At 49.9% G+C, this 51,059-nt stretch overlaps 4 protein-coding genes across 8 annotated transcripts; 2 read left to right on the top strand and 2 right to left on the bottom strand.

Annotated features, from left to right (window-relative positions):
- The first annotated feature begins 8,548 nt into the window (after positions 1-8,548).
- On the top strand, positions 8,549-12,600 carry LOC132486908 (olfactory receptor 10T2-like). Its single transcript, XM_060094451.1, has 3 exons — positions 8,549-8,608; positions 11,622-12,012; positions 12,146-12,600. The coding sequence occupies exons 1-3, from the start codon at positions 8,549-8,551 to the stop codon at positions 12,598-12,600; spliced, it is 906 nt and encodes a 301-aa protein (XP_059950434.1).
- A 4,676-nt stretch (positions 12,601-17,276) lies between these two features.
- Positions 17,277-27,443, top strand: ILVBL (ilvB acetolactate synthase like). 3 transcript variants are annotated; one of them, XM_060093788.1, is made up of 16 exons: positions 17,277-17,434; positions 17,969-18,113; positions 19,376-19,577; positions 19,700-19,827; positions 19,913-20,051; positions 20,140-20,251; positions 23,152-23,251; positions 23,386-23,483; positions 23,595-23,731; positions 24,707-24,841; positions 25,887-26,001; positions 26,091-26,260; positions 26,337-26,407; positions 26,490-26,561; positions 26,741-26,846; positions 26,976-27,443. In XM_060093788.1, the coding sequence occupies exons 2-16, from the start codon at positions 17,979-17,981 to the stop codon at positions 27,152-27,154; spliced, it is 1,899 nt and encodes a 632-aa protein (XP_059949771.1). In that variant the 5' UTR covers positions 17,277-17,434; positions 17,969-17,978; the 3' UTR covers positions 27,155-27,443. The 3 variants fall into 3 exon arrangements, with proteins under 3 accessions (XP_059949771.1, XP_059949770.1, XP_059949769.1); XM_060093786.1 differs by lacking the exon at positions 17,277-17,434 and adding an exon at positions 17,470-17,681; XM_060093787.1 differs by lacking the exons at positions 17,277-17,434; positions 25,887-26,001; positions 26,091-26,260; ... (2 more) ...; positions 26,741-26,846; positions 26,976-27,443 and adding exons at positions 17,462-17,681; positions 25,115-25,852.
- SYDE1 (synapse defective Rho GTPase homolog 1) lies at positions 27,443-34,325 on the bottom strand. 3 transcript variants are annotated; one of them, XM_060093784.1, is made up of 8 exons: positions 34,175-34,325; positions 32,279-32,620; positions 31,533-32,177; positions 31,141-31,355; positions 30,339-30,465; positions 29,965-30,125; positions 29,140-29,365; positions 27,443-28,844 (listed from the first exon to the last, which is right to left on the bottom strand). In XM_060093784.1, the coding sequence occupies exons 1-8, from the start codon at positions 34,260-34,262 to the stop codon at positions 28,441-28,443; spliced, it is 2,208 nt and encodes a 735-aa protein (XP_059949767.1). In that variant the 5' UTR covers positions 34,263-34,325; the 3' UTR covers positions 27,443-28,440. The 3 variants fall into 3 exon arrangements, with proteins under 3 accessions (XP_059949767.1, XP_059949766.1, XP_059949768.1); XM_060093783.1 differs by lacking the exon at positions 34,175-34,325 and having other exon boundaries at positions 32,279-32,747; XM_060093785.1 differs by lacking the exons at positions 27,443-28,844; positions 29,140-29,365 and adding an exon at positions 29,372-29,728.
- An 11,093-nt stretch (positions 34,326-45,418) lies between these two features.
- On the bottom strand, positions 45,419-46,354 carry LOC132485572 (olfactory receptor 1I1; the record flags this gene model as incomplete). Its single annotated transcript, XM_060092110.1, is given in 4 exon segments — positions 45,419-45,558; positions 45,561-45,596; positions 45,599-46,091; positions 46,094-46,354. Coding segments are annotated over 4 exon segments (930 nt in total), but the record flags the coding sequence as incomplete, so codon positions are not given.
- Positions 46,355-51,059: the final 4,705 nt, after the last annotated feature.

Raw genomic sequence — 51,059 nt, 5'->3', positions numbered from 1 at the left:
CCCCCCCACCCTTCCCCCTTGGTAATCGTAAATTCGTTTTCTAAGTCTGTGAGTCTGTTTCTGTTTTGGAAATAAGTTCATTTGTATTATTTCTTTTTAGGTTCTACATATAAGCAATATCATATGATATTTGCCTTTCTCTGTCTGACTTACTTCACTCAGTATAACAATCTCTTGGTCCATCCATGTTGCTGCAAATGGCATTATTTCATTCTTTTTAATGGCTGAGTAATATTCCATTGTATATATGTACCACATCTTCTTTATCCATTCCTCTGTCAATGGACATTTAGTCTGCTTCCCCAACATGGATTGATTTTTGGTTGTTGGATTTATGGGTTTGGAGTTCAGAGGGAATGACTGATCTGGGATATATCTTCAGGGAGCTTTGGCACAGGAATGGTATTTAACACCATATGATTATACTAATCACCTAGGGAGAGAGAGGAGAGTCAAGGGTGGGATCCTGGACTCCAGTTCCACTGTTAGAGTTGGAGAGAAGAAAGAGATTGAGGAGTAGTCAGAGACGAAGGGGAGAAACCAGGTGTAGCAGATGTTGTCAGCCTTCTGTCCATATCTCCTTGCTCTGACCACTTCAGTCTCAATTCCAACAGTCTGGAACAGCCAGTCTCATTCCAACAGCCAGGCAACATCTATTTGCCTGAAGGCTTTCTCTGGCCACAAAAGCTTACTCTATTCACTTGTTCAGCAGGCTGGGAGCACTGTGGAATTAATGCCCCTAGGGTCCTCCCTGAGCACTGACTGACTGGAGTGGGTGTATACATACATCAGCTCCCTCTCCTCTCTGTGGTGAATGCTCTCTGCTGCTCCCCAGTGGTTTCCAGTGGGAATGAACCCCAGTTGACACAGGGATAACTTGCTTGATAACCCGTGCTTAATGAGCTTCCTTTCCTTTCCTTCCTCATTTCTCCGCTCTCCTACTTGTGTGTTCTGAGATCACCTCCCAGAGAAGCTTACGTCCTATCAAATCCTTGTCTGCTTCTGGGAGAACTTCAACTATGACAGGGGTTGTTGGTGTAGAGTAGGTGGGCATGCAAAATCATGAGACTGTACTCATGTATAGTCATGAAATTTAACTCATGATGTTAAAGTGCTCAGCTCAGACTCTGTGTTCATTGCAGCACTGTTCACAATAGCCAGGGTCTGGAAACAACTTAAGTGTCTGTCAATGGATGAATGGACAAATAAGAAATATATATAATATTATATACATGTGTATATTATATATATATAATATGGTATATATACATATTGGAATATTATTCAGTCATGAGAAAGAAGGAAATCTTGCTATGTGTAACAACACATATGGACCTTGAGGTCATTTATGCTAAGTGAAATAAATCAGACATAGAAAGACAAATACTGCATCATCTCACTTATATGTGGAATCTAAGAAAGCTGAACTCAGAGAACAGAGAGTAGAGTAGTGGTTACCAGGGGTTGAGGGAGGGGAAAATGGGGGAGATATTGGTCAAAGGGTACAAACTTCCCATTTTAAGGTTAATAAGGTCTGGGGATTTAATGTACATCATGGTATTATAGTTAATAATACTGTATATATGTACACTTGAAAGTTTGCTAAGAGTATAGATTGTAAATGTTCTCACCACAAAAAAAGAAGTAGTAATTCTGTGATGGGGTGGAGGTGGTAGCTACTGCTATGGTGGTCATCATTTTGGAATATATAAACATATTAAGTCAACACATCGTACTATTCAAACTTGCACAATGTTCTATGTTAGTTAATCTCAATAAAGCTGGGGGAATTTTTTTTTTAATACAAATGTCTCAGCTAGGGAGAGGGAAGAGGGCTTAGGACTGAACTCTGGAGAATTGTAAATTTAAGAGGTGTGAGAGGAGGAGATTGTGAATGTGTGGCTAGAGAGGTGGGAGAGAAAGCAGGCAGCATGGAAAGCAAGAGAGGAAGTCAATGCAAGGAGGGAGTCTGTCATCTGGGTGTAATGCTCCTGGGAGGTGGGATAGATGAGGACGGTTCCGAAGAGCTCATGGGCCAGGGGGAGAAACACAGGGACACAGATAATATGAAGAAGAAACCCAGGACCTCTGGGAGCACAGATGCTACATGTGACTATCCTGGAGTGATCAGGGAATGCTTCCTGGAGGAGGTGATACCAGAGATGTGTCTTTCAGGAGGAGTAGGAGTTTGCCAGAAGGCTAGGAGGTTGGGGAAAATAAATTCTGAGAGAATAGTATGGGAAGGAGCAAAATAGTGTGAAACAGCATGGAAAGCTCAGAGGAAGGGTCAACAATTTGGAATGGCTGGGCCTATACCTCACCTTCCCACTTACTGGTAATTTATTTATTTATTTTTGGCTGCGTTGGGTCTTTGTTGCTGCGCGGGCTTTCTCTAGTTGCGGCGAGTGGGGACTACTCTTCGTTGCGGTGCGTGGGCTTCTCATTACGGTGGCTTCTCTTGTTACAGAGCACAGGCTCTAGGTGCGCAGGCTTCAGTAGCTGTGGCTCACGGGCTCTAGAGCGCAGGCTCAGTAGTTGTGGTTTAGTTGCTCCACGGCATGTGGGATCTTTCCGGACCAGGGCTTGAACCCGTGTCCCCTGCGTTGGCAGGCGGATTCTTAACCACGGCACCACCAGGGAAGCCCACTTATTGGTAATTTAATCAATGAATGTATGTCGGTTTGCCTGGAGCAATGTTTGGATGCAGAACTAGAGGAGGTAACTGTGGCCAGATCATGTGAGTCTTGAAAGTGAAGATGGGGAATTTTAAACTTTACTCTGAGGGCAATGGGGAGCCATGAAAGGTCCCTGGGTAGAGAGGAAACACAGCCAAAGTCTTCTGTTCTGCTGGCCAGTGCAGAGGATGGACTGAAGGGAGAAGTAGCTGCATGCTTTTGCAATGGGTGAGAAGGATGCAGGTTGAGTTAGGATGGGGCAAAGGGAACGGGGGCGAGGAGAGGAGAAAGAATAGAGAAGACTTGGCAACTAATTAATTCTGGGAGAGCAAGAGAGGGATAACCGTGAGAAGTTAAGCCTGGGCAACATTTATATACCAACATCAAAGTGATCCACTTCCTCCTTCCTCCTTTTAGGGAAGGGCAGGGAGGGTGTCTCTTCCTTGGGGCAGCAGCCTTGCCCAGCTCGTGGTGGGCACTGACGGGCACTGGGGAGAATGGATGGAGTGAGGAGTGCATTTGTGACCACCATCCACAGAAAGAAATCATAATTAGTCCTTTCCCCATCTTTTTTGCCATCAGAGCCTGTGGGCTGGGGAAGCAGACCCTGGGATCTCCAGTTTCCAGGAGGGAAAAACCCCACAAGGTGTTGACAGCCTGAGCCCTGGGGGGCTTGTTAGTGTCTGGGGAGCCCCTGGGACAGCAGCTCCAGGGAACCCCTGTATAACAGGACCCCGGTCCTTAGCCCCTCCTCTCTCAGGCAGTGAGCGGAGAATGATGTCGGCAGGCACCGTGGAGCCTCCCTCGGCCATGATGAATATGGATTCAGGGCCCCTGCCTGGCTGCAGAAGCCACCCTGGTCCATCCCCAGCCCTAGGGGTGAAATCTGAGAATGAGTTGGTGGAGAGAGAAATGCCAGAGTGACTGAGCATTCATCTGAAAACAGCCAACAGGGCCGGATTTTGATGACATTTGCCCAAAAGATGTTCAGTTCTGTTTTCTGTGTGGAATGTGGGACGGAGAAGATGATATTTGCTTAGGAAGGGAAGGGGAAATCTCAAGGAGAGCTGTCCATTGCCATGCACGCCGACCTGCATCCAGAGTCCACACCAGAACCTTGACCTGCACAGGCATGTGAGCAGACGGGGGAGAAGGGTGGGGCTAATGCGTGCAGTTGGGGTGCAAAATGCACACATGTGTGCCCTGCAAGCATCAGGCACACACATGCACATACATGTATCTGGGAGCTTCCTGGGCACAAATGCACACATACACATATAGAGTCATTTAGCAGTGAGGGCTCAAAGGCGATGGGGAAGGGGCACCAGTTTTGGGGGAGGCTTCCTGATGGAAAAGGAAAGACTCCAGATCCTAGTCCCATGTGTTCCTCAGCTTTCACCCTCACTGTAGGGGGAACCATGGGTGTGCCCCTGAGCTTGGGACTCACTGGGTCCCAACTCTCCCACTAAACAAGCAGCTTGCCTGGAGACCTGTCCATGGGTGCAATTGTCACAGGTTCCAGGTATGCAAATAAGGAATTTTCTAGTCCTGTAACCTGACTCCCTTTTGGCCAGGCACTCTCACTGGTCACAATTGGAAAGCAGACTTTGGACACATTGAGGCAAATTCAAACTCAAACGCATAGCTTCTCAGCTGCTGCAGGGTTAAATTTTAGCCACAGGCTTCCCCTGTGGCTCAGTGGTTAAGAATCCGCTTGCCAATGCAGGGAACACGGGTTTGAGCCCTGGTCCGGGAAGATCCCACATGCTACGGAGCAACTAAATCCATGCGCCACAACTACTGAAGCCTGTGTGTCTAGAGCTCCACAACAAGAGAAGCCACCACAGTAAGAAGCTGGCACACCGCAACGAAGAGTAGCCCCCGCTCGACGCAACTAGAGAAAGCCCATGCGCAGCAATGAAGACCCAATGCAGCCAAAAAACAAACAAACAAAAGAAAACAAACAAACAAATAAATAAATTTTTTTAGCCACGTTCAGGGCTTCCCTCTTTACTCTTCCTTCTCTCTGGACTGGGCAGATGCCACCTCTGTGTTGAGGATGGAGAGAGGTGTCTGCCAGCTGTCTGCATGAGTCCAATGTGCTCGGTGTGTGTCCGCTCTAGCATTCCCTGAGATGAACAGAATCTCCTCTCATCCTGGCTGGACTGATCCCACCCTCCCCCCCGCCCCCTCATACAGCTTTGCCAGCTCCCACACCCTGCTCTTTCTCCCACACCCGTATCTAACCCCTCAGGAAATTCAGTGGGCTCCACCTGCAAAACCTGTCCAGAATCGGCCACCTCTCACCACCTCCGTGGTCCCCACCCACCATCACTCACCTGGAACAGCTCAGCCACCTCCTCCTTGGTCTCCTGGCTGTCACCCATGTCCCCCCACGTTCTGTTATCCCACAGCAGCCAGAGAGCACCTGGGAGCCTCTGAGTCAGGTCATGTCCCTCCTCTGCTCAGAATCCTCCATGGCTCCCATATCACTTGGTATAAAAGCCAAAGTCCTCACTCTGACCCACAAGACATGCTCAGCTCAGTCACCTCTCTGCCCTCACCTCCTTCCTCCATCTCAATCACTCCCTCTATCTCCCTGTTTGTCCTTGTGGTTCTTGTTCCAGGCACAGTCTGGCCCCAGGGCCTTTGCATGGGCTGTTGCCTCTACCTGAAAAGCTCTTCCCCATGCACTTTCTTGACTGATTTCCTAATTTCTTTCAAGCGTGAATTTGGGGCCTTTGCCAAGCTGGGACAAGCCACCCTGACCCATTCCCAGCCCTCAAGGTGAGATCTGAAAATAAGGAGGGGAAACAAGAAATTTCAGAGCAACTGAGCATTAAACCTCAGCAAGTCCTTTTCTGATGGTCTTATGTAAAATTGCAGCCCTCCTCAGATCCCTCAACTACCCCCTAAGTTCTATGCTTTTTCTTTTTCTGTAGCACTGTCTTCCAACATACGATCTCACTTATTTAGTTATCATGTTCGTTGCTTATTTCCTGATTCATTTCCCTAGAGCCTTTTTCTCCTCCAAAGCTGGGATCTCTGCCCATTTAATTCCCTGCTGTGTCCTTAGTGTCCAGAGCAGTGCCTGGCACAGAACTGATGCTCAATGAATGTGTATAGCATGAAAGGTGAGCCTGCAAAACTTGCAGCCCTTGAAGCACAGCCTCCAGAGACGGACTGCTGGCTTCAAATCTTGGTACCATCACTGTGAGAATTTGAGCAGATGATCCCCTCTATGCTCTGCTTCCCCAGCAGTTCAAAGCCTAGAATAGTAATCCCAGCTATCCTTGCAAGGAGTCTGAGACCAAAGGATTCATACCATTGTTTAAGGAATCTCACTATTATCTGTAAGCTCAGAGGATCAATATCTACTTGCACAGATGTGGCTCAGAGGGGCAAAGCCAGCTACCCAGGGTCACGTTGCTCCTAGTTAGTGAAGGTGCCAGTATTTAAACACAGGTCTTTCTGATTCCAGAGCTCAATTTTGTTGTCTCTGCCTGTCACTGTCTTGAGAACAGGATTTCTGCTTTATGTAATGGGGATTTTTATCAGTTAGTGACCTCCCTATCACTGCAGGCAGGTAAGTAGAGGCTGGATAATTGAGGTCGAGGAGACTCCTACACTGAGTGTATGTTGAGGGGTGTTTCCTTCCCAATTCACCTATTCATGAGGCCCAAGAAAGGCTGACATTCCTGGAGGAAGCTCGTGTTAATATTATGAAGGGCCCCTTCCCCATATGGCAACTGCAGTTGGGAGTCCATCAACTTGGTCTCGACTTCTCCCTCTAAAAAACATCAACTCACTCAAAAATTCCTCTAATTCCCTTAGGTCCCCACGCATGCTTCCTGTGATCTTTCTAAAAAGTCTTCCTCATGGCTTGCCAGGGAGCCAAGTCACCCACCTATCTGCAGTTTTTGCTAGACATTTGCTCTTCAGATCGTATATTGAAAATGTTCATCACAAATGGCGTTAGCATATTTTGTATTTCAAAGGGAACTTCTTTATCTCTACCCTTAGCTTCCTTTTTCCAAACCAGATTCATTAAACTTCTTTAAGAACAATAAAAAATATTTACCCAGAGGAAAAAAAAATCCCTCTAAGAAATGTAATTTCCCTGTTTACAAAAATCCCCATTCAATGTAGGAAAATTGGGACACACAAAAAAGAATAAAAAACACATGCATTTGTAGTGAGTCAACTAGGATTTGATTTGTTACCCATTTCTCAGAAAACACATAAATGAGAATTCTTCTCATGTCATCAATTATTCTCAAAGACGTGACTTTAATGATAGTCCATCTTCTCTCCTATTAAAGTTTTAGGGTTTTTCCCCTCTTAATGGTTTGTAAGGGCATTTTATTGAACACTTATGTTATTTCTTTTTTTTAACTTTAAATAATGCTACTGTGAATATCCTTGTACCTGGTGTCAGATAATTTCTTTATGAGAAAAATCTAGAAGCAGAATTATAGAACCAAAGTAAGACTTCAGATAAATGACAAATTGCGTGTTCCTGCAACCAACAATGTAAAGATGACGGTAGACGGCCTCGTTCTGCACACACTCATTAACACCCAGCACTCATTTTCCTCTTTAATCTTTGCCAATTTGATAATTTAAAAAAATTTAGGTCTATTTAGGTCTTTTGCACATTTTTTGATTGGTTTTTTTGTTTTTTTGATATTGAGCTGCATGAGCTGTTTGTATATTTTGGAAATTAAGCCCTTGTCAGTTGTGTCATTTGCAAATATTTCCTCCCAGTCTGTAGGTTGTCTTTTCATTTGTTTATGATTTTCTTTGCTGTGCAAAAGAAGAGCCAAAGATTTTTTAGGGCCACAACCTTTTCTAGTTTATGATTTGCCTATACATTTACTTCAATTTAACAATGTTTTGTGATATTCAGAAATTACACTTTTTTAGCGGTCATAATCCAACTACTCTTTTTCCTCTGAAGTCTTCCAGCTAATTGAATTTCTATAATTCTCACTATATAAAGGTTCTGATGTTCTTTCTGATACAGTTTAATTTGAAATAAAAGAGTCTCTTTCAGACACATGCTCTGGGCATCTCTGCCAAGTGTGACTTTTCTTAGATCTAGATTTCTTAAGTGGAGTCTGAGATTCTTAGTTTTGGAGTTTCATTTTGCTTTATTTAGTTTTTGAAGATTTCAAGTCAGGCTTTGCTTTTTTTTTTCTCACAGTGTGAATCTCTCAGAGGACCTCACTGGAATTTCCCTAAGTTGAATATTCTTTTAGTTTTATTTGTGCTGGATCAGGTGTTGGCAAACTATAGCCTGAGGGCCAAATCTGGCCCCCTGCCTGTTTTTGTAAATAAAGTTTTATTGAAATAGTCATGGGCACGTATACATTATCTGTGGTTGCTTTCACACTAGATGGGCAGAGCTGAGCAGTCGTGACAGAGATCGTACAGCCCAAATGGCCTAAAATCGTCACTATCTGGCCTTTTACAGAATAAGTTTGCACCCCTGTGCTTGATCAACAGGGCTGCCTGCTTCCTGCTTCCTGGTTTTCCTTTTTTCATGAAAAATGGACATCCCTTCCTCACTTTTTGCACCTGTTAAGTTCTTTGATGGTCCTGACTAGTCTTTTCTTTATAAGCAGAATGTATTTGGACTCGACCAAGCACATTTCTGTTGTTTTTCTCTACTTTATATATTCTCAGAACTATAATAATAATAATCTAAAATTTATTTTTCACAAATTAAAATTTCAGCAAACTTCCAAAACATTTAAAGGGTCATTCTCAATTTCTCTCCTCCCATTGCTGCAGGTGAGTAATTTCGGGGGCACAGCTATTTATTCTCTTCTGAGGGTCACCGGCTTGCAGATTACCCAAAATGCCACTAGATGGCGCATAAATCAGGACTCACCTCTCCACCGCCTCCACCCATCCTCGTCTCAGAGTCGGTATTTCAGGATTTCAAGACTGAAATGTGCTTCTCTCCAAATCAATTAACTCTTGATAAGCAGGGAAAGATTACATTAGGACCATTTTCCAAATGCAAAATACTCAGAAACATTCTAAAATAAGTTATACATATTTTTCTGAGCTAGCAGGTTAATTGATTATAAAATAATAAAACTATCACCAATTCAGGATTTTTACTAATGCTTCATTGTTTGAATTAGAATGGTCAATAATTTTATGGGAATTTCCTGGCGGCCCAGTGGGTAGGACTCCGTGCTTCCACTGTAGGGGGCACGGGTTCCATCCCTGGTGGGGGAACTAAGATCCTGAATGCTGGCAGCGTGGCCAAAAAAAAAAAAAAAAGGCCAATAATTCAGAGTTATTTTCCATTTAATTAACACAGATGTATTTATTAGCACAAGGCCTAGGGCCTGCAATACTATTAGGGGGCTCATGAAATTGTGTTACTGTCTAAGATCAGAAGAAATAAATAAATTTTTAGGGTGAAAATTATATTCATTTTACACCAACACAGTCCTAAAATGTAAAATATTAAATTTTTATAAAACTGAAATAAATTTTAAAATTAAATTGTATTTAATTTACTTAATAAATTAAATTGTATTTAAATAAAAATTTTAAAAATAAAATTTAAATAAAAATTTAAAACGAGTTTTTTTCTTTGGCTGCTCTGTGAGGCTTGTAGAATATTAGTTCCTGGGCCAGGGGTGGAACCCCTGCTCCCAGCAATGGAAGTGCGGAGTCCTAACCACTGGACTGCCAGGGAATTCCCTTTTTAAAACCAAAACCAAAACAAAAACAATTTTTATGGAGGAAGGCAAAAGTGCCTAAGGCTCATGGAAGACTTGATGTAGCCCTGGGTATTAGGTTTCCTAAAAGTATTCCTTTGTTCATTTCAGATATCGATGCTACAGGCTTTGCCTTTCTTGGGTATTCTTTTCACACGGATTGTAGAGGACCCTGTAAATTCCTGAACCATATCCCCTTGGCACTTATTCCCTTCCTTACCTGCCAGACTTTGAATTCCCTGTACATGTGGCAGATTTGGAAGTACTGGGAAATTAACGCCTCCTGGTCAAAACTCTTGAGCAAGATGATTGGGGGCTGGTGGACAAACATCCCACTTCCCTTGTTGCCCCTCAGAGACCTCCAGGTGGGATAAAATTGTAGTGGTCCCACTAAAGAATGTCACTGGCCACCTGGCTCTTCAAGGATTGAGTCATTGGCCACTGCAGTCACTGACCTTCAACACACCCTGAAAGGGTTTAGGGCGGAGATCAGGAATGAGGGTCTCTGTGCTCTGGGAAAAATGACAGAACAGCCCTTCAGATAGTTAGATATTTTCAGGAGAGTTTTTTTTTTTTTTTTTAATGCTTGGCTTTTTATTTATTTATTTATTTATTTATTTTTGGCTGTGTTGGGTCTTCATTTCTGCGCGAGGGCTTTCTCTAGTTGTGGCAAGTGGGGGCCACTCTTCATCGCAATGCACAGGCCTCTCACTATCGCGGCCTCTCTTGTTGCGGAGCACAGACTCCAGACGTGCAGGCTCAGTAGTTGTGGCTCACAGGCCTAGTTGCTCTGCGGCACGTGGGATCCTCCCAGACCAGGGCTCGAACCCGTGTCCCTTGCATTAGCAGGCAGATTCTCAACCACTGCGCCACCAGGGAAGCCCAGGAGAGATTTTTTTTAAATAAATTTATTTATTTTATTTATTTATTTTTGGCTGCATTGGGTCTTTGTTGCTGTGCACAGGTTTTCTCTAGTTGCAGCGAGTGGGGACTACTCTTCGTTGCGGTGCGCGGGCTTCTCATTACTGTGGCTTCTCTTGTTGCAGGGCGTGGGCTCCAGGCGTGTGGGCTTCAGTAGTTGCAGCACACGGGCTCAGTAGTCCACGGGCTCAGTAGCTGTGGCTCATGGGCTCTAGAGCACAGGCTCATTAGTTGTGGCGCACGGGCTTAGTTGCTCGGCGGCATGTGGGATCTTCCCAGACCAGGGCTCGAACCCGTGTCCCCTGCATTGGCAGGCGGATTCTTAACAACTGCGCCACCAGGGAAGCCCCAGGAGAGACTTTTATGAACTCAATTTCTTGCATCTTCCCATACTTAGAAAAGCACTAAAATCATTAACTAAGATAACTGTGCCTTGTGACCAGCAGTAATTTTCTACCAAGATGTGTGCTTGATTGCACATCCCCTTCTCCAGAATTACATATATGCTGACCTGCCCCCCACCTCTTCGGAGCAGTTGCTCAAAGCTCTCTGAGAGGTTGTCTCCTGGGCTATAGTCCTCAGTAAGTCCCCAGATAAAACTGAAACTCACAGCTCTCATTTTGTGTGTTTTTATTTCAGTCAAAACCTTGATAATACACTTTTATTGTCTGTCTCCCTTCCCCACTCCACCACCCATGGCTTTGGAGATGAGGCAAGGATTACTTAGAGACTCTAAGAACTATAACAATTATGTGACATGATAGAGATGCTGAATATGGCTACAGTGGTAATCATATTACAATATATCAATGTATCCCAGGCCCTGGTGACCACCATTTTACTCTTTTTTTTTCTTTTTTTTTATAAGTTTGGCTTTTAGGTTCCACATATAAGTGAGATCATACAGTATTTTTCTTTCTCTGTCTGACATCATACTTGGCATGATGTCCTCAAAGTCCATCTATATTGTCAAAAATGGCACTATTGCCTTCTTTCTCACCACTGAAAAATATTCCAATGTGTCTATGTACCAGTCTTCTTTATCCATTCATCTGTTAATTGGCACTCAGGTCATTTCCATATCTGTAATTTTCTCGTCTGTTGAAGAGCTGTTAGCTGGGTGATATGAGGAAAACAGTGACTCATTTCTGAGTCTCTCTTTCCTTTTTTTTTTTTTTTTTTTTTGTAAAACAGGGATGATTATCCTATCTCACTGGTATCTGTTGCTTAGCAGAGCCTTATTAAGTTGGCCTATTCCATTTCCTTTGCTCTCTCCTCTCAGGTTCCTGAGAAGCAGTGGGAAAATGCCACCTGGCTGGTGACGGAGTTCATGCTGGTGGGTTTCTCCACCTTCCCAGGCCTGAGGACCACCCTCTTTGCACTGTTCTTCCTCACATACTTGGTTACCCTGAGTGGCAAAGTCACCATCATCACCATGATACATGCGGATCGGACCCTGCACACTCCCATGTACCGCTTCCTGGCCGTGCTGTCCCTCTCTGAGACCTGCTACACGCTGGTCACCATCCCCAATATGCTGGCTCATCTGCTCATGGAGAGTGGAGCTATCTCCATCCCTCGCTATTGGGCTCAGATGTTCTTCTTCCTGGGCCTGGGACTCAGCCACTGCTTCCTCCTTACCCTGATGGGTTACTACCGCTGCGTTGCCGCCTGTCATCCCCTGTGTTATTGGGTGATCATGAGACCCACAGTTTGCCTCTACCTGGGAGCCCTTGTTTTCTGCTTCGGGTCTTCGGTGGCCTTGATCGAGACCAGCCTGATCTTCTCCTCGCCCTTCTGCTGCAGCGAACGCGTGGAGCATTCTTCTGCGACAGCACCCGGTCCTGAAGCTCAGCTGCCCGGGGAGTGCCAGCAAAGCGCTGGCCATCTTCTTCCTGACTATCCTCGTGGTGCTGGTCTCCTTCCTCCTCATCCTCCTCTCCTACACCTTCATTGTGGCCGCCCTCCTGAGGATGCCCTCAGCAGCCAGCTGGCACAAGGCCTTCTCCACCTGTGCGGCCCACCTCGCTGTGGTCATTGTGCATTTTGGCTGCGCCTCCATCATCTACCTGAGGCCTGAGTCCAGAGGAAACCAGGACCAGGACCACCTGGTGGCTGTGCTCTACACGGTGGTGACACTGCTGCTGAACCCGGTGGTATACACTCTGCGCAATAAAGATGTGAGGGTGGCATCGAGGAGGACCCTGGCGCGAAGCCGCGGAGTTTTAAAAATAAACACTCGTCCTAAGTTCTGGCCCTAGCTTTTTCATGAACACTTGCCCTGCCTGACACTCAGTTCCCCCACCTGGAAAACAGAGGCCACTCCCATAACCTTAAATGAAATAGCCTGGGTGAGACAATTTACAAACAGTGCCTGAGACCCAGCATGAACTCCATAAAGGCTGCCCTTTCCCTTCGTCTTCATTTCCTTGACTTTGCTGGGTTGCGATGCGGTCTGCAGCGCATGATGGTCTCTAGTGGAGGGCGGCCCTGACCCTACCTGGTGCTGGCGGGCAGTGGAGGGCAGTGCTTTACCTAGCAGTGAACAGGGGTTGGCACCCGGTCCAGCATCCTTTTATTTTGTCTCGCTCAGAAGTAGTTCACTTTTTTTGGGATGTGGCGGGGTGGGGAATGAATGTTACCAACCAAAGGCTGCCTTTATTTTTCCTGTCACACTTAAATGATGTTTTCTTGATTGTTGGCCACCTCCCTCCCCCTTGGGTCTTTTATTTCTTTGGTATATGATGGGGAAAGAAAGAAAAAAGGAAGAATTAAATTTTTTTTATTGTAGTAAAATATATATAACAAAACTCATCTTTTTATCCTTTTAAAATTTTCTTAGTGTTGAATTTTATGAATTCTTTGTATATTTTGGATAACAGTCCTTTATGAGATATGTCTTTTGCAAATATTTTCTCCTAGTCCGTGGCTTGTCTTCTCAGTCTCTTGATACTAATTTTTCCAAGTATTTATCACTAACTAAAATGATCTTATTATCTATTGTTTGTCTCCTTTAGACAGTGTAAGGTCTTCGTACAACCTCTCACTACAGTGTAAGGTCCAAAAATAACGTGTATTTCCAGTGCATAGCATGGAGCCTGGTATTTTGGATGCAGCTGACAAATATTTGTTTATTGAATGAATGGATAAGAACTGTTAACATTTTTTAGTTTGCTTTATTCTTTTTGAAAATGGCATTAAGCTGTTTTAAGTTCTTCCATCTCCTTTTTAAAATTTTGAAGCTCAATTTCAAATTACCGCCATTTTCATCTTCAAAATTAAGGATAATGGTTAGCCACTTACAAGAGCATGAGATGAATTTCTACTATTTAATCATTTTTAAGTGTACAACTCAGTGGCATTAATTACATCCACAAGTTAGTGCAACCATCACCACCATCTTTTTCCAAAACGTTTTTCATCCTCCTAAGTTGAAATTTTGTGCCCTTTAAGTAATGAATCTTCATTCCCCCATCCTCCCCATCCCTGGTAACATCTAACTTACTTTCTGTCACTATGAATATGCCTATTCTACATGTTCCATATAAGTGGAATCATATAATACTTGTCCTGTTGTGTCTGGCTTATTTCACTTAGCATAACTTTTTTTTTTTTTTTTTGTGGTACGCGGGCCTCTCACCGTTGTGGCCTCTCCCGTTGCAGAGCACAGGCTCCGGACGCGCAGGCTCAGCGGCCATGGCTCATGGGCCCAGCCGCTCCGCGGCATGTGGGATCTTCCCGGACAGGGGCACGAACCCGTGTCCCCTGCATCGGCAGGCGGACTCTCAACCGCTGCGCCACCAGGAAAGCCCTGGGCTCCTTCTTAAAGGCTGTAAGAGTGCTTAGAAACACAGGCCACCTCCTGCCCACTGAACCAGGGGGTCTGGAGATCTGGGTTCCAGTTTAGCTTTGAACCACTTGCTGAGACGTGGGAAGGTCCCTTTCCTTCTCTCTGTCTCAGAGGTCATTAAACCATGACACATGTTTTTTTCCCTCTGACATTTTTAGACCCTATGCTTTCTCTGAAACTCATAAATATGAGGATTGATGAGGAAAGGTCTAGTAAGTTCACTGTTTCCCAAAATGTGAAGCTCTTAACAGTAACATTTCCTGCATGTGGCATGAAAGAAAACTTTGAATTACACAGGCAGAAATTTATTCCCTTTCTCAGTTCTCTTTGAAGGCTGATGATTACTTCAAGGAAAAATTTCAGTTCGGTGCTAGTGTATCTTTTAAAAAAATTATTTATTGGGAATTCCCTAGCTGTCCAGTGGTTAGGGCTCCACATTTTCACTGCCAAGGGCCCGGGTTCAATCCCTGGTCGGGGAACTAAGATCCCACATCCCGCATGCTGCATGGCGCTGCCAAAAAAAATTTTTTTTATTTACATAGTGTGAGTGTGTATAATATCTGTCTATATACACACATATATATGAAGTTACATGTATAATTTTATTTTTAAAGCATCATATAGTAAAATAGATTTTTTAGTGTACAGTTCAATGAATTTTAACACATGCAACCACCTCTACAATCTGGATACAGAGCAGCTCCATCACCCCCCAAAATTCCTCATGCTACCCTCCATGTGTCACACTTTCTGTACCCCCTGGCAGCCATTGATCTGTCCTCCTACACTATGGTTTTGTCACTTGGAGATTATCATATCAATGGAGTCACACAATATGTAACCTTTTGAGACTGGTTTTTTTCACTAAGCATAATTTTCTTTTTTAGCAATTTAGCATAATTTTTTTTGAGCTTGTGGGTAGAGAATGCTTTTCCCCTTAAGTTTTTTTTTTTGGTCATGTCACGCAGCTTGTGGGATATTAGTTCCCTAACCAGGTATTGCACCTGGGCCCTCGGCAGTGAAAGCACAGAGTCCTAACCACTGGACAGCCAGGGAACTCCCTCCCCCCACAAGTTTTATTGAGATATAATTGACATATGATATTGTATAAGTTTAAGTTATACAACATAATGATTTATTATTTGTATTTACTGTGAAATGATCACAATATGTTTAGTTAACATTCGTCACTTTACATGGTTATAAACTGTTTTTCTTGTGATAAAAACCTTTAAGATCTACTCTCTTAGCAACTTTCAAATATACAATACAGTATTGTTAACTGTAGTTACTACGCTGTACCTTACATACCCAGGATTTACTCATCTCATAACTAGAAGTTTGTACCTTTTGACTACCTTCATCCATTTCCTCCACCCCTCACCCCCTGCCTCTGACAACCACCAGTTGGTTCTCTGAGCATAACTGTTTGAGATTCATCCAAGTTATTGTGTTACCATATTTTGTTCTTTTATTGCTGAGTGGTGTTCTATGGTATGGATGGACTACGGTTTGTGTAACCACCTACTGAGGGGCATTTTGGTTTCTCCAGTTTTTGGCTATTACATATAAAGCCGCTATGAACAATCATGTGCAGGTTTTGTGTGACTTAGATTATTCAAAACCCCTTCTGATTTCCCAACTCACTTAGAATAAAATTCAACATAAGCACAGTGGTACCTGGGTGGGCCCCCAAAACTACACCCTGTGATAGGCATGAGGGAGCCATGTGGTTGAAGCACAGGGCCCATTCTTGAAGTGCTTCCAGTCTGGAGGCCCAGGCAGCACTGCTTGAGTTCATATTCTGCCTCTATCACTTACAAGCTGTGCAACCTTGGGTAAGTTCCTTAACCTCCCTGTGTTTCAGTTTCAGCATCTATAAAATGGGGATATTGCTAATACACCTCCCTTCCAGGGCTGTTGTGAGGATTAAATTAGTTCATATGTCAAAAGGGCATGGAACAGCGCCTGCACATAGTAAGTGCTTGACATAAGATAATCACTATTTCATTATTGGCTCGGGAAGTTTAACTGGGCCCAGAAGGCCCTTCTAGGACATTTGCATTTTATCCTGTTAATATTGGCAAGGAGAGTGGGGTTGAGCTGGTAGGTGAGAGACAGTGGGGAGAGGGACTGGTTTGGAGACTGTTGGAATAATCCAGAGCAGCTCTTATAGAGAGGCGGGTAAGAGCCTGTTTGGAGTGGGTTCAAGAAGAATAGGAGAAGAGCTTACGGAGACAGCTTACGGAGACAGTAAGTACAGATGGATTTTGCCAAAAAAAGGAGCAAATGGACAGTCACAAGTGGAGAATGTAGGGCCATCGGAAGGTTTTTTTTTTTTTTAATGGGTGAAATGAAAACCTAGGAATGATTCAATATAAAATAAAATTAACGACGGGGTGGAATCCTTGGAGGGAAATCCCAGAAGTTGACAAGGGATGGAAGTCAGTCTTGGAGGGAAGAAGGGCGCTCAGGACCAGAATTACTCCCCCTGTACTGATGGGGAGATCATTTTCCAGATGCCGGACGGCTGCAATGTGAAGCCCTGGTTGGAACCGGGGACCACTCAGAGGGCCCATTCCCCTGCACCGGAAGCAGAAAAACTCCAAGAGTCCGGGAAGTGGGCAGGGCTTACAAGGGTAGGGGCAACAGCGTAGGCGGGGATAGGGGAGAGGGGGCGGGCCTCTGCCTTCGCAGAATTGCGGTGGGATGGGAGGCAGGGCCTGGAGCTAGAGCGAGGGGCAGGGTTTGTTTGGGGTGAGAGTCCCGGATGGTGGACACTGGGCAGTGGGTCCGAAATGGTCCATGCTCGGCCAACGCGAAGGGGCGTACAGCACGCCTGGTGTGGAAAGCGGGCTGGGCTCGAAGGCCCGGAACCTGCGGGCCTGCAACACTGGGCCAACGCAAGGCCGAGGAAGGTGGATCGCGCCAAACTCCCGGCTACTGGAAGCCGCAGAGGGGCCTGGCCTCTTGTAAAAAAAAAAAAAGCGTGAGGCCTGCAGTGCGAGCCAATGGGAAGCGAGGGAGGGCGGAGCCTGTGCAAGGGGCGGCCAGTAGAGACAGGGCTCTTATAGGAGGTGCCCTGGAGCTGAGCGCACGCGCGTCGGGCCGGAATACAGGGCGCCCCGGATCCAAGTGGGCAAAAGGGGCAAGGCCACAGCTGTCCGGCCCAGCCTGTTCAAGACGCGCGCCTGTTCACGTGACACGAAAGGAGAGGAATTCCTCTGGAGTCAGCACCGTTTCCTGTAGGTGAAGGTTAAAATGCCCCGGGGGTTGGAGAAGCATCCCGATGCAACCTGACCTCAACTCGAGGCCTGGGGTCGGGGGACAGGCTCGGGCCCGGGCGCTCGCTAGGGGAGGGGTCTGGCTTGTGGAGAGGGTCGTGCACGCTAACTTGGGGGCGTAGACGTGGGGTGGGCTCACCACTAGGGCTGAGATTCGGGTCATTGATGTCAGAGAGGCGGGGCTTCCCGCCGATCCTTTGAGAAGTAGGTAAGTGGGAAAACAGCTATCTTGAGGCTTTGTCGCCGCATTGACCTGTGGTGACCTCTTTAGGTGGTTGTGGTGACGTAAGGGGGGTGGGCTGGCGTTGTAAGAGGCGTGGCCAGGTCCCTGAGAGGTTTGGCCTGGCCCGGAACCTGGGGATGTAAGGGGCGTGGCCGCGCAGAAACTCGTGCCAAGGGGCGTGGCCCGGGATCTGGGCTGGGAGAGGGGACGTGCCTTCTTCTGGATAATTTAATTGTCGCGCAAACGTCCTAGCCCTGCCCTTTCTCCCTTAGGTGCCATCTCATGGAGACGCCCGCGGCTGCCGCCCCTGCTGGGAGCTTCTTCCCCTCTTTCCTGCTCCTGGGTTTCGCGACGCTAGTGGCCGCCTTGCTGGGTGCCGCTCACCGCCTGGGGCTCTTCTATCAGTTGATGCACAAGGTTCAGGGGAAATACAAGGGCGACGGGCCGGGGGCAGCCAAAGGAATGGACTTCCAGCGTTCCTTCCAGCTAACCCATTTTATAGGCGGGGAGAGTGAGGTCCAGTTAATCCAGAGGGACTGGTCGGGAGATTCTTTCCAGGATCCTGTCGCTGTTGCCGAGCTGCTTACGGGGCTCTGGACTTTGCCTCTAGGAAGAGGTCACAGGGAGTGCCTGGGCACTCAACCCCCCGCCCACCTCCTTCCTCAGGGACCTCGAGCCCTTTTCACGGAGCAGTGTTCCCTAACACGATGGGGTCAGAGTGCTGAGAGCAGGCACCAGAGGACGTGGACGGCTGTGATACTTGTGACAGTTGCTGTCTGCTGAGCTCAACGCTTTAGAGGGATTTTCCCACGTACCCAGTACATTCTGGAATAGATACTCTTGTTTCTGTCTTCATTTTCCACAAGAGGAAACCGAGGCTCAGAGAGGTTGTGTGATAGCTTGTGTTAGGAGACCAGTTTGGGGAAAAGCTGACCCCACAGACCTTGCTCTGAACTACTTGCCTCCTCTCTCAGAAATTTACCCCTTCCCCAGACCCTCTCCTTAGTCTTTCCTCTCCTAACCTGGAGCACCCTTGACCCCTCCCCAGTCCCTCCTCTCCTAACCAGCAGCAACTTGAGGATTTGTGGATATTTAAGGCAAAGGCCTCTGGTGTGCGTTGCTGTGCAGAAGCACTGTCTGTGCCAGCGGGCTGCTCCCATGTCAGGCACGTGGCAGCTGGCAGCCTGTTAACTGGGCCCAGTGAGTAGGAGGGAGTCTGGAAGGCTGGAGTCAGCAGTCACGTTACGAGGCCCTGATACTGGAGAGCAGGCCGTTCTGGAGTCCCAGCAGATGGCCCCTGGCCTAACTCCCTTGGGTTCTGTGGATCCACCTTCCCTAACCTCTCTTCCTGCTTGCTCCACCATCCCTGAGGCGGGCAGTGTTACAGAGTGGGGTGCTTTAAGATCATTGGTTCTATGGGACTTTGAATCTTGCTCAGGAGTCTTGACCTCTGTAGTTGTAAAAGGATATAACGTCAGGAGGATCTGATAAGATGATATGTCCTACTCTGAGCCTGGTGTACAGTATAATATGTGCCTAAGCAACACCAAGCTTCCCCTGCCCTCCGACCCTGCTCCTGCCCTCCTTCCTGGGGGAGGGGGATTGTCCCTCTTCCCACCTGCCCTGGTGCCCGTGCCCTGGTCCTTGACAATCTTGCTTCTCCCCCTTTTTGGGCCCAGGTGGACAAGGCAAGCATCCGGCATGGTGGGGAGAATGTGGCAGCCGTGCTGAGGGCCCATGGCGTGCGGTTCCTTTTCACGCTGGTCGGCGGGCATATTTCCCCACTGCTGGTGGCCTGTGAGAAGCTGGGCATCCGCGTGGTGGACACCCGCCACGAAGTCACAGCCGTCTTTGCTGCTGATGCTGTGGCCCGCCTGACCGGTGAGGGCAGAGTGGAGAGGGCTTGGGGCTGGTGAGACTGGGATGTCTTTGAGGGGCAGGGTTTTTTGATGGGGGGAGTGGCCAGGAGGGTGGACACAGCTGTGACAGGGTTTGTGTTTCAGGGACAGTGGGCGTGGCGGCAGTGACAGCGGGCCCCGGCCTCACCAACACAGTGACTGCGGTGAAGAATGCCCAGATAGCCCAGTCCCCAGTCCTGCTTCTGGGTGGGGCTGCCAGCACCCTGCTGCAGGTACCCTCTTCTTGAGGGGTGTCAGGGGCCCCAGGGAGCCTGGAAGTTCTCACGTGTTGACTCCCTGGACTCCTGTCTCCACCAGAACCGGGGCGCACTCCAGGCTATTGATCAGATGTCCCTGTTCCGGCCACTCTGCAAGTTTTGTGCTTCTGTGCAGAGGGTGCGGGAGATCATCCCCACCCTGAGGGCCGCGATGGCTGCTGCTCAGTCGGGCACCCCAGGTGCGGGGCGGGGGCTGGGCAGTGGTCAGGCCCTAGGGCCTGGGGGCTGGGAGACACAGCAGACGCAGCATTCTCCCTGTCCCTGCAGGCCCGGTGTTTGTGGAACTGCCTATTGATGTGCTGTACCCCTACTTCATGGTTCAGAAGGAGACGGTGTCAGCTAAGCCGCCCAAGGGCCTCGTGGGTCAAGGGGTCTCCTGGTAAGTAGCCCAACTCCTACCATACCCTTCCCTATCTGCTGGCTTCTCCTGCCACCTCCTGCTAGCACCCATCTCTCCTTTGACTCATTCATTGATCTGCACATCAGTTGAGAGGAGCCAGCCGTGGGAAGAGCATTCCAGGTAGAGGAAATAGAATATGCACATGTCCTGAGGCAGGAATGAAGTTGGTGGGTTGGGAAAGCAAGGTGGCCCATGTGGTGGCAGCAGGTGAGCAAAGGGGAGACGGGCAGAGACTGAGCTCAGAGCAGCCAGCAGGAGCCACTTGGCAGACCTGGGGCTTTGTTTTTAATTTGAGATCCATTGAGAGGCACTGCAGGGCCTTAAGCATTGGCACGGGATACCCTGGTTTGGGTTTTTATTATGTTCCCTCTGGCTCTTGCTGGAGTGTGGACTTTGGGGTTAGGTGGAAGCTGGGAAGCCAGGGAGGAGGTGTGGCGGTCACTGGGATGAGAGATGATGGTGGTCTGGAATCTGGGTGGTAGCTGTGGGATACATCTGGATGGATCACATATGAGTGCCTGGACCTCCAGCAGGCCAGGATTAGGGAACAATGTGTCCCTATGGGCCCATGACATGGGCATAGCTCAGTCTGGGGCCACTATGGGACTTTTGAGTGGTGAGTGGCCAGGATGTTGGAGAGAGCAGGTCAGTGGGGCTGGCCTGGGACAAGCTTGAAGGTTTTCCTGGAAGAGCTACAAGTTTCAAGGGGGAGTTTCTTTCTGTTGACGGGATAAAAAGGGTTCTAAGCAGGGGCATAGGCCTAGCAGAGGTACATGAAAAGGATCCATTTTTGGTCACCACGGAGGTGGGCCTGGCTGAAACAGGGTGCAGAAAGGAGAATCGGGGCTTCCCTGGTGGCACAGTGGTTGAGAGTCACCTGCCGATGCAGGGGACATGGGTTTGTGCCCCGGTCCGGGAAGATCCCACGTGCTGTGGAGCAGCTGGGCCCGTGAGCCATGGCTGCTGAGCCTGCGCGTCCGGAGCCTGTGCTCCGCAACGGGAGAGGCCACAACAGTGAGAGGCCTGCGTACCGCAAAAAAAAAAAAAAAAATGAGAATCAATTTTCCTCCTCCTCCTCCTCCTCCTCCTCCTCTTTGCCCTCTGTCCCTTGCATTTGCCTGTCCTTGCCCCTCTGCCTTCCACTCCCCCTCCAAATATTTAGCGAGTGCTGCTATGTGCTAGGTACCTGGATGGGCATGAACAGGACAGACAGGTCCCTGCACATGGGTGTGTGAGAAGCACCACGAGGGCCAGCTTAAGGAGTAGCAGGTTTACTCACATGTCTTTTATGACAACCCTTTGAGTTAAGACTCAGAGGTATTATTATGCCCATTTCATAGATTAGGTAACTGAGACCCAAGGCAGTTGAATGACTTGCATGAAGTTGTCCAGTTTGTTAATGGCGCACTAGGATTCAGCCCGGAGGAACCTTCAATGCTTTATCCACAGAGCTATGTTCCATCTATAATGAATGAAATGAAAGTCCAGAGAGATGGGTTCGAATCCCAGGACTGCCACTAACTAGCTGTGTTAACCTTGAACAAATGATTAAACCTTTTTTTTTCTTCCAGTTTTATTGAGATATAATTGACATACAGCACTGTGTAAGTTTAAGGGTTACAGCATAATGATTTGACTTACGTATATTGTGATTAAATATATGACGTCAGCTTCCTCATCTGTAAGATGGACCAATGTTGCCTTTTCTCTCTAGACTGAGATTCTGTGATGAATAAAATGAGATTATTTCGATAGTGCAAAGCATAGGCTGAAGTATAAAGGAATTAACCATTATTATCTTAAATAAGAATAGGGCTGGGCTTCCCTGGTGGCGCAGTGGTTGAGAGTCTGCCTGCCGATGCAGGGGACACGGGTTCGTGCCCCGGTCCGGGAAAATCCCACATGCCGCGGAGCGGCTGGGCCCATGAGCCATGGCCGCTGAGCCTGCGCGTCCGGAGCCTGTGCTCCGCAACGGGAGGGGCCACAGCAGTGAGAGGCCTGTGTACAGCAAAAAAAAAAAAGGGCTGAGTCCAGTGTCATACCAAGCCTAAGGCAAGGTGTCTCCCAACCTTCCTCCAACATGATTAGGGAACTAGCCCCTTGCAAGGCTGGCTTGTGCCTTGCCTTTTCTTTCCATGCTAGGGTTCCCCATGGTTCCATCCTTGGTCTCTTCTCATTTTCTGCGATCTTTACTCCTCCTTGAAAGAGAAACAGAAGCTTCAGGCTCTGACTAATTCTAGCCGGCTGATGCCCACATGTGTATTTTTGGCTGGATTGGGTATCCTTGAGGGCAGGGCTGAGCAGGATTTATCTTTGTGTCTCCAGGGCCCTGCACAGGGCCTCATGGAAAGTCAGGGCCCTGTGACCCAATGAGTAAGGAGACATCAGAAGCCAGAGAAAGGCAAGGGTATGGATGATTGTTAATAACTCCAATTAATCGAGTGTTTTGCAATGTGCTTTATATCCTGAGTGGCTAGATCACTGAACCTTGGGAGAGATGTTCCCTTTTACATTTTACAGAGGAGGAAGCTCAGAAAAGTTGAGTCACTCACCCACAGTCACACAGGAAGCAGCAGAGCCAGAACTCAAGCCCACCTCTGTCTGACCCCGCAGCCATGGCCCCTGATTCTGGCACTCCACGCCGGTGGCACTTGTTTTTGAGGGTCTGTGTCAGGTTGGGGTGGTCACCAGAACCTTCTGAGGGGAAATAGGCCACTGGGCACTCAGCCACTGGGGTCTGTCTATCCCTGGGCTGTTGCTTTTGTACCTCTGTTCCTGTCCTCCTGCCTTCCTGGTCCCTTTCCCAGCCCTTCTCCTCCTTCAGCTTCTGGAACCCTGGTATGACTCCTGGTAACTGACTCTTCCTCTCCCCTTCACAGGTACTTAGAGAATTACCTGGCCAACCTCTTTGCAGGAGCCTGGGAGCCTCAGCCTGAGGGGCCTCTGCCTCTGGACATCCCTCAGGCTTCCCCTCAGCAGGTGAATTGCCTCTGTGCCCTGGCCAGGGACCCCCACCTGCTGTGTGGCTTCTCTCTGAACCAGTACTGGGGCTGTGATCTTGGGGGCTGATGGTGACTCAGGGTTGGCTATTTGAGCCCCACCTCTCGCCCCAGGTTCAGCGCTGTGTTGAGATCCTGAGTCGGGCCAAAAGGCCCCTTGTGCTGCTTGGGAGCCAGGCCCTGTTGCCTCCAACACCTTCAGACAAACTTCGGTGAGAGAAGCCTCAGGCTTGCCCTTACTGTCACGTCCCTGGTCCCCTGGGGCCCTGTGAGGAGGGGCAGGCCCTTGGCCACACTCACTTCTGTTCTGCCTGGACCCCTAGGGTTGCTGTGGAGACCCTGGGTGTCCCCTGCTTCCTGGGCGGGATGGCGCGGGGACTGCTGGGCCGGAACCACCCCCTTCACATCCGGCAGAACCGCAGTGCCGCCCTGAAGAAGGCAGATGTTGTCGTCCTGGCAGGTGGACCTCATCCTCCCCCCCTCCCTTTCCTTTCCCTCCCACTAGGCACCTCCCTAATCGTGTAACCCTGCCCCTCCTAGTCAGGTACTGGCTGGCACCCCACTCTCATAATCACCCACCCTCCTACCTCTCACCACCCCCCTTCCCCTGGACCTGAAATTCAGGTAAACCCTCGCCAGGTTGCAGTTGTGTCCTGTGACCCAGCTTTACACAAAGATAGCGGGCACCTGTGGTACTTTGTGTACAGCATTTGCATTTGTATGCCTTATACAGCATTTACACAGCACGTACACCTATGGCATATATATTTTTACATAAAGTGCTTGAATCCTGCCAGAGACATAATGGTTGTATCAGTTAGCTATTGTTGTATAATAACCACCGTAAACTCAGTGGCTTAAAATGCACTTATCATTTCTCAAGACCCACCTGGGGTTAGGTGGTAGTTTTTGTCATTTTGGTAGGGCTCATTCCTGAGTCTGCACTCAGAGAGGCGGGAAGTCAGCTGTGCTGATCCAGGCTGGGCTGGCTTGTAACTTGGGGGTTGGTTGCTGGCCTAGCTTGGCCTCAGTTGGGGTAACTGAGTTCTTTCACTCTCCCCTACCTCCTCCTCCATGTTTCTCATCATCCAGCAGGCTAGCCTGGGCTTGTTCACTTGGTGGATGTTGAGAAACATGCAGGGCTTGGGGAGCAAGGTTATTTGAGAGAGAGCGAGTGGAAGCTGCAGGGCTTCTGGGGGTCTGGCCTCAGGAACGCATGCCATCACTTCTCTCACATTCTATGGGCCAAAGCACGTCCTGAGGCCAGCCCAGGTTCATGGTGTGGGGAGCTGCAGAGTCTCATTGCAGGTGACACTGGTACAGGGAGAGGTGAAGACCTTTATGCATTCAGTCTACCATGATGGATTAAGTAAGGTAGCAGGTACTCCCCAGGATGCTAACCCTTTGTCCACCGAGACTCTGTCCTCTACCCCAGGAACGGTGTGTGACTTCCGTCTGTCCTATGGCCGTGTCCTCAGCCGCAGCAGCAAAATCATCATTGTCAACCGTAACCGGAAAGAGATGTTGATGAACTCAGACATGTTCTGGAAGCCCCAGGAGGCTGTGCAGGGTGAGCCCGTAGCAGCCCCTACACTTATGTGTTCTTTCCGGTCCCCCTCCTCCTGGCCTCTGCTGCAGCTGGCTTGAGCTGGGTGCTGGTGACCAAGGCCTGGACCGTGCCCCAGGGGGCCCCGAGTCGGCCAGAGACGCATATTTGGTCCTTAGACTGATGGGGTGCTTCTGGATGAACTAATGGTAGGGTGGGCACCAGAGGGAAGGCCTGGGAATGTGCGTGTGATCACATCCCCTGTCTGTACTCTCCCATGTCGCCTGCTGCCCTTAGGACCTGCCCCGAGGTCTCTCTTGTCCTGTCGTGGCTCCTCCACCCCTGTTCAGTCCTCTTCCACGGCCTTTCCATGCCCTGCTTTGCCCATCGTTCCAAGGACGTGGACTCTACCCTGCGGTGCAGGCGAGAGGGAACTTGCGTCAAGCAGAGAAGTGGCACCATTTGCATTCATGTTTGGGAAAATCCACTGTAGCAGCTGGTGGGCAGCGAGTTGGAGGGGACTGGGTGGAGGCAAGGGGGCTGTTAGGGCCAGGACAGAAACGATGAGGCCTCGAGTGGGGATGGAGAGGGAGGAGAAACTCAACTTCTCTGAGCCTCTGTGTGATCATTTCTAAAATGGAGATGGTGAAAAGTACATCATCACTGGCTTATTTGTTCACTGTACAAGCACTCTGCATGCCTGGGTTGTAGAGATGTGCTTGAAGGATGGAGGTGTTTTTAGTGACGTTTCAGAGGCAGAATTGACAGGACTGCCTGATCTGGGGTGTGATGGGGAGGCAGGAGACAGAGGCTGATGTGAGTTTCTAACCCACTTTGTGCTCCCTAAACCTAGTTTCTTCGGCCTTGCTCTCCCTCACACCCCTGTTGCCCTAACTTGGTTCCGGCAGGCTCTGGGGTGTGTTTCACCCATTTTGTGCTAGGACCCCCCTGGCCTGCTTCTTTGCCTCCTGCGCAGATGCCTGTTCGCTTCCTGCTGTCTTTGGGCCTCTGGTGCTTGAAGGGCAGGAGGAGGCCATCTCCCTGCAGCTGTGCCCTCTTCCTTCCCCAGGAGACGTGGGCTCCTTCGTGGTGAAGCTGGCGCAGGGACTTCAGGGCCAGACGTGGGCCTCAGACTGGGCAGAGGAGCTTCGGCAGGCTGACCGACAGAAGGAGCAGACCTTTCGGTGGGGGCTGGGTAGAGTGGACTTGGGGGGTTGCGGGTTCACGGGGGCCCATGCCGCTGGCTCTGCTGACCTGCACTGCTCCATCACAGGGAGAAGGCATCGATGCCTGTAGCCGAGCACCTTAACCCGGTGCGGGTACTGCAGCTGGTGGAGGAAACTCTGCCTGACAACTCCATTCTGGTGGTCGATGGTGGGGACTTCGTGGGTACAGCCGCCCACCTGGTGCAGCCCCGCGGCCCCCTGCGCTGGCTCGATCCTGGTAAGGGCGGGCCTATGCGTGGGGTAGCTTGCACTGTCGGGGCCCCTTCACACCCACCCGCTCTTGGTTCTTCTAGGGGCCTTCGGTACTCTGGGGGTTGGTGCGGGATTTGCACTTGGCGCCAAGCTGTGTCAGCCGGATGCCGAGGTGAGTCAGAGCGTGCTGGGGGCAGGAGGCTTGCTGCTTTCTGGGCCGTGAGCCACCCCAGCCATCCTTGGTACCCCCTCAGGTCTGGTGCCTGTTTGGCGATGGAGCCTTTGGCTACAGCCTCATCGAATTTGACACCTTCGTCAGACACAAGGTGACCGGGTGACTAAGGGAAGCTCATAGCCTGGGGTTCTGGGAGATGTCACCAGGGGTGGAGTGGGCTGGGGAGGGAGCTGCTTGGCTGGCAGGGGTCCTGTCCCTGTCTTTGACCTGTGGCTGGCCAAGCCCTGGGACTGAAGGCTGTGGCCTGGCCTCCTCCTCCTCTCCCTGCAGATCCCAGTGATGGCTTTGATAGGGAATGATGCTGGCTGGACCCAGATTTCCCGGGAGCAGGTGCCCTGTCTGGGCAGCAATGTGGCCTGTGGCTTGGCTTACACTGGTGAGGGGCCTGGAATGGGTGGGAAGGGGGAAAGCTGTTTCAGGCCCAGCTGAATGTATGTTCCTCTCCCGGGCTGGCTGCATGGTAGGCTGGGTTCTGCCATCATTCTGACTTGATCTCCCCTTTTAGGTTATCACAAGGCGGCCATGGGACTGGGAGCCCAGGGCTTGCTACTTTCACAAGAGAGTGAGGATCAGGTGGTCAAGGTGCTGCATGATGCCCAGCAGCAGTGCCAAGATGGCCACCCAGTTGTGGTCAACATCCTCATTGGGAGGACGGACTTCCGAGATGGCTCCATTGCCGTGTAGGGCCTCATGGGTCAGTGCCCTTGGCTCTCTTCCCACCCCTGGACTGTGCCAGGCTGGTTTCTCATCCTTGCTTGCCCTGGGCCTATCCTATGAGGCCCAGTGACCCTAAAACCCTCCCTGAGGACAAGGAGGGGCTGGAGGGGTCAGAGCTCAGAGAGCCTCCTTGGCAGCACTGGAGAGCCCTTGGGCCTTTTTCTTTGTGGGCTCAACTGTGTCCTTTCTCCCCTTCTCTCTTACACATTGAATAAACCACCTCTGGTCCATGTGGGCCCAAGTACTCATCCCAGAACCTGTGCATACTGATTTATTGTCCACAAAGATGGAAGTGAGGGAAAGAGGGAGGAGACAGGAGGGGACCCTACTCTCCCACTGGAACTCTGGGGCTCACTGAGGCACCATTACTGGGGATTTCAGGGTGCCTGGGCACTGCAAACTCTTTCCCCGCTCTGTGGTCCCTGAAAGAGCCCCACATGCCTGCTCTAGACATGTCCATGCACACTAGTCCTCACACACAGACACACACGCACGGAGGCAATAAATATGTTCCGTACCAAAGTGCCCCCAGCCTGACACTTCAGGTGGGGCCCCTCCGAAAGGGAGGTCTTACAAGTGCTCAGTTTGTTCAGGAATGGGGAGGAAGAATTGGGGAGGGGAAGGGCCATACTCTGCTATCTACTTTTGCTGGTTTGAGGCAATCATGGGGTTTTCCTTGGAAAAGAGGGTGGAGAAACCAGCTGTTTTCCTATAAGCCTCAGGCTGCCCCTATCCAGCCAGAGCCCAGGATAGGGGCTTTCCCCCACCCTGCCTCAAACAGTACCTCATGATAGTCCTTGGGCCCGCCGAGGGAGAAGCAGAGTGCAGTGCTCAAAGCTAATACTGATTTGGTTGGCAGCAGCAAGAGAACTGACTGGGGGGTGTCTCACCATCCCAGGGTGATGCTCACAGGAACTGGCGTTTCCCTGGCTAAGGGGAAGCAAGAGAGGCCAGCCAGCCCTGCAAGCAGAACTGCCTTTTGGCAGCCGGGGAGAAGCCCTTGGTACTCAGAAAAGATGGCCACAATAGCTGGTCCCGAAAATTCCCAATCCCCGGCCTTCGCAACCAGTGCCCAAATGTTGAGCACTGGAAACGAGGAATGATTCTCAGCAATGGGTTGGCTGGTCACTAGGCAACTCCCCAGGAACCAGGGGCTAGGCCTGAGCTACAGGTCTGGTCCCCCTAGGTCGTTAGGGCACCGCCTTAGCAACCAGGAGCCCGGCCTTAGTAATCGGGGTCCGGCCCCGCCCGGCTCACAGACACACGTTGATCTGCTTGGAGAGCTCTCTCTCCAGGTCCATGATGAGGGCATCAAAGTCTTTGAGGTTCAGGTGCGGGTTGAAGGGAGCCTCGAAGTCGTCTTCGAAGTCGGTAGCGACCGTCGGCTCGCCAGCCTCTTCGTCCTCGTCTTCGCTGTCGCTGCCCGTCACGTGGTCGTAGTCCGGCCCGGACAGGAAGTCCCGCCCACAAGGCAGGAAGTCCCGCCCGCAAACGCTCCAGTCACCGGCGTAGCGGTTGCTCGGGGGGCTCTCGGGGCCGCCCCGGCCGCGGGGCCGAGTCACCACTTCGGGGCTCGCTAGCGGCAAGTGAAGCGGCGGCTGTCGTTTGGGCCGCAGGTACGGGACGAGCTCCGGAGCCTCTGGGGGCCTGCGCGGATCTGCGGAGGGAGAGGGAGGGCTCGGATGATGTAACGCCCAGCGGTGGCAACTAGACCTCTGATTGGCTGCTTAGGTAGCTAGGCCCCTGATTGGCCGGTCGAAAGGCAAGGCCTTCGACCGGATCAGGATTTCACTGGCTGAGCTAGAACTGGTTGCTGAGGCAACCAGGTACCAGCTTACTCGGACTAGGGGGCGTGGCTTGCCTGAAGCCCGAGACTCTAATTGGCCACTGGAGAAAGTATCGTAGCGGCAGCCTGGCTAAGATCGGCGGGGCGGGGGCGGGGGCCAGCTCACCTGGCCAGGCTTGCAGCAGGTAGTGCAGCACCTCGATGTGGCGCTTGAAGTCCACTGCATTCGAGAGGCCCGGGCCAGAGCTGCGGATGCGGGGCCTGGCGGGTGCCTGGCGCGCCGGCAGCAGCACAGGACCGAAGCAAACGGCAAGGTTCTGCGGAGTCATGCGGTTGTGGGCGTGGAAGGAGGAGACAAGGCGCAGGTGGTCCAGGAGAAGCGTCAGTGTAGCCTGAGAGGAGAGGGTTGGGAGAGCATAAGGTGGGCAAAGCCGGTCCCCTGTCGCACCTGAGGGAGACTAAGGCGGTTCAGAATGGGGAAACTGAGGTTCAAGGTCTCATAGCTGGGTGATGACCCAGCTAAGACTTAACCATTAGGTATTAGTATTATGATCCCATTTTGCTGGAGGGGAGACTGAAGCGAAAGGTAACTTAACTTTGAAATGGCAGAACTTGGGCTTGAGCCTACTCCTCTGTGTGTTAGGCAGGGCTGGTATTAATCCCATTTTATAGATGAGGATATTGAGGCACAGAGAGGGTCGGGACTTGTCCAGGATACCACAGCCAGGAACTTCCCTTATGGTAGGTTGACACACCTGTGTTCAGAGTCTGTATTTTTGATACATCCGGCCTGTGAAACCTTAAGTAACTCACTCAACTGCTCTGGGCTTTGGCTTCCATATCTATAAAGTGGGGACACTAATAGCACCTATTTTCTAGAATTGTAACAATGCCACACATTCATGGCCATCACAGGCCCAGGCATGGGTGAAACATTCTGCTGATGTCAGCCCACTCCCTGTCTCGCCTGCTCCCACCAGGCCCAACTCACCCTCTCCACATCTGGCAGGCAGCTGAGGAGCCCACGGGTGCCCTCAGTGCTGGAAGGAGCCCTGCTTGGGGGCTCTCGGGCCATGGCCTCCAACACCACCTGATAGAGGGGCTGGGTGATGAGCGGGGTAGGCAACTCCCGAAGATAATCCTTGAGGATGCCTGTGGATACAGGGCCCACTCTGGTCAGGGCACCCCTGGTTTCTGAGGCTGGAGATTCAGCTGGGGCTGGGAGCAGGGGAACAGGAGGAGGATAGGTGCAGGAAGGTAAAAACAAGGCCAACAGAAGGGGTGAGGTCCCAGAGGGACCACAGGGACTGCCTTGAGGTGAGGGTTGAATGGGGTGCAGGCAGGAGAGAGAAGGGGCATGCTGACCAGTGACGACATTGATATCGGGGTACAGGTCCTCGGAGAGGCAGACAGCTGCACTGTCCCGCTCAAAGGCATCTCGAAGCTCTTTCTTCACAGCTGCTGAGCCACACAGACGGTACAGCCCCACTACCTGGGGGTAGGAGCAGAGAGATGTCCTCTTGTCAGGGCCACAGACTGATCAGGGCCCTGTGGGTGAGGGCCAGAGGCCTAGATCACAGTGGCAATGGGCTGAGACGTTGGGGGCTGGCTGTAGCTTCACTGACTGCCTTCCTGCTCCTCTGACACCTGTCATTGGGGATCCCACCTGGCTGCCTGGACAGCCTGGCCCTGTAGACCCTCTGGATCACTTGTCCTGGCACCCACCTCCTTTGACTCAGGAAACTCTGACTCATTTTCAGCTTACTTGTCACCTCCTCTGGAAAGCCTTCCCTGACTACCCCAACCAGCGGGTCAGGTCCTGCTTTAAGCTCTCCCAGTTTCTTTGCTCTTCTCCCAGCCACAGTTTTACATATGTGATTTATTAGAGTCATGTCTTTTCCCCCATCAGACTCATGTCTTTTCCCCCATCAGACTCTGAGCTCCAGAAGGGCTGGGATCCTATGTTACTAAATGAACAGATGACCCATGAATTCTGGGCTAGGTGCTAGGGTCTGGAGGGAGCGGGTGCTCCTGCCCTTGTCTAGGCTGGGATTGGAGCCAGGAGTTCCTCAGGTGGGGTAGGGGGAAGCCTGGCCTCCATACCCTGGGTGTTCTGGGGAGATGTTCTGAGGTCTGGGGCCTAGCTAGGGTGGGGTGAGGGACTTACCCGTAGCCCTCGGCGCTCAATCTGCCCAACACACTTCTGGATGATGAGGGGCACCTGGCCCGGGGACTGCTCCCGCTCCACCAGCAGTGGCAGGGGCAGCCCGAAGACTCGGGGCTCAGCTGTGCCTGGTGCTTCCTGTTGCTCCGACAGGGTCAGCTTGGCGTACAGCAGCCCTTGGGGCTCCAGGCGCACAGCCAGCTGCTGGGCCTCGCACCCTGAAGACACAGGGGACCTCCTGAGTCTAGTCTGCCCCCACAGGCTCCTGTGCCCTGGTCCCTACTCCAACCCGTGCCCCATCCTGGGCTTAGTACCCTGGGCACTCTGGAGGAAGGAGGGAGCCCTGAGCTGAATCCTGTGCCCTACACCTCCTCCCCTGCAGCCATGCATCCTACCTCGGAAAACCGTGGGCAGCAGCACAGTACCCTGGGCGCAGGGCCGGTGCCGCCGAACGCCGGGGTCCCATGCCAGCACCAGGGCCCGCAGCAGCCGCGCGGCCTCGAGTTCCAGGTGGAAGGTGTGGTCCAGCCGCAGGAAGTCTGGCCCCCCACGCAGTGGCCCCGTTCGGGCCCGGGCCACCCCATCCACCTGCAGCAGGCAGCAGAGGTCTCGCGGAGTGGCCCCAGGTGCCGGTCGCAGCCCCCCCAGCCCGTACAAGTGTAGGCTGAGGCGGCCCCAGAGTGCACTGGGGGGCGTCCGGGCCGATGGGCCCACCTCATAGGGGCGGAAGGCGGTGGGCGACGGGGGCCCCGCTGGGCGCTCAGGAGAGTCGCCATCACTGAGGTAACCGGCCCTCAGGCCCCGTGCGCCCTCAGACACTGCCGCCCGCCCCGGGGTCCCCACGCTGCTGTCCAGGTGGTAACGGCTGATGACGGACCCCGCGGGGGCGGCTCGCTCACGCTCTCGGCCAGCCCGGGTGCTCCGCAGACTCAGGCGGCGCCGCAGCTCGGGCAGCTTCTTCATCTTCATTGAGAGCCGCCTGGCCGGGCCTGGGGACTTGGTGCGGGAGGCTTTGGTTGGGGGACTGGCGGGGGCTGCGCCTATGGGGAGAGCAGACCTCAGGGTCCAGAAATCTGGGCTCGGGATGGGGGTGAGGCTTGTAGTCATCTTGGGGGTCCCTGGGTGTCTGGCTTGTGCTCACCTGGGGAGGCCAGGCTCTCCGGCTCAGCTGAGCCTGGCTGTGGGCCTGGGAGCTCAGGTGCCGGGAGTCTGGGGTCCTCCTCAGGGATGGGGTTGTACCAGATCTCACCAGCAGGCTCCCTACTGCCAGCTGCCCCGGGCCCCAAGGTGGCCTCATCTGGTGGCTTGGCCCCGCCCAGCACCCATCGGCGGCTGCTGGGCTCCAGGCTCTGCAGGTAGGCACCCCGAGCTGGGCTCCGAGATGCCTCGGGGCTGGGGGGCCCCTCTGCTCCAGCCTGGGATCCTTCCGGGGCCTGGGGCTCTGGTTCTGGAGGACTGGGCTCCGGGCGCTGGGCTGGGCGGCCTGGCAGAGAGCAAGGGGTGTGAGACTCAGCCTCCCACTGCTCCCAGAGCAGTCCCGGCCCAGGGCTCTTCCCCCAGCAGGAGAATGCACTCAGCACTGACACTCCACACATTCATTTGGAATGGGTGGCTGCAGGCCAGCAGTCTCATCTGTTACCAGCTTACGGCCTCCTCCCCAATCTCCCTGGCCCTGGTATCCCAAACAGGACTCTGTCCCTGTGCTCTCCAGCCTCAGAGGTCCGGTGGGGCTTCTTTGGGCCTGGGCCCTGCATTCCCCACTCTACTTCCCTACACCTCTCGTTAACTCTGCATGGAGCCCTGCCTTTGTCCCTTCTCACTGGGTGGCTTTGGGCAAGTCACTTTCCATCTCTGAGCCTCAGTGTCCTCCTGTGAAATGTGGGGATTTGATGCCGCCCTTCAGGGAGGCTTCGGGGAGCTCGACATGGAGAGCACTTCATAGGCACTCATATCTTGGTCAAGCACATAGCCCACAGTGGACGCTGCCTAGCTTGCTTGGAAGACAGGAGCAGGCATGACAGTGAGTGAGTGCCTGCTGGGTTCTCCCATACCTGCAGCATGTCACTCCCCACCTCCCTGCCTGTCTTCCATACCCCCGCCACCGTCTCTCAGCCCAGGACTGACCCCTATGGTCAATGCCTCCCCCTTGGGACTTCCCCTTCCTGCTCCATCCTCCTCTCTCTGACATCCCGGGCTGTTTCCTGTGTGTGTTTGTGCGTGGGCACCCCTGTCCCTTCTCTCTGCTCTGGGAACCTTGGGAATCTTTGGGAAGGGCTGGGGGGAGGTCAGATCCATGGAGTCTTCTGCCCTCCCTCCTTTAACTCCTTCCTTTCCGGGACTTCCTGTCCCACGCAGCTCTGATTTCTTTAAGGTCCTGCCCATTTCTTTAAGGACTCCCTCCTCTGGTCACTTCAGATTTCCACTCCCCAGGACTCTCATTTAGTAGCATAGTCCACAGAGCTGTTAAGTCACTTCACTGGCACTGGGTAAATGACCCAACTGCTCCGTGCCTCAGTTTCCCCATCTGTATAAAGGGGACAGTTTCTTGGGGCTGCCTAAGGTTGGGTGTAGCTGCAGTCACTGGTTAATAGGTGAGAGGGTGTGGGGGGTAGCTACCATGATTGATGCACCGCCTCTCTCCCTCTGCAGGAGTACGCCCCCATCTCCCATCCCAGGTCTCTAGGGCTCAGGGTGTCCCCTGCCCGGCCTGAATAAGCCCCAGTTTCTAGGCCTCCCAGCTCCTCCTCCCCTGCACTCTCCAGGCGCTCTGCCTCGGCCCCATTTCCTGTCAGGGGCGAGGCCCCCTCCCGGGCCTCCCAAGGAGCCGAAGCCCTGGCATCCCTGGCCAGGCGCACATAACGGTTCGCGCCCCCTCTCCCCCCAGCCCGTTACTTTCAGGACCTTTGCGTGCCCCGGCCCCCAACCCCGGCCCGCAGGGGGCTCCGCAGGGCTTCCCCTGTCCCTTCTTGGGGCCCCGGGACCCAATTCCAGGCCGGGTGGGGTTCGGCGCCCCTTCTTCCCCACCTCCCCCTCTCACCGCGCTCCTTCGCGTCCGACTTTTTCCGGGGAAGTTTCTCCCGGCCCCGAAGGCGGGAGAAGGTTTTCCTGAGTAGCGGCTCGGCCATGCTGGGGCCCGGGCCGGGCGGAGTGCGCGCCCCGGGCTCCGGCCGCGCCGCCCCCCGCCCTCCCCGCCCCGCCCGGGCCTCCCCGCCCGCCCCCCGCCCCGCGCCAGCAGGAAGCACATTCCGGGAATGCTTGGCCCAAACTCTTTTTTTTTTTTTTTTTTTTTTTTTCCCTTCCCGCGGCCTGAGCGAGCGATGCTGGGAGATGTAGTCAGTCGCCCGGGCCGGGAGGGGAAGGGAACGGGGGCTCTGTGCTACCTTCCTGGGCTCCAACTCTGAATATCTTGGAGCAGTCGCGGGCCCTAGTCTTTCCTCTTATCCACCCTCCGTTGGTGATCGCATACAGAAAGTTCTCCGGGGTTTACTTCCAAAATGCATCCTGAACAAATCCCTTCTCTTTCCTCCCATCCACTGCTCCAGCCTGGTGCAAGCCCTGGCACCACTCGTTTTGATGACACCACTTCTTCCTTAGTTTCCCGGATGCCCTCTGGTGCCTCCCTCCGCCACCCAGTTCTCCACTCCCCTTTCCCCCAAATTCCAGTTACTACTGCTCTTTAACAAACCATCCCAAACAGCCGTTTCATGATGCTCACAGATGCTGTGGGTCAGGAATTGGGGCAGGGCAGGGCTGACATTGATTGTTTCTACTCCTCAGTTGGAAAGACTTAGAGGCTTAGGGGTGACTCAACAAATGAGGGGCCAGAGTCATCTGGAGGCATGTTCACTTGCAGTTGATGCCAGGTGTGGCCTGGGACCTCTGCAGGGGCTGTGGTCTAGGGCACCTCCACAGGCCTCTTGGTGTGAACTGGGTTCCTCCTAGCAGGTCAGTAGTCAGGGTAGTTGGGATTCTTACACAGCCACCCAGGGCTTCAAAAATGAACAAGGCAGAAGCTACATTACCTTTCCTGATCCAGCTTGGAATGTCACACTGTGTTACTTCTGGCACCAGATTGGAGGGGAAGGAACATAGACTCCACCTCTGTCAATGGGTGGTGTGTCAAGGTGACCTTGTAACATTCTTTGTGCAAGAGAATGTGGGGTGGGAGATATTATTGTGGCCATTTTGGAAAATTTAACCTGCCTCACTCCTATATTCCATTCTCCATGCTGTGCCCAGAGTGGACTTAAAAACCTGAAATCAGATCATAGCACACCCCTGCTGAACAGTCTTCCCATAACTGCTCACCCCACCTAAAATAAAATCCAGATTCCCACAAATAAAATACAACCACAAGACTTCTGGCCTCATATCCTTTGTTGTCCTCATGGCCCACCATGACCTTCTCTCTGATTCTCCTTCACATCAAACTGTTCCTGCCCCAGTCCCTTTGCACTTGCAGTTCCCTCTGCCTGGAAAACACTAGTTCATTTGAAGCAGCCCTCCCCTCCCTGACCACCTACCACTGTCCAGTCATTATTACATCACTGTGTTTCATTTCTTCTAACACTTGCCACAGGTTGAACTTTATAGTTCAATGATTTGTGCTAGTTTATCTGTCTCCTTGTTCAGACTGGGGCTGACCAGGTAATACTTGTCTGTCTTATTGACTGCTGAATGTTCAGGTGGGAGATCAGGTGCCAGGTGATGGAGGCCTGTACAGAGGAGGTTGTGTGTGTGTGTGTGGTGATAATATGTCTTGGTGCAGATCTCTGTGCTTATCCTACTTTGAGATCATTGAGATTCTTGGACGTGTAGATTCATGTCTTTCATCAATGTTGGGAAATTGTGGGGCCATTATTTCTTCAACTATTCTTTCTGTCCCTTTCTCTTCTCTCCTTCTGGGATTCCTGTTATGCATATATTGATATGTTTGATGGTGTCCCACAGGTCTCAGGCTCTGTTAATTTTTCTTAAAATTTTTAAAAAATAAATGTATTTATTTTTGGCTGTGTTGGGTCTTCATTGCTGCACGCGGGCTTTCTCTAGTTGTGGCGAGTGGAGGCTACTCTTTGTTGCAGCGCACAGGCTTCTCGTTGCGGTGACTTCTCTTGTTATGGAGCATAGGCTCTAGGCATGCAGGCTTCAGTAGCTGTGGCATGCAGGCTCAGTAGCTGTGGCTCATGGGCTCTAGAGTGCAGTCTCAGTAGTTCTGGCACACGGGCTTAGTTGCCCTGTGGCATGTGGATCTTCCCGGACCAGGGCTCAAACCTGTGTCCCCTGCATTGGCAGGCAGATTCTTAACCACTGCACCACCAGGGAAGTCCCTAATTTTTCTTGGATGTGTGTGTTTAGGAGGAGTCAGGTTGAGAGTGGAGTGCACACCATCAGATCCCTGCCCAGATGCCTTTGAGGCAACTGCCGACAGTGGAGAGAGAGGTCAGGGGTCAAGACAACACCTCTTCACAAGTTGAGGGGAAGGGCTGTAGGACTAGTGTCCTTTGGGGTACTCTAACTCAGAGGAGCTGGAGACCAATGTAAGGGTGAGAGCAGTCCTTGGCCCCACCCATGTCATGTCAGATGATTGAAGAAAGCTCACAGGTCACATCAATATTTGTTATTTTTTTGGTAAACCCTTTGGCAGGGTTTCTGTACTTTTCCTGTTGCATTTATTTGGCTGCATGTAGCTCATTTAATTCACAGTTGGCAATGATTCTTTCTCAGCAATCAGAAATTCTTGATAAGTGAGAACAAATGATCTACAAACTGTATACAATGATTATGAATGCTAAATTTCACACTTTGTGAAGTTTGTACAATTATTCATCTGAATTTTACTAGTTGCTGTTTGGATTTTGGAGTGTGTGTGTATGTGTTTTCTTTCCTGCAAATATTCACATTGTTGGCTTATGTGCTATGCTTATGATTCTTGATGGATAAATCAGCCCCTGGCAGATACAGGGATCTGTTGAAATGCAGGCAGGGGGGTAGGTCAGGTTTGAGTGGAGCCCTACACCTCTGTGGCAGACAATGGAAGTTGATGGATAGGTACCCTAGCTTCCTCACCCCTTGTATGGGGTGACTAAGGTGTGTTTTCCACACTGATTCTCAGAGGTCCCCATGGGATTGAGTTCCAGCTTCCCCCAGTGGAAACTTGCATATCAATGCACTCTTTACTGATTCCCTTCCCTTCCCTGTCTCACTTCTCCACCTCCTTTTCAGCATCTCCTATATCACTTTCCAAATAAACTACTTGCCCTTGAATACTTATCTCAGGATCAGCTTCTGGGAGACACCAAATGAAGACATTCTCTCTAGGCCTCAGTTTCCTCACTCATCCAAAGGGAAGAATAACTCCCCCTATTATCAAGGTTATGGGAATAGGAGGTGTTGGGAATGGGGCATGTGTCTGTGGGCTAATTCCCCCATCTGCTACCTCTCTGGGGGTCCTCCATTCCTGGGAAATGGAAGATGGAGCTGGTTATGGGGAGTTTCCTCCACCTCCTGTTTTTATTCCAGTTGTCCCCACACTGGAGGCTCACATGTATCTGTCATCTTCTAGGATGAGGCAATTGCTGCAGCCTGCACAGTCCTCCTTGGTGGGGAGTCCGTCCTCAGAGGCACCAGGGAACAGGTGGCTTCCCAGAGATGTCCACTGTGGTGGCATTGAGGAACTAGAGGGACAGAGGGTGGTTGAGTTACCATGAGGCATCTTCCTGAGGCAGGATGTGGTATCACCTGGGAGGCAGTCAGAGGGGCGGCATATCTTGGACAGAGCCTCCCAATGGCCCTTGGAAAAGCCCTGCCAGACAGCTGTGGAGCTGAAGCTGAGGTACAGCAGGGCCCCCTGTTGCACACACAGTACCTCCCTTTTATTAGCTCTGCTGGGCTTTCTTGCTGGCAAGGCCTCTGCGCAGGCCCTGGCACACATTTGGCAATTAGCTACCTGCAGCCATGTCAAGAGCTGCCCTAGTGACCAGCTTGCAGGGCCTGGGGGTGCTAGTGTGGCCACCAGGGCCTCCCAGATGCTGGTTGTCCCAGAGGTAAGGAGGCAACCTGGATAAGAGTGACTGATCAAATGAGGACAAGAAGCCTGGGGTGGACAGGACCAGGCAGAGACCCCGTGTCGTTCTTTAGCTCCTCCCTCTTCCCTCCCAGGTCTCGGGCTCTCCTGCACATTCCAAAGAAAGGTCTGGCCCTTGACTGGCTCCTGGGAGGTAGCCTGTAAGCCTCTGGAGTATCCTACCTGGTAAGAATCTCTTTGTATACCTGGGGGCCATGCCAGTTAATTTATGCTAACAGTGAGATTTATAGCGGGGGCCTTGGGCCACACTGTATCAGTTTAACCTCTGGAGGGGCCAGAGACTAACTAAGATGAGCCATGTAGGTGGTCAGCCATGTCTATGTGGCTGTTATGGGCTGGATTGTGTGCCCCTCCCAATTCATATGTTGAAGTCTTAACCCCCCAGTACTTTAGACTGTGACTGTATTTGAAGATAGAGTCTTTTTTTTTTTTTTTTTTTTTTTGTGGTATGCGGGCCTCTCACCGCTGTGGCCTCCCCCGTTGCGGAGCACAGGCTCCGGATGCGCAGGCTCCGGATGCGCAGGCCCAGCGGCCATGGCTCACGGGCCCAGCCGCTCCGCGGCATATGGGATCCTCCCAGACCGGGGCACGAACCCGTATCCCCTGCATCGGCAGGCGGACTCTCAACCACTGCGCCACCAGGGAGGCCCGATAGAGTCTTTTTAAAAATTAAAAATTTTTTTTTGCTGCAATGGGTCTTTGTTGCTGCACACGGGCTTTCTCTAGTTGCAGTGAGCAGGGGTTACTCTTTGTTGCGGTGTGCGGGCTTCTCATTGTGATGGCTTCTCTTGTTGCGGAGCACAGGTTCTAGGCACGTGGGCTTCAGTAGTTGCAGCACATGGGCTTCAAGTAGTTGTGTCTCGCGGGCTCTAGAGCGCAGACTCAGTAGTTGTGGCACATGGGCTTTGTTGCTCCATGGCATGTGGGATCTTCCCAGACCAGGGATTGAACCCATGTACCCTGCATTGGCAGGCAGATTCTTAACCACTGCACTACCAGGGAAGTCCCAGAGATAGAGTCTTTAAACATGTGATTAAATAAAAATGAAGTCTTTACTCTAATCCAATATGACTGCCTTCCTAAGAAGAAGAAATTTGGACACAGACATGTGTGCACACAGAGGGAAGATGAGGGGAAGAGAGAGGGAGAAGATGACCATCTATGACACCTGGATCTTACACTTCCAGCCTCCAGAACTGTGAGAAAATAAATTTCTGTTGTTAAAGCCACCTAGTCTGTGGTGTGTTGTTATGGCAGCCCTAGGAAACTAAAACAGTGACCAACCCCTAGTGAAAATCCTGGGCACCAAGACTCAAGGGAGCTACCCTGGTTGGCAGTACACCATGTGTGTTGTCACACATTATTGCTGGGAGAATTAAGCACTGTCCACGTGATACCACAGGGAGGGACAACTGGAAGCTTGTGCCTGGTCTCTCTTGGACCCTGCTCCGTGTGCCTTTTACCTTCGCTGATTTTAATCTGTATCCTTTCCCTGTAATAAATCATGAATATAGGGCTTCCCTGGTGGCACAGTGGTTGAGAGTCCACCTGCCGATGCAGGGGACACGGGTTCGTGCCCCAGTCGGGGAAGATCCCACATGCCGCGGAGCGGCTAAGCCCGTGAGCCATGGCCGCTGAGCCTGTGCGTCCAGAGCCTGTGCTCCGCAATGGGAGAGGCCACAACAGTGAGAGGCCCGCATACCACACACAAAAAATAAATAAATAAGTAAATAAAAATAAAAATAAACCATGACTACAACAACTTTGCTGAGTTCTGTGAGTCCTTCTAGTGAATCATTGAACCTGAGTGTCATCTTGGGGACCTCCCACTACATAGATTCATAGAGAAGGAAGTGACTCCCCAAACCTCTGGCAAATGTACATTTGGAAGTAGGAGCTCCCTTTCCAGGACCTTGGGCTCAAGCCTTACTGAATCCTTCCTCATGTCTTGTTGGAAGTGGCTTTCTACCCACTCTGGTGGTACGTTTTGTCCCCCAGAACCCCACATGAGCACAACTTGAACTGTTCCAAGCTGCAGCATGATCTTGGGAAAGTCACCCACCTCAGAGGCCATCCAGCATCATGGTGGAGGGAGGGATCAGGTTTTAGGGTCATACCAGGCTGGATTGGAAATTCTCCCCACCCCACCCTAATCCAGCATGTGACCTTGGGACAGTCACTTTCCCTCTATGATCCTCAGTATATGAATCTCTAAAACTGCTTTAAATACCAAATAAAATCCCATATGGAGAGAAAGAAATGTTATTGTACTTTCATACTGTCCAGGGTCATTCTGCTCCTTCAGATATAGATAAGATTGGCTCAAACCTCTTCCAACATCTTTGCTGAGATTTTGGCAGATCTCTAGATGATTATTTTCTCATGATCTGTTGTTGCTGAATTAAATAGTTTCACTGTAAGCTCAATGTTCCTGGTCTATAGGATGAGGCACTTACTCCTCTCCTTGATTTCATCAGAAACCCACTCACCAAGGCCCCTGGGTGTGGAATGGGTTTTACTGAAGTTTGGGAGAGTGGAGGGGAAGTTTACATTGCAACTGCAGCAATTTATCATTGACTGCTAGACATCTCTGTTCCAACCCAGCCTACCTGACCACCTCATGTGGCATCCTAGAGTCTTGCCATCACATTACCTTTCCATCCATCCATCCATCCATCCATCCATCCATCCATCCATCCTCCCATCCATCCATTTGTTCATTCATTCATTCATTAATTCACTCAACAAGTAAATTTTGAGTGGCTGCTGAGCCCTGTGAACCATGAAGCTATGGCTCCCTGGCTCTCAGCTCACAGTTAAGTGGATGAAATAGACATTCATCAAAGAGTCACACAAATGAATGTAAAAATCATTGATATGGTGAGGAGAATGAGGGGATAATGAGCACCTGATGTAGCTGGGATAGGAAGGGGGTGAGGGGAGGTTTCCTTAAAGTGGGGTTTTCATTGAAATCTCAAAACTGGGGAGGCATTAACTCAGGGTGGGAGTGGAGAGACAGGAGCAGCATATACAAAGGTCCTGTGGCACCATCTTTGTTTATCCCTTCCTTTTCTGATACTGGGATTCAGCTTGCCTCACCTCTCACTTTTTAGTCCCTTTTGGTCTCCCTGCTGCTTGTCACTCGCATCTGTCTATACAAGGGTTTGCAAACTAGGGTCTGAGGGCCAAATCTGGCTCTTGAGCTATGAATGGTTTTTAAATTTTTTAAATGGTTGAAAACAAAAGACTACAGTTCATGAACCAAATTTCATGCTACTTTTGATAATTTTGTTTTGTAATTAAGACTTTCAAACCTAGTGCCCATGAAGGAAGACTTAGTGATAACCATAGGATTAACATGTCCAGTGATACATAATTTTAGAAAGTCCACATTAGACGGCAGATTTTAGACAGGGTTTTCTGGGATGCAAATTAACTAGGGTTTTTCTGTAATCGTGGAACCTAGACAGTTGATACAGAAGGTGGAACCTTCTTCCCGATTTCCTCTTTGTGAGATGAAGTCAAGATATTTTGGTAGTTGTTATCTTTGGGAGCACCTGTTGCAAGATAGCCAGCCATATTAGGAGGGTTTCTGGGGTGGGGGAGGGGAGGGGAGAAAAGGAGTCGACAAATACCTGTCACTAAAGCCCAAACAGCCAGATCCATTTCTACAATATGTTTTACTTTCTTTAAAACAAACAAAACGAAACACCCTACATGCTATATTTTATTGCTACAATTTGGGGAAGAGGAATACACAGAAGGTAAATATTATTTGAGAATCTTTCTGCATCATTTTGATGACTTTAATACATTTTTCAATGCAATGGTTAAAAGAAGTACTATATTTTGTGACATGTAAAATAATATGAGATCCAAGTTTCAGTGTCAATAAGGTTTCATGGGTGCTCAGCCACGCACCTTCCTCAATGTACTCTCTACCGTGGCTTCCTCGCTATAGCCTCAGAGCTGAGTTGTCATTGCAACAGAGACTGTATGTCCCATAAAGCTGATATTTACTCTCTGGTCCTTTACAGAAAAAGTTTGCTCATCCCTAACCCATGGTATAACTTAGCAGCAGGCTTGCTCTGAAGCACCTGCCCTCCCATACATCTGCTTAACCCTTATCATTGTCCCCTCTGCCCTTTGTCCAATCCCTGTGGTGAGGTCTGACCACAGCTCCCTGCATACTCACTCTCCCCTCACTGTGGGCCCTGTCCCACCAAGAGAACGTTGCACATGCTGTTTGCTCCCAGGGGATGATTACACCGGAGGTGGGTGGAACTGGGCCAGTCCACAGCCAGGATCTGTGTTTCTGAAAAAGAGCAGCTTTTAATCCATTTTGTGAAATGGCACTATCGCCACCTGATGGCCATTTACTCCAACTGTAGCTGCAGTTCTTTCAAAGCATTTGACATGAACCATCATCCTCTCCAGGACCCTGTCTAGGGCAGGGAAAAATGGAAGATGCCCATGGAAAAATGCCCCAGATATGGTTCGCTCATATTTCTGAACAGATGGCCTATTCAAGTTCCAAATCTCTACAGCTTCCCTCCATCCCCCATCTATCCCAGTGATCCTCAAACATTAAGGCTCATGTAACTCCCCTGGGGTTGTTAAAATTACGATTTAGTGGTCTGGTATGACGTCTGAGTCTTCATTTCTAGCAAACTCCCAATAACATTGATGCCTCTGATTCATGGACAACTTTGAGTATCAGGCTTTACTTTTTTTTTTTACTTTTTTTTTGACTGTGTTGGGTCTTCATTTCTGTGCGTGGGCTTTCTCCAGTTGCGGCAAGCGGGGGCCACTCTTCATCGCGGTGCGCGGCCTCTCACTGTCGCGGCCTCTCTTGTTGCAGAGCACAGGCTGCACACGCGCAGGCTCAGCAGTTGTGGCTCATGGGCCCAGTTGCTCCGCGGCATGTGGGATCTTCCCAGACCAGGGCTCGAACCCGTGTCCCCTGAATTGGCAGGCAGATTCTCAACCACTACGCCACCAGAGAAGCCCGGCTTTAGCTTGTCTATAGAAAAGAGGTCAGCAAATCCTTCTGTAAAGGGCCAGATAGTAAATATTTTAGATTTTGCACATTATAGGGTCTCTGTCAAGACTACCCAACTCTGCCTTGTAGCTTGAAAACAGTCATATATGATACATAAACTAATGGGCGTTGCTGTGTTCCCATAAAACTTTATTTATGGGTTCTAAAATTTGTATTTTATATAATTTCAATCTGTCACGAAATAGTCTTACTTTAAAAAAATTTCCAGGACTTTCCTGGCTGTCCAGTGGTTAAGAATCCACGCTTCTACTGCAATGGGCACGGGTTCGATCCCTGGTCAGGGAACTGGGATCCTGTATGCCGTGTGGCACGGCCAAAAAAAAAAATAAAAAAAAATTTTTTACCAACCACTTAAAAATGTAAAAACCATTTTTAACTTGCAGGCCATACAAAAAACAGTCTGTTGGATGGATTTGGCCCATGGACTGTAGTTTACAAACCCCTGCTTTAGGCACCGAGTTCTAGACAATATCGTGTGTCATTAAGACCTGGGGCTATGGGATGGGTCCTCTGAATCTTCGCTATGGCTTATTAGCAGCTTCACTTTTCAAGCCTCAGTTTCTTCATCTGCAAAATAAGGAGTTAGATTACCTACCTTGTAGGGGTTTTGTTTAAAATTTAATGAGGTAATGTATATAAAGGGCTTAGTCCTCTACAGGGCACACAATAAATCTCAGCTGTCGATGTCATTATTGTCGTTATTCTGAGACCCAGATATTGAATCCATGCAGCTTGAATCCTTCAGCTTTTTCTCCAGTTGTAGCACAACTCCCGTAACCAGAACACAGGGTAGTCATGGACTTGAGATGATATATCTGGGCATGGTCTTTGCATGATGCTGGCCCTTCCTAAACAAACTGTATTAGTTTGTTAGGGCTGCCATAGCAAATTACCACAAACTGCATGGCTTAAACAACAGAAATTTATTTTCTTAAAGTTCTAGAGGCCAGAAGACTCACATCAAAGTTGTCAGCAGAGTTGGTTCCTTCTGGGAACTGTGAGGGAGAGTCTGTTCCTTGCCTCTCCCCTAGCTGCTGGTGGTTTGCTGGCAACCTTTGGTGTTCCTCGGCTTGTAGAAGCATCAACTTGATCTCTGCCTCCATCTTCAGATGGTATTCTCTCTAGGTGCATGTCTGTGTCCAAATTCTCCCTTTTTATAGGGACACCAGTCATATTGGATTAGAACCTACCCTAATGACCTCATTTTACTTTGATCACCTCAGTAAAGACCCTATTTCCAGATAAGGTCACATTCTGAGGTACTAGAGGTTAGACATCGACCTATCTCTTTTGGAGGACCCAATTCAACCCCTACCACTAACTCTCCATGAGTTCCAGGCCACTCCATACACTGGTTGCTGATAGCACTGGTAGAATCGTATTGGGTTTGGAGTCAGGTGATGGACATCACAGGAAACACACGGACTATGGAGCTAATCCATGGCCAGTGTCCTCCCACTGTGCTCTGTGCACTCCCTGCTTCAGGACCACCTGGAGAGCTTGTTAAGGATGCAGACTCCAGGGTCCAGTGCCAGGCTGTTGAATCACAATACCCATGATCCAAATGCCAGCATCTTCTATGTCCCAATCCGGGAAATGGGGTGGCTGTTTTTATGCCAATTATCCCCATGCAAAGTCAGGACCACAAGGCCCCCTGAGAGACTGAGGCTGGTGGCTGCTGGATCCAATAGCAAGTGAGCTAATCTCAACAGATCCTCTCAAAGTCCTCCCCCAAGTCACTTAGGAAGCACAGTGATGTAATACCTGTGGCCAATACACATTGTCTTTATCAATATTAAAATGAGTGTAGCTAATCTTTCATGTCACTAGGATTATCCATGTAGCAATACTATAAGCCTGATACTCTAGAAAATTTAAGGTTACTTCAAAGTCTTCTCTGCTACTCTGATCTTTGGGGGAAGATAAACCATGGGGAAAATGCACATTCCCTTCCGGTAGCACTTCATTCATCTCATATGACACATTTACTAAGTTGCTCTGTGATTATTTATTGACAGGTCTGTAACCCCCACCAGACTCTGAATGCCTTGAGGGCAGAGATGGGATGTATCCCTGTGTCCCAGGCACTGAACAGTGGTCCTGGAACATGGTAGGTGCCGAACAACTATTCTGCCCTAGGACTGAGAGGGGGCTACTTTGCCGATCAGCTTCCTCAGGGCTGCCTTCATGTCCTTGTTCCTTAGGCTGTAGATAAAGAGATTCAGCATGGGGATGACCACCCAACACATCAGGGCAACCGCCTTGTCCTTCTGGGAGGAGTGGGAGATGCAGGCTGCAGGTACACAGTGAAATGGTGCCATAGTATAGTGACACCACGGTGAGGTGTGAGCTGCAAGTGGAGAAGGCTTTCCATTTGACCTGAGTAGAAAGGCTCTTGAAGACTGCTTGGAAAATGGAAGTATAAGAGAAGAGGATGCATGCGAGGGAGCTGATGCCCAAGATGATGCCGAAAGGAAAGATCAGCAACTCGTTGGTGCGTGTGCCTGAGCTGGAGAGCTTCGGCAGGGGTATGAGGTCGCAGAAGAAGTGGGGCATTTCAGAGCTGGCACAGAAGGTCAGTTGGGCCATGAGGCAGGTGTGCACAAGGGACTGGAGGTTGGTGATCAGCCACGGCTCCCCCACCAGCAGCCCGCACACACGGGGGCTCATAATGGCCAAGTAGAACAGAGGGTGGACAATGGCCATGAGCCTATCAATGGCCATCACGGCCAGGAGGAAGCTGTCTATGCTCCCGAACAGGTGGAAGGCATACATCTGGGCAAGACAGCATACATCTGGGCAAGGCATACAAAGGGGATGGCTTGGCTCTGAGTCCAGAGGTTCACCAGCATCTTGGGGACGGTGGTGGAAGACAAGAAGATGTTGACCAGGCACAGGTTGGAGAGGAAGAAGTACATGGGTGTGTGGAGGTGGGTGTCTGTGGTGTTGGCCAGGATGATGAGCAGGTTTCCAAAGACGGTGACCAGGTACATGAGAGGAACAGCCCAGAGGAAGATCTGATGCTCTGACTTTTCCGAGAGTCCCAGGAGGAGGAATTCTGAGACTGCTGTTCAGTTTCTGCTTCCATGGACAGTCTGTGTCTACTGTGAAAGATAAAAGGGGAGAGGGAAGAGACATAAAGCTGGGAGTCAGAGATGGAGTTCCAGTCTCAGCTCCCTACAGACCCGCAGGTTCTGTGAAAACTCATGGAATCCTTACAGCTCCCTTCTGTGGATTTCTGTTTCCCCACACAAAACCATCCATGTCCTTCCTCCTTCCTCCTTCCTTCCTTCCTTCCTTCCTCCTTCCTTCCTTCCTCCTTCCGTCCTTCCTTCCTTCTTTCTTTCCTTCCTCCTTCCTTCCTTCCTTCTCCCCTTCGTTCCTTCCTTCCTTCCTTCTTTCCTTCCTTCCTCCCTTCCTTCCTTCCTTCCTTCCTCCCTCCCTCCCTTCCTTCCTTCCTTCCTTCCTCCCTCCCTCCCTTCCTTCCTTCCTTTCTTCCTCCTTCCTTCCTTCCTTCCTCCTCTCTCTTGTAGTTTGTTAATTTATATGGTAGTATTTAAACAATATAATTGCAGCAGCAACTACAATCAGCACAATCAGGTTGGGGATTATTTAAAATAACTCAACTGAGCAGGAATGTTTCAGCTGGCTAGTGAGTAGCCTTCTGGCCTCAAGAATTCAGCATACTGGGACAGCATTCAGTATATTTTCAGGGGAAACAGAGATGTTGGGTGAACCCAGAAAGCTGGTTAAGTGGAAGTTTTATTATTTTTATTTATTTATTTTTGGCTGTGTTTGGTCTTCGTTGCTGCATGCGGGCTTTCTCTAGTTGTGGTGAGTGGGGGCTACTCTTCATTGTGGTGCATGTGCTTCTCATTGAAGTAGCTTCTCTTGTTGTGGAGCACGGGCTCTAGGTGCATGGGCTTCAGTAGTTGTGGCACGTGGGCTCAGCAGTTGTGTCTCGTGGGCTCTAGAGCACAGGCTCAGTAGTTGTGGCACAAAGGCTTACTTGCTTCGTGGCATGTGGGATCTTCCCGGACCAGGGATTGAACCCGTGTCTCCTGCATTGGCAGGCAGATTCTTAACCACTGCGCCACCAGGGAAGACTATAAGTAGAAGTTTTTTGTTTGTTTGTTTGTTTGTTTTGTGGTACGCGGGCCTCTCACTGCTGTGGCCTCTCCCGTTGCGGCACACAGGCTCCGGATGCGCAGGCCCAGCGGCCATGGCTCACGGGCCCAGCCGCTCCACGGCACGTGGGATCTTCCCGGACCGGGGCACGAACCCGTGTCCCTTGCATCGGCAGGCAGACTCTCAACCACTGAGCCACCAGGGAAGCCCCATAAGTAAAAGTTTTAAAGAGAGCTTTACAGTAAGAAAAGAATATCTGGAGATTTAAAGCTAATGGCGTTTTGGAAGTATATTTGCTCTCAGCAGTAGCTTCGCAGGACAAGAAATTTTATATTTTCCTATGTTCTAGACAAACTGTCACTGCCAAATGAAACAGTTTTGCACCCTCAGTAAAATAGACACTGTTGTGTATATCATGTCAAACAGCTGTTCAAAAATTTTATTCAAAATAAAAAGTGTCAGACCCAACACGGACTATTCAAAGATAAGCTGTTTCCATAACAACGAGAAAGGCGTGATCAAATGCCTACTTGATGGAAAGCAGAATGTGCTATATGTGTATTCCTGGAGTTAATATGATGCAGAAAAGCCAGTTTGTAAAATAACATGCTGACATGAACTGATATGAAAATATCGACTAAAGAAATGAACATGAGAGAACAAGGTGTAAAGAAATGCAAACACATAGGCATGTTTGATACTATTCTCATTCACCCATTTTCAGTTGCTAATGGATTTGATCCTAGTTTTATTTCCCCATCTATTTGGAAAGTCCCCATTATTTATTGGGGCTTAGAGGCTTCATATCAAAAGTCTAGAGAAAGCAAATCTTTGTTGCATTCATACAAGACCATCAAAGCCAGTTGCATTTGCCATTTTTTTTTCTTTTTTTTTTTTTTTGCGGTACGCGGGCCTCTCACTGCTGTGGCCTCTCCCGTTGCGGAGCACAGGCTCCGGACGCACAGGCTCAGCGGCCATGGCTCACGGGCCCAGCCACTCCGCGGCATGTGGGATCTTCCCGGACCCGGGCACGAACCTGTGTCCCCTGCATCGGCAGGCGGACTCTCAACCACTGCGCCACCAGGGAAGCCCAAGTGTATCTTTTTGAATTATGGTTTTCTCTGGATATATGCCCAGGAGTGGGATTGCAGGATCATATGGTAACTCTATTTTTAGTTTTTTAAGGAACCTCCAAACTGTTCTCCACGGTGGCTGTACCAATTTACATTTCCACCAGCACTGTAGGACGGTTCCTTTTTCTCCACACCCTCTCCAGCATTTATTGTTTGTAGACTTTTTGATAATGGTCATTCTGACTGGTGTGAGGTGATACCTCATTGTGGTTTTGATTTGCATTTCTCTAATGATTAGTGATGTTGAGCCACTCTCCTTTTTATTACCTAACTGATTCATGTTCATGTTTCAGGAGACAACTTTAATGTGATCTTTTTTAGGGCAACCTTTTATGACCTGCCTTCTCCCCACTGACTAAGGGCTTCCTAGTTTTATGCATCCATTACACGTTGGTCTTCTCCTTTATAAAACTTCTGATTACTCAGGTCAGAATCTGTCCTGTCTTTTTATGGAGTGCTCACTGTGTGCTAGGAACTATCTTAAGCACTTTAAATGGATTATCCCATTTCATTCTCATAGCCCTGTAAGGTAAAAACTGTTATTATGAACATTTTAAAAATGGAAATAGGGCTTCCCTGGTGGCGCAGTGGTTAGGAGTCCGCCTGCTGATGCAGGGGACACGGGTTCGTGCCCCGGTCCAGGAAGATTCCCACATGCCGCGGAGCGGCTGGACCTGTGAGCCATGGCCGCTGAGCCTGCGTGTCCGGAGCCTGTGCTCCGCAACGGGAGAGGCCACAGCAGTGAGAGGCCCGCGTACCGCCAAAAAAAAAAAATAAATAAATAAAAGGAAATAAAATTGACATACATTATATTCGTTTCAGGTGTACAACATAATGATTCAACATTTCTATCCATTGCAAAATCATTACCACATTAAGTCTAGTTACCACCTGATTATGACCATTTTACATTTTGAGGAAACTAAGGCATGAAGAGGTTAAATAAGTTAGCCAAGGTTTTCCAATGAATACTCGGCAACACCAGAGTTTGAATGGATTTCTGACTCTAGTGTCCATGTTCTTTACTAATTCCTGCAGCATAGAAGGATGAGAGATAAAGCTAGAAAATTAAGCAGGGCCTTCCCAGAGCAAGATGGGTCTGCTATTTCCAGGCCACTCTGACACTCAGGGCTTACCCCAGAAAACAGCCATCATTAGGTCTCATGGTAGTTCTCAGCAAATAGGGTTATGATGGTTTGCAGGGAAATATAAGGATTGAATCAGTAGGTGACTCAGGTGATGAACTGGGGAAGGTGGGAGCAGAAAGCTGATTAGTGGTGCATGGCTATGCTTCTGGAGCAAAGCGACAAAAGGGGCCCTGGACTCCTGCTAACATAAGGTGGGAACTGAAAGGAATGATATATTTTTTTTAAAAGAAATTATTTGTTTATTTATTTATTTTTGGCTGTGTTGGGTCTTCGTTGCTTTCTCTAGTTGCAGTGAGTGGGGGCTACTCTTTGTTGCAGTTCACGGGCTTCTTATTGTGGTGGCTTCTCTTGCTGCAGAGCACAGGCTCTAGGTGTGTGGGCTTCAGTAGTTGTGGCACATGGACTCAGTAGTTGCGGCTCATGGGCTTAGTTGCTCTGCAGCATGTGGGATCTTTCTGGACCAGGGCTTGAACCCATGTTCCCTGCATTGGCAGGCAGTTTCTTAACTGCTGCACCACCAGAGAAGCCCAGGAATGATATTTTTTAAAGTGTGTTATTTAGAAAATATTTGGCTGTCATAACTGGCTTAAGAAATAGAAGATCATTGGGAACTCTACTCAATATTCTGTAATAACATACGGTAAAAGACTCTGAAAAAGAATGGATATATGTATATGTATTACTGAGTCACTTTGCTGTACACCTGAAACTAACACAACATTGTAAATCAACTATATTCCAATAAAAATTTTTAAAAAATAAAAGATAATAAAAATTTTACTTCTTGTGTTTTGTATTTATTTACCAAAATTTATAATATTTATAATGTATTTGTTGTTTTGACCAATTAAGCACAAATAAAAATAGTTGCAATAAAAAAGAAATAGAAGATCTTTTTTTATTTCACGTGAAAATAGAGATAGATGGTGCAAAGCTGGAATGGAAGCTCAGCAATCACCAGGGAGAGAAAATCCCTCTATTCTGTTGCTCTGCTTCCCTCAATATGCAGCTTGTATCTTGTGGCCCAAACTGGTTGCTCCAGCTCCCATCATCACATCCCACATTCCAGTTTGCAGGAAAGAGGAAAGGGGAAGGGCAGGGCATGTTCCTTTCCTTTACGGGAATGATTGAGATATTTCACATATCACTCTACTCACGTCTCATTGGCCAGAATATAGTTCCATAACCATACCTAGCCTCTCAGGATTCTCCATGTCCTCTCAGCCCATCCTCAGTTGAGATCTTCCTTCTCAAGGATCTAGTGGTGTCCTGGTTCCTACATGTCAAAGCCATAGCTTCATGGTTTGATTCCTCAGACTGACTGCAGCTCTAGAAAATGAATGGAATCATGAAGAGAGTTCTCAACA

The sequence above is a fragment of the Mesoplodon densirostris genome, chromosome 3 (genome assembly GCF_025265405.1).
Source record: "Mesoplodon densirostris isolate mMesDen1 chromosome 3, mMesDen1 primary haplotype, whole genome shotgun sequence".
NCBI classification, from domain to species: Eukaryota; Metazoa; Chordata; class Mammalia; order Artiodactyla; family Ziphiidae; genus Mesoplodon; species Mesoplodon densirostris.
Note: the sequence above shows the minus strand (reverse complement) of the source record. Positions and strands in the feature narration are given on the sequence as shown.

Coding starts and splice junctions, on each gene's coding strand:
- SYDE1 (XM_060093783.1), bottom strand. CDS start 32,732: ATGTGTGGAGTGTCAGTGCTGAGTGCATTCTCCTGCTGGGGGAAGAGC. Junction 31,356..31,532: donor GCTGCCCACGGTTTTCCGAG/GTAGGATGCATG, acceptor CTGTGTCTTCAG/GGTGCGAGGCCCAGCAGCTG. Junction 30,126..30,338: donor CGATATCAATGTCGTCACTG/GTCAGCATGCCC, acceptor CTGTATCCACAG/GCATCCTCAAGGATTATCTT.
- LOC132486908 (XM_060094451.1), top strand. CDS start 8,549: ATGGCGCATAAATCAGGACTCACCTCTCCACCGCCTCCACCCATCCTC. Junction 8,609..11,621: donor CCATCCTCGTCTCAGAGTCG/GTATTTCAGGAT, acceptor CTCTCCTCTCAG/GTTCCTGAGAAGCAGTGGGA. Junction 12,013..12,145: donor CTACCGCTGCGTTGCCGCCT/GTCATCCCCTGT, acceptor CTTCTGCTGCAG/CGAACGCGTGGAGCATTCTT.
- ILVBL (XM_060093788.1), top strand. CDS start 17,979: ATGGAGACGCCCGCGGCTGCCGCCCCTGCTGGGAGCTTCTTCCCCTCT. Junction 19,578..19,699: donor TGCTGTGGCCCGCCTGACCG/GTGAGGGCAGAG, acceptor TTTGTGTTTCAG/GGACAGTGGGCGTGGCGGCA. Junction 23,732..24,706: donor AGATGTTGTCGTCCTGGCAG/GTGGACCTCATC, acceptor CCTCTACCCCAG/GAACGGTGTGTGACTTCCGT.